At 39.8% G+C, this 72,089-nt stretch overlaps 2 pseudogenes; both read right to left on the bottom strand.

Annotated features, from left to right (window-relative positions):
• Positions 1-33,010: 33,010 nt before the first annotated feature.
• On the bottom strand, positions 33,011-33,949 carry LOC123942495 (annotated as a pseudogene).
• A 21,858-nt stretch (positions 33,950-55,807) lies between these two features.
• On the bottom strand, positions 55,808-56,745 carry LOC123942691 (annotated as a pseudogene).
• Positions 56,746-72,089: the final 15,344 nt, after the last annotated feature.

The raw sequence follows: 72,089 nt of genomic DNA, 5'->3' as shown, positions 1-72,089 counted from the left end.
TCCCCCTACCCCCCCATGTTGCTTCTCCATGTCCTCATATCAGGGAGATCATATGATAGTTGTCTTTCTCCGATTGACTTATTTCACTAAGCATGATACGCTCTAGTTCCATCCACGTCGTCGCAAATGGCATGATTTCATTTCTTTTGATGGCTGCATAGTATTCCATTGTGTATATATACCACATCTTCTTTATCCATTCATCTGTTGATGGACATCTAGGTTCTTTCCATAGTCTGGCTATTGTAGACATTGCTGCTATAAACATTCGGGTACACGTACTCTTTTTTAATGAAATGTTTTATGCTTTAATCATTGAAATCCACTGGACTACAAATTTTTTTGGTGCATCCATGACTTTGTGTCATCAAGCGGTAATAATTTTTAAAACACTTTAACTGTATTATATAAATCTTCCGAGTTTTAACACATAAAAACTTACTCTTATGTTTTAAGATTTTATGTATTTGAGAGAGAGTGAGAGTGCATGAATGGGGAGGGGAGCTGCAGAGGGATAGGGAGAGGGAGAAGCAGACTCCCCACTGTGCAGGGAACAGAATGTGGGGCTCCAACCCTGGACCTTGAGATCATGACCTGAGTCGAGGGCAGATGTTTAACTGACTGAGCCACCCAGTGGCAGGGAGGGGTAGAGAGTGAGAGAGAACCTTAAGCAGAGTCTTGCCTGAGCATGAGGCCTGACTCGGGGCTTGATCTCAGTACCCTGAGAACACAACCTGAGCCCAAAGAAGGAGTCTGACTCTCAAACAAGTGTGCCACCTAGGAGCTCCCATAAGGAGATTTTTGTATTAAATAGAAGGAAAAATCTGACCTTAGGGGACAAATAAGCAGGATGAAAGAATTGAATGGTATCTCTTGTATTTATTTATTGCCCCCCCCCAGATATACTAAGATAGAACTGACATGTAGCATTGAGCAAATTTTAGGAGTAGAAAATGTGAATATCTACATATAACAAAACTTTTACCACCCTAGGGTTAGTCAAACCTCCATCTCATCACATAATTACCCTTTCTTCTTTGTGGTGAGAACGATTGAGATCTACTCTCAGCCACTTTCAAGTCTGTAATACAATCACAGTAACTCTGTGCACCATGGACCATGCGGTGTATTAGCTCCTCAGGACTTCCATGTGATAAGTGGTAGTCGGTTCCCTTTACCCAACATCGCCCATTTCTCCTCCCCTTAGCCCCTGGTAACCACATTTCTACTCTCTGTACCTACAGGTTCAGGTTATATGCCCTCCATAATACCCACCACCTGCTTCCCCAACCTCCCACCCCCTGCCCCTTCAAAACCCTCAGGTTGTTTTTCAGAGTCCATAGTCTCTCATGGTTCATCTCCCCTTCCAATTTCCCTCAACTCCCTTCTCCTCTCCATCTCCCCATGTCCTCCATGTTATTTTTTATGCTCCACAAATAAGTGTACCCATATGATAATTGACTCTTTCTGCTTGACTTATTTCACGCAGCATAATCTCTTCCAGTCCTGTCCATGTTGCTACAAAAGTTGGGTATTCATCCTTTCTGATGGAGGCATAATACTCCATAGTGTATATGGAACACATCTTCCTTATCCATTCGTCCGTTGAAGGGCATCTTGGTTCTTTCCACAGTTTGTCGACTGTGGCCATTGCTGCTATAAACATTGGGGTACAGATGGCTCCTTTTTAAAAAAAAATTATTTATTTATTTGACCGAGAGAGAGATCACAAGTAGGCAGAGAGGCAGGCAGAGAGAGAGGAGGAAGCAGCCTCCCTGCAGAGCAGAGACCCTGATGCGGGGCTCGATCCCAGGACCCCGAGATCATGACCCAAGCTGAAGGCAGCGGTTTAATCTACTGAACCACCCATGTGTCTCCAGATGGCCCTTTTTTCACTACATCTGTATGTTTGGGGTAAATACCTAGTAGTGTAATTGCAGGGTCATAGGGATGTTCTATTTTTAATTTCTTAAGGAATCTGCACACTGTTCTCCAAACCAACTTGCATTCCCAACAACAGTGTAAGAGCATTCCCCTTTCTGCACATCCTCTCCAACACACATTGTTTTCTGTCTTGCTAATTTTGGCCATTAACTGGTGTAAGGTGGTATCTCAATGTGGTTTCAGGAGCATTTTTTAAGAAGACTGTGTTTCCCCATGACCATTCTTGACTCTGTTGTCAAATGTTTGTTGTCTGTATGTTAGTGGGTTTATGTCTGACCTCTTCAGTCAGTTCCTTTGCTGTATGTGTCTGTTTCTTCCTCCAGTACCATACTGTTTTCATCACTAGAGCTTTAACATTTAGTTTGAATCAGGATGTGTGATGCCTCCTGCTTTGTTCTTCTCAGTCGTGGTGGCTTTGGTAATTGGGAACTTTTGTAGTTCCATACAGATTTTAGGATTTTTTTTTCCTCTTTGAAAAATGCCAATCAAATATTGATAGGGAATTCATTGAATCTGTAATGGTTTTAAGTAGAGTGGACATTTTAGCCGTTTTAATTCTTTCAACTCATGAACATTAGATATTTTAATTCTTCCATTTTTCATGAATATCTTGTAGTTTGAAATGTACAGATCTTTTTTTCTCATTGGATCAGTTCATTCCTTAATTTTTTTTACTTTATATGTTGTTGTGAATGAGATAAAAAGTCCTTTCCCCTATTTTGTTGCTTTCATATAGAAAGGCAACTCATTTCCATATGTTGAATTTCTGTTTTATAACTTTGCTAAGCTTGTTGGTAAGTTCTAACTGTGTTTTGGTTGTGTCTAGGATTTTTCTGTATATGAGATTGTATCATTTCCAAAGAAAGATGATTATTCTTAAAAAAAATGGTTGCCATTTTCTTTCTTTCTTCCTTTCTTTCTTTCTTTCTTTCTTCCTTCCTTCCTTCCTTCCTTTCTTTCTTTCTTTCTTTCTTTCTTTCTTTCTTCCTTTTGCCAGATTGCTGAGGCTAGCACTTCCTGTCTATGTTCTGTAAGAGTAGTGAAGATGGCATCTTTCTCTTGTTTCTGATCTTAGAGAAAAAGCCTCCAACCTTTTGCCATAGAGTATGTTAGCCATGGGTTTGCCACATATGGCCTCTATTACATTGAGACATATTCCTTCTACACCTAATTTGTTGAGTCTTTTTACCATGGAAAGTTGTTGTGTTTTGTTAAATGATTTTTTGGGATCTATTGAGATCATCAGAAATGTCTTTCCTTTAAAAAATATTTATTAACTTATATTATTATGTTCAATTACCCAACATAAGTACGTCATTAAATTTTTTTATTTTCAGCGTAACAGTATTCATTGTTTTTGCACCACACCCAGTGCTCCATGCAGTACGTGCCCTCCCTATTGATGTACTGTTCAACGATACATTAGTTGTGTATAACACACAGTGCTCATCACATGTGCCTTCCTTAATACCCATCACCTAATTTCTCCATCCTTGCAACCCCTTTCCTCTGGAAACCTCAGTTTGTTTCCCAGAGTCCAGAGACTCTCATGGGTTGTTTCCATCTCTGATTTCTTCCCATTCAGGTTTCCCTCCCTTTCCCTAGGGTATTCTGCTTTATTCCTTATGTTCCATATATGAATGAAACCATGTGATAATTGTCTTTCTCTGCTTGACTTATTTCACGTAGCATAATCCCCTCCAGTTCCATCCTTGTTAAAGCAAATAGTAGGTATTCATCCTTTCTGATGGCTGAGTAATTGTCCATTGATTATATGAGTCACATCTTCTTTACCCATTCATCTGTTGAAGGACATCTCAGCTCCTTCCGTAGTTTGTTGCTGCAGATGTTGCTGCTATGAACACTGGGGTACATGTGCCCCATTGTTTCCTCTACAACTGTATCTTTGAGTAAATACCTAGTAGTGCAATTGCTGGGCCTTAATGTAGCTTTTTTTCAATGTCTTGAGGAAACTCCATACTGTTTTCCAGAGTGGCTATACCAGCTCGCATTCCCACCAACAGTGGAAGAGGGTTCCCCTTTCTCCATATCCTTGCCAATTTTTTGTTTTCTGTCTTGTTAACTTTTGCCATTCTGACTGGCATAAGGTTGTATCTCATTATGATTTTGATTTGTATTTCCCTGATGGCTAGTGATATCCAACATGTTTTCATGTGTCTGTTGCCATTTGTATATCTTCTTTGGAGAATTATCTGTTCATGTCTGCTGCCCAGTTCTTGGTGAGATTATTTGTTTTTTCAGTGTTGAATTTATGAAGTTCTTTATAGATGTTGGATACCAGCCCTCGATCTGTAATGTCATTTGCAAATATCTTCTCCCCTTCTGTGAGCTGTCTCTTAGTTTTGTTGACTATTTCCTTTGCTGTGCAGAAGCTTTTTTTCTTGATAAAATCCCCAAATTTCATTTTTGCTTTTGTTTACCTTGCCTGTATTTTAACTTTTTAAAAGATTTTATTTATTTATTTACCAAATAGAGAAAGAAAGAGAAAGAGAGAGAGAGAGAGAGAGAGAGAGGGAGAGTGTGCACAAGCAGGGTGAGCAGCAGTCAGAGAGAGAAGCAGGCTCCTTTCTGAGCAAGGAGCCTGATGTGGGATTTGATGCCAGGACCTTGGGATCATGGATCATGACCTGAACCAAAGGCAGATGCTTAACCAACTGAGCCATCCAGACATCCCTTCCCTTGCCTTTAGAGACGTGTCTTGCAAGAAGTTGCTGTGGTCTATGTCAAAGAAGTTCTCCTCTAGGATTTTGATAGATTCCTGTCTCACATGGAGGTCTTTCAACCAGTTTGAATTTATCTTTGTGTGTGGTGTAAGTTAGTGGTTCAGTTTCATTCTTCTGCATGTGGCTGTCAATTTTCCCCCTTATTCAAGAGACTGTCTTTTTTTAATTAATTTTTTATTTTTAAAATTTATTTTATTTATTTTATTATTTTTATTTTTTTATAAACATGTAATGTATTATTAGGCCCAGGTGTACAGGTCTGTGAATAACCAGGTTTACACACTTCCATAGCATTGACCATAGCATATACCCTCCCCAATGTCCATCACCCCACCACACTTTCCATAGCCACCTCCCCCCGGCAACCCTCAGTTTGTTTTGTGACATTAATAGTCTCTTCTGGTTTGTCTCCCTCCCAATCCCATCTTGTTTCATTTATTCTTTTCCCACCCTCCAAACCGCCCATGTTGCCTCTCCACTTCCTCATATCAGGGAGGTCTTATGATAATTATCTTCCTCTGATTGACTTATTTTGCTCAGCATAATACCCTCTTGTTACATCCATGTCGTCACAAATGGCAAGATTTCATTTCTTTTGATGGCTGCATAGTCTTCCATTGTATATACCACATCTTCTTTATCCATTCCATATATACCACATCTTCTTTATCCATTCATCTATTTTTTTTATTTTATTTTTATTTTATTTTTTTTAAAAGATTTTATTTATTTATTTGACAGAGAGAGAGATCACAAGTAGGCAGAGAGGCAGGCAGAGAGAGAGGAGGAAGCAGGCTCCCCGCGGAGCAGAGAGCCCGATGCGGGGCTCGATCCCAGGACCCTGAGATCATGACCTGAGCTGACGGCAGCGGCTTAATCCACTGAGCCACCCAGGCGCCCCATTTTTTTTTTTTCCATTCATCTATTGATGGACATCTAGGTTCTTTCCATAGTTTGGCTATTGTGGACATTGTTGCTATAAACATTTGGGTGCACGTGCCCCTTGGGGTCACTACGTTTGTGTCGTTAAGATAAATACCCAGTAGTGCAATTGCTGGGTCGTAGGGTAGCTCTATTTTCAACTTTTTGAGGAAGCTTCATGCTGTTTTCCAGAATGGTTGTACCAGCTTGCATTCCCACCAAGAGGGTAGGAGGGTTTCCATTTTCTCCGCATCCTCACCAGCATCTGTCATTTTCTGACTTGTTAATTTTAGCCATTCTGACTGGTGTGAGGTGGTATCTCATTGTGGTTTTGATTTGTATTTCCCTGATGCCGAGTGATGTGGAGCACTTTTTCATGGGTCTGTTGGCCATTTAGGTGTCTTCTTTGCAGAAATGTCTGTTCATATCCTCTGCCCATTTCTTGATTGGATTATTTGTTCTTTGGGTGTTGAGTTTGCTAAGCTCTTTATAGATTTTGGATATTAGATAGCCCTTTATCTGATATGTCTTTTGCAAATATCTTTTCCCATTCTGTCAGTTGTCTTTTGGTTTTGTTAACTGTTTCCTTTGCTGTGCAAAAGCTTTTGATCTTGATGAGGGAGGATCAAAATTATTAAGCAAATCATAACATATATGAAGGGAGAAATAGATAATGACATAATAATGGTAAGGACTTCATTATTCTAATTGTAATAATGGATAAATCATTCTGACACAATATGAACATGAAAATATTGGATTTGAGCCAAACTTTCAAGTAAAAATGTTAACAGTTATGCATGGAACATACCATCCAATAGCAGGAGAATACACATTCTTGTGAAGCACATCAGGAACATTGTTCAGGATAGATGAGAAGAGAATTACAAAATAAGTGTTAGGAAATTGAAGAAGACTGAAGTGGTGCAAGTAACTCATTTTTTAACCCTAGTGTTATGAAACAAAAATCAAGAAGCAAAGGAAAGCAGGAAAATGTACACATATGTGGAAATTGAAAACCACACCCCCCCCGCACCAATGGGTGAAAGAAGACATCAAAGGGAAATCAAGACATATTTTGAAAAAATAAAAATATCAAGACTACTTATTAAAGTATGAGATGCTAGAAACGCAATTCTACAAGGAAAGTTTACTGCAATAAAAGCCTACACTCTGAAAGAAAAAATAACCTACTTTTACTCTTCAAGGAACTGAAAAGAAAAAACTCAGCTTAAAGTGAGCAGAAGGAAAGAGATAACAAACCTCTGAGCAGAGGTAAGTGAAATAGAGCCCAGAAAACAATAGCAAAATCAACCTGGAATGAAGAAAAGATGAGAACTCAGGGTCCAAATGGTCTTTGATTGAGGTCATCGGAGGGCAGTTGGGTAAGGTTCATTCTAGTTGGTAAATATTATGAGTACCAAAACCAGGGACACCTGGGTGGCTCAGTTAGTTAAGTGTCTGTCTGACTTTGGTTTCAGTTCCTGGCTTGACCTCAGGGTCATGAGTTCAGATCCCGAGTTGGGCTCCTGGCTGGGCCTGAAGACTATTAAAAAGAAGAAAAACTGTTCAGGGGAGGCTAAGATGGTATCAGAGGAAGAAAACTGTAAGCTGGTGTTGTCTGAGGAACACAACAAGGTAACTATCTAATCATCCTAAATACTCCCAAAATCTGCCTGAGGACTGATAGAACAAACTCCATAACTACAGGGAGAGAAGAGTCTCTTGGAAGAGGGTAGGAATGGTGGAGATATGGTGTGTGGAAAACGGAATCATGACTGCCTTTGAGGAGAGGAAACCAAGGTTTTGGTGCAAAAATAATGAATACAGTTACGCTGAAAAGAAATTAAAAAAAAAAAAGAATGGAGGACTTCAGGGAAGCCTTTACTGTAGACATAAAAGTGTTAAAAAAATCAGTCAGAAGGGAAAAATACAGTAATTGAGATTGGAAATGGCTTGATGCCATGAACATGAGGATGGAAAAAGGAGATCTCTCCATAGACACTTGGCAATCCAGAAGGAGTGGTATGATCTCTTCCACGTGCTGAATGGGAAAGAACTACAGCCAAGAAAACTCTATCCAGGAAGGGCACCGTTCAGAATAGAGGGAGAGATCAAGCGTTTCCCCTACAAACCAGAACTAAAGGAGTTTTGGGAGAAATAGTAAAGGGGTCTCTTTGAGTGGAGAGGACATTACAGACAGAGGGCTGGTATCCAACATCTATAAAGAACTTTGCAAACTTAAGGCCCCAAAACAAATAATCCAGTCAAGAAATGGGCAGAAAACATGAACAGACACTTCTGCAAAGAAGACATAGAAATATCATCATACTGTGGAAAGAACCTTAATTTCTCTTTCTTCTGTCTTGTTGTTGGTGTACAGAAATGCAAGTGATTTCTGTGCATTGATTTTATATCCTGACACTTTACTGAATTCCTGGACAAGTTCTAGCAGTTTTGGAGTGGAGTCTTTTGGGTTTTCCACATATAGTATCATATCATCTGCGAAGAGTGATAGTTTGACTTCTTCTTTACCAATTTGGATGCCTTTAATTTCTTTTTGTTGTCTGATTGCTGACGCTAGGACTTCTAGTACTATGTTGAATAGCAGTGGTGATAATGGACATCCTTGCCATGTTCCTGACCTTACCAAGATGCCCTTCAACAGATGAATGGATAAGGAAGATGTGGTTCATATACACAATGGAGTATTATGCTTCCATCAGAAAGGATGAATACCCAACTTTTGTAGCAACATGGATGGGACTGGAAGAGATTATGCTGAGCGAAATAAGTCAAGCAGACAGAGTCAAGTATCATATGGTCTCACTTATTTGTGGAGCAACGCAAAGAACATGGAGGACATGGGGATATGGAGAGGAGAGGGAGTTGAAGGAAACTGGAAGGGGAGATGAACCATGAGAGACTCTGGACTCTGAAAAACAACCAGAGGGTTTTGAAGGGGCAGGGGGGGTGGGAGGTTGAGGAACCAGGTGGTGGGTAATAGGGAGGGCACGTACTGCATGGAGCACTGGGTGTGGTGTAAAAACAATAAACACTGTTATGCTGAAAATAAACAAACAAACAAACAAAAAAGAAGACATACAAATGGCCAACAGACATTTGAGAAAATTTTGAACATCACTAGCCATCAGAAATACACATCTAAACCATAATGCGATGCCACCTTACACAAGTTGGAAAGATGAAAATTAAGAAGGCAGGAACTAAAAAATGTTGGCAAAGATGTGGAGAAAGGGGAACCCTATTCCACTGTTGGTGGGGATGCAAGCTGGTATAGCCACTCTGGAAAACAGTATGGGGGTTCCTCAAGATGTTAAAAATAGAGGTGCCTCATGAGCCAGCAATTGCACCACTAGGTTTTTACCCCAAGATACAGATGTAGTGAAAAGAAAGGGCACATGCACCCCAATGTTCATAGCAGCAATGGCCACAATAGCCACACTGTGGAAGGAGCTGAGCTGTCCTTCAACAGATGAATGGATAAAGAAAATGTGGTTCATACAATGGAATACTACTCAGCCATCAGAAAGGATCAATACCTATCATTTGCATAGACATGGATGGAACTGGAGGGGATTATGCTGAGGGAAATAAGTGAGGCAGAGAAAGACAGTTATCATATACATTCACTCATATGTGGAATATAAGGAATAAAGCAGAGGACCATAGGGGAAGGGAGGGGAAACTGAATGGGAAGAAATCAGAGAGGCAGATGAACCATGAGAGACTCTGGACTCCAGGAAACAAACTGAGGGTATATAAGGGAGGGGGTGGAGGGATGGGGTTGCCAGAAGATGGGTATTAAGGAGGCCATGTGTTGTGATGAGCCCTGGGTGTTACACACATCTAATGAATCGCTGAACACTGCATCAAAAACTAATGATATGGGGGCGCCTGGGTGGCTCAGTGGCTTAAGGCCTCTGCCTTCGTCTCAGGTCATGATCCCAGGGTACTGGGATCGAGCCCCGCATTGGGCTCTCTGCTCAGCAGGGAGCCTGCTTCTTCTCACTCTCTGTCTCTCTGCCTACTTGTGATCTGTGTCAAATAAATGAAAATAAAAAATCTTAAAAAAAACTAAAGATATGTTGGCTAACTGAGCGCATAATAAAAAATTAAAAAAAAAAAGAGAGTGTGGGTGAGCAGGGGTGAGGCAGAGGGAGACAGAGAGGGGAAGCAGACTCCCTTCTGGGTGGGAGATCTATGCCTAAATTTGGCTCCATTCCAGCACCCTAGGATCATGTCCTGAGCTGAAACTGAGTGTGAAGCGTGAGGTACTAAAATCACACTGGGGCCCCACTTATTTTTACTTAAACTTAACTAACTGAACGGATTCCTTTTAAAATTTAACATATAATGTATTATTTGTTTCAGGGGTACAGGTACTGAATGGTTCTTAATTATATATGTAAATATTTTGGATAATTGTGTTGAAAAGTCACGTGTTTTGTAAAACATGAAGGTCATTCACAGATGAGAACCAAAGGAATTATTTGTCCTCTGTGAAATAATGTGAAATAATAAGAGACTGATGAGGTCTCCTCTGGCATGATCCTTGATCATCATTCTCCCTGAGGATGGCCACCTCTGGACAGTTCAGTGACAACAGCTCATTAAAAGTGTGGTGCATCTGCTCCCCAGGGACGTCATCCCAGGAAACACATTTGGTTCTCAGTGCCAGCCCAGTCATAGCTGAGTGTCACAGCACCCTCTCCTGTGCTCATAAGGGTCTCCCTGTCATACAGGCAGGTCATTGCTTTCAGGAAACCATAGTGAGAGTTTGCAATTGCCTTCATTTCCTATCGCCTAGAGGCAAAGTGCAAATCTCTCATCGTGAGCAAGTGTCCTTTGCTTAGGAAAACTTTATGTATAAGCCAGTGCTGGTATAGTCAACTTTCGCCTTTACTACACACATCTGATTCTGCATGTCCAAGTGCCAATTGGTAATACCGTCTTTAGGCAGCAACTCGGAAAAGAGGTAGGGAAATAGCTTTGAACGCACAGAGAGGGTGAGCAAAGGTGAGTGGAATGGAACTAAGTGTCTGTGTTACTTTAGTAACTGGAAGTTTATTTTCAGTTGCAATCGTTCTTGAAACCAAAGAGCTGTTGCTTATATGTTCCACTGACTAAAGGAACAGCCTATGGCAATTCGCCAAATTAAGAAGTAAATTTAGTTGTTCATTGTAGACTCCACCAAGTCATTCTTAGACTTTTTGTTCTACTGCAACACATTCATTATCCCTGTATATGCAAATACGGAAAATACTTAAATATGCATACATAGTAATAGTAAAATGTGACCTTCAGTAATAGAACAAGAGAAAATGCAGAAGTGTATAATTGTAGAGCATATACCTCCATGCTCTCTTTATGGTCCTTACTGTTTGTGAAATTAGACAGTATATAATCTGTATGCATAAAGTTCATTGTCATCATTTATAGTTCCTAAATGGTCATTTTCTCCCTTCAGAGTTTCTAAAATACCTAAAATATGTACAGAGTTTTAAGAATGCTATATTGAAGATCACAACAGGGGAGTTGCATTTTGTGAATATTGCGTCAGTGCAGTTCTATTCGGACACTGCTTTCCATCCTTCTATCCTTGCACAAGATCATGAATAGAGTCTTGTGTGAGCGCTGTTGGATTCCTGCTCAGACAGTCTTTACCTGTCTGCTGCTCTAATCCTTACCCTATGTGTTAGGAATATGGGCTGCCAGGTGCACAGCCATTCCCTCCTTCAGAGATTTGCCCTCAGCTGAGTGGGATCTGTTTGCCAGGGGGTCTCAGGAGTGTGAGCAACTCTTACCCAGTGACAGACTCATGGGAGAGGCCAAAGGCTGCCAACGCCAAGGCAAGACTAAATCTGATGCAATTCATGCTCCAGAACTGTGCTGTCCAATACTGGAGTATGTAGCCACAGATAGTCATTTAAATTTAAATTAATTAAAAATAAATAGAATACAAAATTCCATTTCTCAATGAGGCCATTTAAATGCTCAGGTAGTGACATGTGGATAGTTACTATTGCATTAGACAGCGAGGGTTGAGTATTTCCACCAGCACAGATGCATACTTGTATGGCAGACTTGTGTCCACTTTCTTACAGACTCTTTCTGTATTCCATTCAAGACCACGTTTTCCTTATCTATGTTCTCTGCTCTGTTTTGCTTCCCTCATCGCCTTTATCCTGAGAGCATTCCCCGAACAAGCCATGTGCAGTGGAAATCCTACTTGATCCTCTTCTCCCATGAAACCTGGTGGAAAGCACCATCTGTGTTCATGAGACCTGTCATTTCCAGTGTTGTGATAGCTGCCTTCCCCCTCACTAGCTCATCCCGCTTTGCCCTTGGGGGCCTGTTGTAGAATACGTGGGGTTAGCTCAGAGTTAGGGGACACAAGCTTTGTTAAAGTAGTAGTGATTCTTTCCTACCACTGCCAACACTACTTCAGGATTCTTTCAGGAACTGGATAGGGCAGAGTTTGTATGTCAATTATGTTGGTGACTGTTATATATTTGAAATATCTTCAATACAGACATTTTGTATGTATTATAAGTATGCAGTTTGCATACTGAGCAACTCCTTTTGTGAAACTATGTTTTCTTCCACTTAAACTTTTAGGGTTGTATTTCAGTATTGAACCTTTATGGTAATTGCTCTGTCAGCTTATGTGTCCTGGTACTAAACATTTAGTCTGTTTCCTTTGATGCCCATTGTCTTCATTAACTGTAGAATTGTGTTCTTGTGAGATGTCAGTTCCCATTATATTCTTTTCTTGATGGCAGTTATTACATATAATGCAATTTTTTTTGGTTTGTAGCATCTGTTTACTGATATTTTACCTAATAATATTTTTCTTTCTGTATGTATTACCTGTGCTTTTTTCAAAGTATTTATTGTTTTGAAAAGAAAGTAATAATTTTTGTGTGGATTTGTAACTGGATTTTCCTCTACCATATCATATCATGATGGTTGTTAAGGACAGAATTCTGTGCTCCTAACCTAGGATGGATGTGTTTACTAACCCAGCTAGAACTATTTACATAATTTGTCTAAGGGGAATCAATCTCTCTTACCGCATTCAGTCATTTGATACCTACCTACACATAGGTGATGGCTTTTAGTCTAATGATGCAATTCTTTAAATTTGGTTAGGAGGAAATGAACTGTCTCATGAACCTCCATCCAAACATACCTTCCTCTCAAAAGAGTGTGGTCTGTAGTGGTGCACACAGATTGAAGGGGGATGGATGCCCAGAATGGGAGGAGGGAGGAAAACAAGTGACCCATATCAGCAGAGCACCCTCTTGAGAATTGATGGCAGGATGCAACTGCATCCTGACTTTCGTGTCCAGTGTTACCGAAGGATAATAATTTTGCTAAATGTAATGAAAAAAATAAAAGTAAGGTGGTAGACCATGACATGAGTATTGTAGTTCCCTCCCATTGTGCTGTCCAGCAAGGCAGTGGAAGCAATAGTAACATAGAAAGACAATCACATTCTTTTTTTCTGTTTTGGTGGGCTTATCTTTCACCTGTTATTTTATTTTTCTGCCTAAAATCATATTCATTATTATCCCTGTTAGATAGGTAGTCATTCAGCATTCTTTTAGATATGTGTAGATATATATACACATACACATACATAATCCTGTAAAGCAGAATATCATTTGTACAAGTTCATCTCACCAGGCTTTTATCTTTTCTCAGCTGCCTTCTTCATCCTTCTGGGTAGTCAGTCCTTCTGGATAAGACAAGCATATTTATTTCAATGGTCCATTATTTTACTGGTACTTTCCTTGGATGATTATCATTTTACTTTTGTTCTCCTTACTTTGGTGAGCAATTCATTTACCAGACACCTTTAATACAGCTGCAATTTATTTCAGATAATTTATCAGTATTTCTGCACGTGTGTGTGAGGCTGGACCATGCTTTGTCTTATCTGCTCTTCTGAGCGGGTGTGAGTCAGGGCGCATTCCCCATTGTTGCACATTGATACAGCCCCTGATACCTTTATAACTAATTCTATCAGGAAATATTTATGCACCAAGTTTTTTTCTTGTGGACACCACTAATCACATCTTATGAGAAATCAAAACGGAGTGAAAACCCACATCCCCTATTTAGATTGTATGACCCTTTGTTTTATTTCAGTTTTGTGTCAATTTCTTTCACACATCAGTGGGTCTACTCTGATTCAGATCTTAAAAGTCTTAGAGGAGAGGCACCGGGGTGGGGTAGAGAGGCTCATTGGTTAAGAGTCCACCTTTGGCTCAGGTCATCATCCCAGGGTGCTGAGATGGAGCCTCGCATCAGGCTTCCTGCTCAGTGGGGCGTCATCTAACCCTCCCCCTACGCATGACCACTCTTGTTCTCTCTCACGGGCTCACCCTCTTTCTCAATGAAATAAATAAAATCTTTAAAAAAGTCTTAGAAGAGTTAAAGTGTACTGTATGTCTATTTGAATATAACAGAATTGAAATACTCATTCTCTGATGTCTGGTTGGTTGGTATAGAACTATGCTTCTTCAGTACTAAGCAGCTAGATGACAATAGCCTTCAACTCGTGTGAGAGCTGGTAATGTGTCTGATCTAGTGTGACTGACTCTGCAAAATAGCTCCAGAAAGGTGATACTTAGCCTAAATCTACAGATATCTGAGATTTTGTATAATACGGAAATAACCTTTTCATTATCCTTGTAGTACTTCAAGGTTTCCATTATAGAGCTTTGACATGTCCTTGCTTCGAGAATGTACCTGTCTATATCTCTATGTTTATCTATTTAATTATTTCATCATAGGGAGTGATGTAAAAACATTACACTTTGTATGTAGACTTCACAACTGGATAACTTTTAAAACGTTTAATCTTATTAGAATGTTATTGTGCATACTCCTGCCTTTCTCAGGAGTTTCAACTGCTCTGGCGGCTAACGTGTGAAACAGAGATCTGCAGAAGGAAGAGGAAAGTTTGACTACTGGATTTTAGGGTTCCGAATCCAATGCATATGCAGGGCCAATGAATTTTCGGAGATCCTTTTAATCCAGTCCAGTACAGTAATTTTAAGCATGTTTAGGGAAAAGGTAAGCACTGTATTTGGATGGTGATATTCTTGGTTCTCTGTGATTGAGTATATATTCTTTTGCTACCATACAGGGAAAAAAAAGTGCAGCTCTCATCAGTATATTAAAAAGATGATTCTGCCATAATTTTAAAAATTAAATTTATTTATTTATTTTCAGTGTAACAGTACTCATTGTTTTTGCACCACACCCAGTGCTGCATGCAATACATGCCCTCTCTATTAAGTTCCCCACCCCCCACTGCTTCAAAACCCTCAGGTGGTTTTTCAGAGTCCATAGTCTCTCATAGTTCATCTCCCCTTCCAGTTTCTCACAACACCCGTCTCCTCTCCATCTCCCCATGTTCTCCATGTTCTTTGTTATGCTCCAGAAATAAGTGAAACCATATGATACTTGACTCTCTGCTTGACTGATTTCACTCAGCATAATCTCTTCCAGTCCTGTCCATGTTGCTACAAAAGTTGGGTATTCATCCTTTCTGATGGAGGCATAATACTCCATCGTGTATATGTACCACATCTTCCTTACCCATTCGTCCGCTGAAGGGCATCTTGGTTCTTTCCACAGTTTGGCGACCGTGGCCATTGATGCAATAAACATTAGGGTACAGATGGCTCTTCTTTTCACTACATCTGTATCTTTGGGGTAAATACCCAGTAGAGCAATTGCAGCATCATAGGGAAACTCAATTCTTAATTTCTTCAGGAATCTCCATACTGTTCTCCAAAGTGGCTGAACTAACTTGCATTCCCACCAACAGTGTAAGAGGGTTCCCCTTTCTCCACATCCTCTCCAACACCCGTTGTTTCCTGTCTTGCTAATTTTGGCCATTCTAACTGGTGTCAGGTGGTATCTCAATGTGGTTTTAATTCGAATCTCCCTGATGGCTAGTGATGATGAGCATTTTTTCATGTGCCTGAGAGCCATTTGTATGTACTCATTGGAGAAATGTCTGTACATAACTTCTGCCTATTTTTATTTTATTTTATTTTTATTTGTTTATTTTCAGCATATCAGTGTTCATTGTTTTGGCAGCACACCCAGTGCTCCATGCAGTATGTGTCCTCCCTACTACCCAACACCTGGTTCCTCAACCTCCCACCCCTGCCCCTTCAAAACCCTCTGGTTGTTTTTCAAAGTCCATAGTCTCTCACGGTTCATCTCCCCTTCCAGTTTCCCTCAACTTCCTCTCCTCTCTATCTCCCCATGTCATCCGTGTTCTTTGCTTTGCTCCACAAATAAGTGAGACCATATGATACTTGACTCTCTCTGCTTGACTTATTTCGCTCAGCATAATCTCTTCCAGTCCCATCCATGTTGCTACAAAAGTTGGGTATTCATCCTTTCTGATGGAGGCATAATACTCCATTGTGTATATGAACCATATCTTCCTTATCCATTCATCCGTTGAAGGGCATCATGGTTCTTTCCAGAGTTGGCGACCGTGGCCATCGCTGCAATAAACATTGGGGTACAGATGGCCCTTCTTTTCACTACATCTGTATCTTTGGGGTAAATACCCAGCAGTGCAATTGCAGGGTCACAGGGAAGCTCTATTCTTTTTTTTTAATTATTATTTTATTTTATTTTATTTATTTTTTAATTTGTTTATTTACAGCATAACAGTGTTCATTATTTTGTCATCACACCCAGTGCTCCATGCAGTACGTGCCCTCCCTATTACCCACCACCTGGTTCCTCAACCTGCCACCCCCCCGCCCCTTCAAAACCCTCTGGTTGTTTTTCAGAGTCCAGAGTCTCTCATGGTTCATCTCCCCTTCCAGTTTCCCTCAACTCCCTCTCCTTTCCATCTCCCCATGTCTTCCATGTTCTTTGTGTTGCTCCACAAATAAGCGAGACCATATGATACTGGACTCTCTCTGCTTGACTTATTTTGCTCAGCATAAATTCTTCCAGTCCCGTCCATGTTGCTACAAAAGTTGGGTATTCATCCTTTCTGATGGAGGCATAATACTCCACTGTGTATATGGACCACATCTTCCTTATCCATTCATCCGTTGAAGGGCATCATGGTTCTTTCCAGAGTTGGCGACCGTGGCCATCGCTGCAATAAACATTGGGGTACAGATGGCCCTTCTTTTCACTACATCTGTATCTTTGGGGTAAATACCCAGCAGTGCAATTGCAGGGTCACAGGGAAGCTCTATTCTTTTTTTTTAATTATTATTTTATTTTATTTTATTTATTTTTTAATTTGTTTATTTACAGCATAACAGTGTTCATTATTTTGTCATCACACCCAGTGCTCCATGCAGTACGTGCCCTCCCTATTACACACCACCTGGTCCTCAACCTGCCACACCCCCGCCCCTTCAAAACCCTCTGGTTGTTTTTCAGAGTCCATAGTCTCTCATGGTTCATCTCCCCTTCCAGTTTCCCTCAACTCCCTCTCCTTTCCATCTCCCCATGTCTTCCATGTTCTTTGCGTTGCTCCACAAATAAGCGAGACCATATGATACTGGACTCTCTCTGCTTGACTTATTTTGCTCAGCATAAATTCTTCCAGTCCCGTCCATGTTGCTACAAAAGTTGGGTATTCATCCTTTCTGATGGAGGCATAATACTCCACTGTGTATATGGACCACATCTTCCTTATCCATTCATCCGTTGAAGGGCATCATGGTTCTTTCCAGAGTTGGCGACCGTGGCCATCGCTGCAATAAACATTGGGGTACAGATGGCCCTTCTTTTCACTACATCTGTATCTTTGGGGTAAATACCCAGCAGTGCAATTGCAGGGTCACAGGGAAGCTCTATTCTTTTTTTTTAATTATTATTTTATTTTATTTTATTTATTTTTTAATTTGTTTATTTACAGCATAACAGTGTTCATTATTTTGTCATCACACCCAGTGCTCCATGCAGTACGTGCCCTCCCTATTACCCACCACCTGGTTCCTCAACCTGCCACACCCCCGCCCCTTCAAAACCCTCTGGTTATTTTTCAGAGTCCATAGTCTCTCATGGTTCATCTCCCCTTCCAGTTTCCCTCAACTCCCTCTCCTTTCCATCTCCCCATGTCTTCCATGTTCTTTGTGTTGCTCCACAAATAAGCGAGACCATATGATACTGGACTCTCTCTGCTTGACTTATTTTGCTCAGCATAAATTCTTCCAGTCCCGTCCATGTTGCTACAAAAGTTGGGTATTCATCCTTTCTGATGGAGGCATAATACTCCACTGTGTATATGGACCACATCTTCCTTATCCATTCATCCGTTGAAGGGCATCATGGTTCTTTCCAGAGTTGGCGACCGTGGCCATCGCTGCAATAAACATTGGGGTACAGATGGCCCTTCTTTTCACTACATCTGTATCTTTGGGGTAAATACCCAGCAGTGCAATTGCAGGGTCACAGGGAAGCTCTATTCTTTTTTTTTAATTATTATTTTATTTTATTTTATTTATTTTTTAATTTGTTTATTTACAGCATAACAGTGTTCATTATTTTGTCATCACACCCAGTGCTCCATGCAGTACGTGCCCTCCCTATTACCCACCACCTGGTTCCTCAACCTGCCACACCCCCGCCCCTTCAAAACCCTCTGGTTATTTTTCAGAGTCCATAGTCTCTCATGGTTCATCTCCCCTTCCAGTTTCCCTCAACTCCCTCTCCTTTCCATCTCCCCATGTCTTCCATGTTCTTTGCGTTGCTCCACAAATAAGCGAGACCATATGATACTGAACTCTCTCTGCTTGACTTATTTTGCTCAGCATAAATTCTTCCAGTCCTGTCCATGTTGCTACAAAAGTTGGGTATTCATCCTTTCTGATGGAGGCATAATACTCCACTGTGTATATGGACCACATCTTCCTTATCCCTTCATCCGTTGAAGGGCATCTTGGTTCTTTCCACAGTTTGGCGACCGTAGCCATTGCTGCAATAAACATTGGGGTACAGATGGCCCTTCTTTTCACTACATCTGTACACTACAGTGTAAGAGGGTTCCCCTTTCTCCACATCATCTCCAACACACGTTGTTTCCTGTCTTGCTAATTTTGGCCATTCTAACTGGTGTCAGGTGGTATCTCAATGTGGTTTCAATTTGAATCTCCCTGATGGCTAGTGATGATGAACATTTTTTCATGTGTCTGAGAGCCATTTCTATGTCTTCATTGGAGAAGTGTCCGTTCATATCTTCTCCCCATTTTTGGATATGATTATCTGCTTTGTGTGTGTTGAGTTAGAGAAGTTCTTTATAGATCCTGGATATCAACCTTTTGTCTGTACTGTCATTTGCAAATATCTTCTCCCATTCCGTGGGTTGCCTTTTTGTTTTGTTGACTGTTTACTTTGCTGTGCAGAAGCTTTTGATCCTGAAGAAGTCCCAAAAGTTCATTTTTGCTTCTGTTTCCTTGGTCTTTGGAGACATATCTTTAAAGAAGTTGCTGTGGCTGATATCGAAGAGGTTACTGCCTATATTCTCCTCTAGGATTCTGATAGATTCCTGTCTCACATTGAGGTTGTTTATCCATTTCGAATTTATCTTTGCGTATGGTGTAAGAGAATGGTCGAGTTTCATTCTTCTACATATCGCTGTCCAGTTTTCCCAGCACCATTTATTGAAGAGACTGTCTTTTTTTCACTGAATATATTTTCCTGTTTTGTCGAAGATTATTTGACCATAGAGTTGAGGGTCCATATCTGGGCTCTCCACTCTGTTACACTGGTCTATGTGTCTGCTTTTATGCCAGTACCATGCTGTCTTGGTGATCACAGCTTTGTAGTAAAACCTGAAATCTGGTATCGTGATGCTGCCAGTTTTGTTTTTGTTTTTCAACATTTCCTTGGCAATTCGGGGTCTCTTCTGATTCCATGTAAATTTTAGGATTGTTTGTTCTAGCTCTTTGAAAAGTACCCGTGGAATTTTGATCGGAATGGCATTAAAAGTATAGATTGCTCTAGGCAATATAGACAGTTTAACAATGTTTATTCTTCCAATCCAAGAGTATGGAATGGTCTTCCATCTTTTTGTGTCTTCTTCAATTTCTTTCATGAGTGTTCTGTAGTTCCTCCAGGACACATCCTTTACCTCTTTGGTTAGGTTTATTCCCAGGTATCTTATGGTTCTTGGTGCTATAGTAAAATGGAATCGGTTCTCTAATTTCCCTTTCTGTATTTTCATTGTTAGTGTATAAGAAAGCCACTGATTTCTGTACATTGACTTTGTATCCTGCCACGTTACTGAATTGCTGTATGAGTTCTAGTAGTTTGGGGGTGGAGTCTTTGGGGTTTTCCATATAAAGAATTATGTCATCTGCGAAGAGAGAGAGTTTGACTTCTTCCTTGCCAATTTGGATACCTTTGATTTCTCTTTGTTGTCTGATTGCCATTGCTAGAACTTCCAATACTATGTTGAACAAGAGTGGTGAGAGTGGGCATCCTTGTCGTGTTCCTGATCTAGACGGGAAGGCTGCAGGCTTTTTCCCATTGAGGATGATATTTGCTGTGGGTCTTTCATAGATAGATTTATTAATGTTCCCTTTATCCCTATACTTTGAAGCGTTTTCATCAGGAAAGGATGCTGGATTTTGTCAAATGCTTTTTCTGCATCAATTGAGAGGACCATGTGGTTCTTCTCTCTTCTCTTATTGACTTGTTCTATCACATTGATTGATTTGCGAATGTTGAACCAAACTTGCAACCCAGGGATGAATCCCACCTGGTCATGGTGGATAATCTTTTGAATGTGCTGCTGGATCCTGTTTGCTAGGATCTTGTTGAGGATCTTTGCATCCATATTCTTCAGGGATATTGGTCTGAAATTCTCCTTTTTGGTAGGGTCTTTGCCTGGTTTGGGGATCAGGGTAATGCTGGCTTCATAAAAAGAGTCTGGAAGTTGTACTTCTGCTTCAATTTTTTGGAACAGCTTCGGGAGAATTGGTGTTATTTCTTCTTTGAAAGTTTAGTAGACTTCCCCAGGGAATCCGTCAGGTCCTGGGCTCTTGTTTTTTGGGAGGTTTTTGATCACTGCTTCAATCTCGTTACTAGATATGGTCTATTCAGGTTGTCAATTTCTTCCTGGTTCAATTTTGGGAGTCTGTAGCTTTTCAGGAATGCATCCATTTCATCTAGGTTGCTTAGCTTATTGGCATATAACTGTTGGTAAAGCTTCCGATGATTGTTTCTATTTCCTTGGTGTTAGTTGTGATCTCTCCCTTTTCATTCATAATTTTATTAATTTGGGCTTTCTCTCTTTTATGTTGGATTGGTGTGGCCAATGGTTTATCGATCTTATTGATTCTTTCAAAAAACCAGCTTCTAGTTTCATTGATACATTCTACTGTATCTCTGGTGTCTACCTCATTGATCTCTGCTCTAATCTTGATTATCTCCGTTCTTGCATATGGAGTTGGTTTGATTTGTTGTAGATTCTCCAGTTCTTTAAGTTGTAGAGACAGCTGGAGTATTCTGGATTTTTCAGTTTTTTTGAGGGAGGCTGGATGGCTATGTATTTCCCACTTAGAATCACCTTTGCTGTATCCCATAGGTTTTTTTTAAATTTATTTTTATTTTTATTTTGTTTTATTTATTTTTTTCCATTTTATTTATTTTTTCAGCATAACAGTATTCATTCTTTTTGCACAACACCCAGTGCTCCATGCAAAATGTGCCCTCCCCATTACCCACCACCTGTTCCCCCAACCTCCCAGCCAGCCCTGACCCTTCAAAACCCTCAGGTTGTTTTTCAGAGTCCATAGTCTCTTATGGTTCGCCTCCCCTTCCAAATTTTTTTTTTTAATAAACATATAATAATGTATTTTTATCGCCAGGGGTACAGGTCTGTGAATCGCCAGGTTTACACACTTCACAGCACTCACGATAGCACTTACCCTCCCCAATGTCCATAGCCCCCTCCCCCTCTCCCAATCCCACCTCCCCCCGCAACCCCCAGTTTGTTTTGTGAGATTAAGAGTCATTTATGGTTTGTCTCCCTCCCAATCCCATCTTGTTTCATTTATTCTTCTCCGATCCCCCTACCCCCCCATGTTGCTTCTCCATGTCCTCATATCAGGGAGATCATATGATAGTTGTCTTTCTCCGATTGACTTATTTCACTAAGCATGATACGCTCTAGTTCCATCCACGTCGTCGCAAATGGCATGATTTCATTTCTTTTGATGGCTGCATAGTATTCCATTGTGTATATATACCACTTCTTCTTTATCCATTCATCTGTTGATGGACATCTAGGTTCTTTCCATAGTTTGGCTATTGTAGACATTGCTGCTATAAACATTCGGGTACACGTGCCCCTTCGGATCACTATGTTTGTATCTTTAGGGTAAATACCCAGTAGTGCAATTGCTGGGTCATAGGGTAGTTCTATTTTCAACATTTTGAGGAACCTCCATGCTGTTTTCCAGAGTGGTTGCACCAGCTTGCATTCCCACCAACAGTGGAGGAGGGTTCCCCTTTCTCCGCATCCTCGCCAGCATCTGTCATTTCCTGACTTGTTAATTTTAGCCATTCTGACTGGTGTGAGGTGTTATCTCATTGTGGTTTTGATTTGTATTTCCCTGATGCCGAGTGACGTGGAGCACTTTTTCATGTGTCTGTTGGCCATCTGGATGTCTTCTTTGCAGAAATGTCTGTTCATGTCCTCTGTCCATTTCTTGATTGGATTGTTTGTTCTTTGGGTGTTGAGTTTGCTAAGTTCCTTATAGATTTTGGATACTAGCCCTTTATCTGATGTCGTTTGCAAATATCTTCTCCCATTCTGTCAGTTGTTTTTTGGTTTTGTTAACGGTTTCCTTTGCTGTGCAAAAGCTTTTGATCTTGATGAAATTCCAATAGTTCATTTTTGCCCTTGCTTCCCTTGCCTTTGCCGTTGTTCCTAGGAAGATGTTGCTACGGCTGAGGTCGAAGAGGTTGTTGCCTGCATTCTCCTCAAGGATTTTGATGCATTCCTTTCTCACATTGAGGTCCTTCATCCACTTGGAGTCTATTTTCGTGTGTGGTGTAAGGAAGTGGTCCAATTTCATTTTTCTGCATGTGGCTGTCCAATTTTCCCAGCACCATTTATTGAAGAGGCTGTCTTTTTTCCATTGGACATTCTTTCCTGCTTTGTCGAAGATTAGTTGACCATAGAGTTGAGGGTCGATTTCTGGGCTCTCTATTCTGTTCCACTGATCTATGTGTCCGTTTTTGTGCCAGTACCATGCTGTCTTGATGATGACAGCTTTGTAATAGAGCTTGAAGTCCGGAATTGTGATGCCACCCACTTTGGCTTTCTTTTTCAATATTCCTTTGGCTATTCGAGGTCTTTTCTGGTTCCATATAAATTTTAGGATTATTTGTTCCATTTCTTTGAAAAAAATGGATGGTATTTTGATAGGGATTGCATTAAATGTGTAGATTGCTTTAGGTAGCATAGACATTTTCACAATATTAATTCTTCCAATCCAGGAGCATGGAACATTTTTCCATTTTTTTGTGTCTTCCTCAATTTCTTTCATGAGTACTTTATAATTTTCTAGGTATAGATTCTTAGTTTCTTTGGTTAGGTTTATTCCTAGGTATCTTATAGTTTTGGGTACAATTGTAAATGGGATTGACTCCTTAATTTCTCTTTCTTCTGTCTTGTTGTTGGTGTACAGAAATGCAACTGATTTCTGTGCATTGATTTTATATCCTGACACTTTATTGAATTCCTGTACAAGTTCTAGCAGTTTTGGAGTGGAGTCTTTTGGGTTTTCCACATATAGTATCATATCATCTGCGAAGAGTGATAGTTTGACTTCTTCTTTACCAATTTGGATGCCTTTAATTTCTTTTGTTGTCTGATTGCTGAGGCTAGGACTTCTAGTACTATGTTGAATAGCAGTGGTGATATTGGACATCCCTGCCGTGTTCCTGACCTTAGCGGAAAAGCTTTCAGTTTTTCTCCATTGAGAATGGTATTTGCGGTGGGTTTTTCATAGATGTCTTTGATAATATTGAGGTATGTGCCCTCTATCCCCACACTTTGAAGAGTTTTGATATGGAAGGGATGCTGTACTTTGTCAAATGCTTTTTCAGCATCTATTGAGAGTATCATATGGTTCTTGTTCTTTCTTTTATTAATGTGTTCTATCACATTGATTTGTGGATGTTGAACCAACCCTGCAGCCCTGGAATAAATCCCACTTGATCGTGGTGAATAATCCTTTTAATGTACTGTTGAATCCTATTGGCTAGTATTTTGGCGAGAATTTTTGCGTCTGTGTTCATCAAGGATATTGGTCTGTAGTTCTCTTTTTTGGTGGGATCCTTGTCTGGTTTTGGGATCAAGGTGATGCTGGCCTCATAAAATGAGTTTGGAAGTTTTCCTTCCATTTCTATTTTTTGGAACATTTTCAGGAGAATAGGAATTAGTTCTTCTTTAAATGTTTGGTAGAATTCCCCTGGGAAGCCGTCTGGCCCTGGGCTTTTGTTTGTTTGGAGATTTTTGATGACTGTTTCAATCTCCTTACTTGTTATGGGCCTGTTCAGGTTTTCTATTTCTTCCTGGTTCAGTTGTGGTAGTTTATATGTCTCTAGGAATGCATCCATTTCTTCCAGATTGTCAAATTTGTTCGCGTAGAGTTGCTCATAGTATGTTCTTATAATTGTCTGCATTTCTTTGGTGTTAGTTGTGATCTCTCCTCTTTCATTCATGATTTTATTGATTTGGGTCCTTTCTCTTTTCTTTTTGATGAGTCTGGCCAGGGGTTTATCAATCTTATTGATTCTTTCAAAGAACCAGCTCTTAGTTTCATTGATTTTTAAATTTTTTTTGGTTTCTATTTCATTGATTTCTGCTCTGATCTTTATGATTTCTCTTCTCCTGCTGGGTTTAGGGTTTCTTTCTTGTGCTTTCTCCAGCTCCTTTACGTGTAGGGTTAGGTTGTGTACTTGAGACCTTTCTTGTTTCTTGAGAAAGGCTTGTACCGCTATATATTTTCCTCTCAGGACTGCCTTTGCTGTGTCCCACAGATTTTGAACTGTTGTGTTTTCATTATCATTTGTTTCCATGAATTTTTTCAGTTCTTCTTTAATTTCCTGGTTGACCCATTCATTCTTTAGAAGGATGCTGTTTAGTCTCCATGTATTTGGGTTCTTTCCAGCTTTCCTCTTGTGATTGAGTTCTAGCTTCAGAGCATTGTGCTCTGAAAATATGCAGGGAATGATCCCAATCTTTTGATACCGGTTGAGACCTGATTTGTGACCCAGGATGTGATCTATTCTGGAGAAGGTTCCATGTGCACTAGAGAAGAATGTGTATTCTGTTGCTTTGGGATGAAATGTTCTGAATATATCTGTGATGTCCATCTGGTCCAGTGTGTCATTTAAGGCCTTTATTTCCTTGTTGATCTTTTGCTTGGATGATCTGTCCATTTCAGTGAGGGGAGTGTTCAAGTCCCCTACTATTATTGTATTATTATTGATGTGTTTCTTTGATTTTGTTATTAATTGGTTGATATAGTTGGCTGCTCCCACGTTAGGGGCATAGATATTTAAAATTGTTAGATCTTCTTGTTGGACAGACCCTTTGAGTAGGATATAGTGTCCTTCCTCATCTCTTATTATAGTATTTGGCTTCAAATCTAATTGATCTGATATAAGGATTGCCACCCCAGCTTTCTTCTGATGCCCATTAGCATGGTAAATTGTTTTCCACCCCCTCACTTTAAATCTGGAGGTGTCTTCGCGTCTAAAATGAGTTTCTTGTAGGCAACATACTGATGGGTTTTGTTTTTTTATCCATTCTGATACCCTGTGTCTTTTGATTGGGGCATTTAGCCCATTAACATTCAGGGTAACTATTGAGAGATATGAATTTAGTGCCATTATTAGCCTGTAAGGTGACTGTTACTGTATATTGTCTCTGTACCTTTCTGATCTACTACTTTTAGGCTCTCTCTTTGCTTAGAGGACCCCTTTCCATATTTCCTGTAGAGCTGGTTTGGTGTTTGCAAATTCTTTCAGTTTTTGTTTGTCCTAGAAGCTTTTTATCTCTCCTTCTATTTTCAATGATAGCCTAGCTGGATAGAGTATTCTTGGCTGCATGTTTTTCTCGTTCAGTGCTCTGAATATATCATGCCAGCTCTTTCTGGCCTGCCAGGTCTCTGTGGATAAGTCTGCCGCCAATCTAATATTTTTACCATTGTATGTTACAGACTTCTTTTCTCGGGCTGCTTTCAGGATTTTCTCTTTGTCACTAAGACTTGTCAATTTTACTATTAGGTGACGGGGTGTGGACCTATTCTTGTTGACTTTGAGGGGGGTTCTCTGCATCTCCTGGATTTTGATGCTTGTTCCCTTTGCCATATTAGGGAAATTCTCTCCAATGATTCTCTCCAATAGACCTTCTGCTCCCCTCTCTCTTTCTTCTTCTTCTGTAATCCCAATTATTCTAATGTTGTTTCGTCTTATGGTGTCACTATCTCTCGAATTCTCCCCTCATGGTCCAGTAGCTGTTTGTCCCTCTTTTGCTCGGCTTCCTTATTCTCTGTCATTTGGTCTTCTATATCACTAATTCTTTCTTCTGCCTCATTTATCCTAGCAGTGAGAGCCTCCATTTTTGATTGCACCTCATTAATAGCTTTTTTGATTTCAACTTGGTTAGATTTTAGTTCTTTAATTTCTCCAGAAAGGGCTTTAATATCTCCAGAGAGGGTTTCTCTAATATCTTCCATGCCTTTTTCGAGCCCGGCTAGAATGTTCAGAATCGTCATTCTGAACTCTTGATCTGACATATTACCCACGTCTGTGTTGATTAGGTCCCTAGCCTTCGGTACTGTCTCTTGTTCTTTTGTTTGTGGTGATTTTTACCGCCTTGTCATTTTGTCCAGATAAGAGGATATGAAGGAGCAAATAAACAACTAAAAGGGTGGCAAAGACCCCAGAAAAATGCGCTGTAACCAAATCAGAAGAGACCCCTAATTGTGGGGGGGAGAAACGGGATATAAACAGGTTCTGAAAAAAAAAATTTAAAAAATAAAACAAATAAAAAATATAAAAAAGAAAGAAAATATATATATATTTAGATGAACTAGTCAAAAAACATTAAAAAAGAAAAGGGTAAAAGTTTTAAAAAATTTAGCAGAAGAAGAAAAAAAAAAAGAAAAAAGAATTGAAAAAAAAAAAAAAAAAAACTGAAGTAGCCGCAAGACTAAAGAATCATGGGGAGAAAGCCATGAGTTCCGTGCTTTGCTTTCTCCTCCTCTGGAATTGCTTTGCTGTCTTAGGAATTGAACCTGCTTTCTCCTTGATAGATGAACTTCGTCCTGGCTGGATATTTTGTTGATCTTCTGGGGGAGGGGCCTGTTGTAGTGACTCTCAAGTGTCTTTGCCCGAGGCGGGATTGCACCGCCCTTACCGGCGGCCGGACTACGTAATCGGCTCGGGTTCGCTTTTGGGAGCTTCTGTTCCCTGAACGCTTTCCGTAGAGTTCTGGAGGACGGGAATGAAAATGGCGGCCTCCTAGTCTCCGGCCCGGAGGAGCCGAGAGCCCGGAGCCCCACTCCTCAGTGCGCCCCCAGAGGACACCTCTCAATCACTCCCGTATCCCCAGCCTCTAGCCGCGCTCTGAGCTCACCCAGCCCGCGACCAGTTCAAGGTAACCCCGAGCTGAGAGTTCAGTCCTCGGCTCTGTCTCTGCAGCCGGCTTCTCCGTTCTAATACCTGTGAGCTCTCTGACACTCTGACACCCCCGGTCCTTCTGTGACCCTGCGGGGCCTGGGGCCACGCTGACCCTGCGTGGGCTTCACCCTGGTTTAGCCTCTGGAGCAATGTCCTTCAGTGGAACAGACTTTTAAAAGTCCTGATTTTGTGCTCCGTTGCTCTGCCGCTTGCCGGGAGCCAGACCCTCCCCCCGCGGTCTATCTTCCCGTCATTTTAGATTCACTTCTCCACCAGTCCTACCTTTCAGAAAGTGGTTGATTTTCTGTTTCTAGAGTTGCTGTTCTTCTTCTCTTCGCTCTCCAGTTGGATTTGTAGGTGTTTGCAATGTTTAGATATGCTATCGAGCTGATCTCCTGCTACCTGATGTAGTCTCAGGCTGCTACTTCTCCGCCATCTTGACCTTTATTTTTATTTTTATTTGTTTATTTACAGCATAACAGTGTTCATTTTTTTGGCATCACACCCAGTGCTCCATGCTGTATCCCATAGGTTTTGGACCGAAGTGTCTTCATTCTCATTGTTTTCCATGAATTGTTTAAGTTCTTCTTTGATCTCCTGGTTGATCAAAGCATTCTTAAGCCAGGTGGTCTTTAGCCTCCAGGTGTTTGAGTTCCTTCTGAACTTTTCCTTGTGATTGAGTTCCAGTTTCAAAGCATTGTGATCTGAGAATATGCAGGGAATAATGTCAGTCTTTAGGTATCGGTTCAGTCCTGCTTTGTGATCTATTATGTGGTTATTCTGGAGAAGGTCTTAGTATTTTTCCTCTTTTATAAGACCCCCCTTAATATTTCCTGCAGTGTCGGCTTGGTGGTTGCATAGTCTTTTTTTTTTTTTTTTCCTTTATGAGTTTTTTTTTTTAATTTAATTTAATTTTTTAATTATTTTTTATTTTTTTATTTGTTTATTTACAGCATAACAGTGTTCATTGTTTTGGCATCACACCCAGTGCTCCATGCAGTACGTGCCCTCCCTATTACCCACCATCTGGTTCCTCAACCTCCCACCCCCCCACCCCCCTGCCGCCCCTTCATAACCCTCTGGTTGTTTTTCAGAGTCCATAGTCTCTCATGGTTCATCTCCCCTTCCAGTTTCCCTCAACTCCCTCTCCTCTCCATCTCCCCATGTCCTCCATGTTATTTGTTATGTTCCACAAATAAGTGAGACCATATGATACTTGACTCTCTCTGCTTGACTTATTTCGCTCAGCATAATTTCAGGAAGCCCTATTCTTAATTTCTTCAGGAATCTCCACACTGTTCTCCAAAGTGGCTGCACTAACTTGCATTCCCACCAACAGTGTAAGAGGGTTCCCCTTTCTCCACATCCTCTCCAACACACGTTGTTTCCTGTCTTGCTAATTTTGGCCATTCTAACTGGTGTCAGGTGGTATCTCAATGTGGTTTTAATTTGAATCTCCCTGATGGCTAGTGATGATGAACATTTTTTCATGTGTCTGAGAGCCATTTCTATGTCTTCGTTGGAGAAGTGTCTGTTCATATCTTCTCCCCATTTTTTGATATGATTATCTGTATTGTGTGTGTTGAGTTTGAGAAGATCTTTATAGATCCTGGATATCAACCTTTTGTCTGTACTGTCATTTGTAAATATCTTCTCCCATTCCGTGGGTTGCCTTTTTGTTTTGTTGACTGTTTCCTTTGCTGTGCAGAAGCTTTTGATCTTGAAGAAGTCCCAAAAGTTCATTTTTGCTTTTGTTTCCTTGGTCTCTGGAGACATATCTTGAAAGAAGTTACTGTGGCTGATATTGAAGAGGTTACTGCCTATGTTCTCCTCTAGGATTTTGATGGATTCCTGTCTCACATTGAGGTTGTTTATCCATTTCGAGTTTATCTTTGTGTACGGTGTAAGAGAATGGGCGAGTTCCATTCCACCCTAAAACAACAGAATACTCATTCTTCTCAAGTGCACATGGAACCTCTTCCAGAATAGACCACATACTGGGTCAGAAAGCAGGACTCAACCGATACCAAAAGACTGACATTATTCCCTGCATATTCTCAGATCACAATGCTTTGAAACTGGAACTCAATCACAAGGAAAAGTTCAGAAGGAACTCAAACACCTGGAGGCTAAAGACCACCTGGCTTAAGAATGCTTTGATCAACCAGGAGATTAAAGAAGAACTTAAACAGTTCATGGAAACCAATGAGAATGAAGACACTTCGGTCCAAAACCTATGGGATACAGCAAAGGCGATTCTAAGGGGGAAATACATAGCCATCCAAGCCTCCCTCAAAAAAATTTAAAAATCCAGAATACTCCAGCTGTCTCTACACCTTAAAGAACTGGAGAATCAAGAACAAATCAAACCAACTCCGCATGCAAGAACGGAGATAATCAAGATTAGAGCAGAGATCAATGAGGTAGACACCAGAGATACAGTAGAATGTATCAATGAAACTAGAAGCTGGTTTTTTGAAAGAATCAATAAGATCGATAAACCATTGGCCACACCAATCCAAAATAAAAGAGAGAAATCCCAAATTAATAAAATTATGAATGAAAAGGGAGAGATCACAACTAACACCAAGGAAATAGAAACAATCATCGGAAGCTTTACCAACAGTTATATGCCAATAAGCTAAGCAACCTAGATGAAATGGATGCATTCCTGAAAAGCTACAGACTCCCAAAATTGAACCAGGAAGAAATTGACAACCTGAATAGACCATATCTATTAACGAGATTGAAGCAGTGGTCAAAAACCTCCCAAAAAACAAGAGCCCAGGACCTGACGGATTCCCTGGGGAAGTCTACCAAACATTCAAAGAAGAAATAACACCAATCTCCTGAAGCTGTTCCAAAAAATTGAAGCAGAAGGACAACTTCCAGACTCTTTTTATGAAGCCAGCATTACCCTGATCCCCAAACCAGGCAAAGACCCTACCAAAAAGGAGAATTTCAGACCAATATCCCTGATGAATATAGATGCAAAGATTCTCAACAAGATCCTAGCAAACAGGATCCAGCAGCACATTCAAAAGATTATCCACCATGACCAGGTGGGATTCATCCCTGGGTTGCAAGTTTGGTTCAACATTCGCAAATCAATCAATGTGATAGAACAAATCAATAAGAGAAGAGAGAAGAACCACATGGTCCTCTCCCTTGATGCAGAAAAAGCATTTGACAAAATCCAGCATCCTTTCCTGATGAAAACGCTTCAAAGTATACCGATAGAGGGCACATTCCTGAACTTCATAAAATCTATCTATGAAAGACCCACAGCAAATATCATCCTCAATGGGAAAAAGCTTGCAACCTTCCCGTTGAGATCAGGAACACGACAAGGATGCCCACTCTCACCACTCTTGTTCAACATAGTATTAGAAGTTCTAGCAAGACAATCAGACAACAAAGAGAAATAAAAGGTATCCAAATTGGCAAGGAAGAAGTCAAACTCTCTCTCTTCGCAGATGACATGATTCTTTATATGGAAAACCCCAAAGACTCCACCCCCAAACTACTAGAACTCATACAGCAATTCAGTAATGTGGCAGGATACCAAGTCAAAATACAGAAATCAGTGGCTTTCTTATACACTAACAATGAAAATACAGAAAGGAAAATTAGAGAATCGATTCCATTTACTATAGCTCCAAGAACCATAAGATACCTGGGAATAAACCTAACCAAAGAGGTAAAGGACCTGTACTCGAGGAACTACAGAACACTCATGAAAGAAATTGAAGAAGACACAAAAAGATGGAAGACCATTCCATGCTCTTGGATTGGAAGAATAAACATTGTTAAAATGTCTATACTGCCTAGAGCAATCTATACTTTTAATGCCATTCCGATCAAAATTCCACCGGTATTTTTCAAAGAGCTGGAGCAAATAATCCTAAAATTTGTATGGTACCAGAAGAGATCCCTAATTGCTAAGGAAATGTTGAAAAACAAAAACAAAACTGGCGGCGTCACGTTACCGATTTCAAGCTTTACTACAAAGCTGTGATCACCAAGACAGCGTGGTACTGGCATAAAAACAGACACATAGACCAGTGGAACAGAGTGGAGAGCCCAGATATGGACCCTCAACTCTATGGTCAAATAATCTTCGACAAAACAGGAAAAAATATTCAATGGAAAAAAGACAGTCTCTTCAATAAATGGTGCTGGGAAAACTGGACAGCGATATGTAGAAGAATGAAACTCGACCATTCTCTTACACCATACACAAAGATAAACTCGAAATGGATAAAAGACCTCAACGTGAGACAGGAATCTATCAGAATCCTAGAGGAGAATATAGGCAGTAACCTCTTCAATATCAGCCACAGCAACTTCTTTCAAGTTATGTCTCCAATGGCCAAGGAAACAGAAGCAAAAATGAACTTTTGGGACTTCTTCAGGATCAAAAGCTTCTGCACAGCAAAGGAAACAGTCAACAAAACAAAAAGGCAACCCACGGAATGGGAGAAGATATTTGCAAATGACAGTACAGACAAAAGGTTGATATCCAGGATCTATAAAGAACTTCTCTAACTCAACACACAAAAAACAGATAATCATATCCAAAAATGGGGAGAAGATATGAACGGACACTTCTCCAATGAAGACATAGAAATGGCTATCAGACACATGAAAAAATGTTCATCATCACTAGCCTTCAGGGAGATTCAAATTAAAACCACATTGAGATACCACCTGACACCAGTTAGAATGGCCAAAATTAGCAAGACAGGAAACAACGTGTGTTGGAGAGGATATGGAGAAAGGGGAACCCTCTTACACTGTTGGTGGGAATGCAAGTTAGTGCAGCCACTTTGGAGAACAGTGTGGAGATTCCTGAAGAAATTAAGAATAGGGCTTCCCTATGACCCTGCAATTGCAGTGCTGGGTATTTGCCCCAAAGATACAGATGTGGTGAAAAGAAGGGCCATCTGTACCCCAATGTTTATTGCAGCAATGGCTACGGTCGCCAAACTGTGGAAAGAACCAAGATGCCCTTCAACGGATGAATGGATAAGGAAGATGTGGTCCATATACATAATGGAGTATTATGCCTCCATCAGAAAGGATGAATACCCAACTTTTGTAGCAACATGGACGGGAATGGAAGAGATTATGCTGAGCGAAATAAGTCAAGCAGAGAGAGTCAAGTATCATATGGTCTCACTTATTTGTGGAGCAACGCAAAGAACATGGAGGACATGGGGAGATGGAGAGGAGAGGGAGTTGAGGGAAACTGGAAGGGGAGATGAACCATGAGAGACTATGGACTCTGAAAAACAACCAGAGGGTTTTGAAGGGGCGGGGGGGTGGCAGGTTGAGGAACCAGGTGGTGGGTAATAGGGAGGGCACGTACTGCATGGAGCACTGGGTGTGATGACAAAACAATGAACACTGTTATGCTGTAAATAAACAAATTAAAAAAAAGAGTAAAAAAAAAAAGAAATATGATGCAGACTCTCTTGGACCAACTCTAGAGGATTCATAAACCCATGAACTTTGATTTTGAGCACTCACTTACATTAAAGCATTAGGTAAGGAAATTCCCTTGAGAAATGTCACAGGAAATTTTGGATGACATGGGGAGGACATATTCTCCTTTAAAATCTCGGGCAGTCATTTTGTTCCTTCAAAATGTCTTCCCCGCCCAGTCATTTGGAGGCATGGCCCCTGCAAAGTACCTTCTTCATTGCCCCAGTCATATCCTTGTTCCTCATCGTATATATGACAGGGTTGACCATGGGGGTGACAATGGTGTAAAACAGAGAAAGAAACTTGACCTGATCCTGGGAGTAGTTGTCGCTGGGCTGGAGGTAAGCATAGATGGCCGTGCCATAGAACAGGGAGACCACTGTGATGTGGGACCCACATGTGCCAAACGCTTTCCTCTGCCCTGCAGATGACTGTATTCTTAAGACCACCCTGACGATCTAACCATAGGAGAAGATGATTAATGTCACAGGTATGAGGAGAATGATCACACTAGCGAAGAAAATCTCTGACTCATACACAGTGGTGTCAACACAGGCAAGCTTGAGTAGTGGAGGGATCTCACAATAGAAGTGGTCTATTTTATTTCTCCCACAAAGTGGTACAATGAAGATGAGCATTGTTTGCAATGAGGAGTTGGCAAAACCAATGAACCACGATGCAGAAGCCATGAGGGCACAGAGACGGGGGTGCATGATCACGGTGTACTGCAGGGGCTTGCAGAAGGCTGCATAGCGGTCAAATGCCATGACCCCTAACAGAATGCATTCCGTGCATCCCAGCCCTAGAGCAACAAACAGCTGAACTACACAGCCCCCAAATGAGATAGACTTCTCTGCTGTCCTGAGATGAGCCAGGAGCTGCGGGACAGTGCTGGTCGTGTAACACAGGTCCAGAAAGCTTAGGTTGGAGAGGAAAAGGTACATGGGAGTCTGAAGATGTGGGTCGAGGTGGGACAAGGCAATGATGGTGGTGTTTCCCAGCAGAGTGAACAGATAGAAGATCAGGAGGACCACAAAGAGGACTAGCTCCAGTTGAGGCCGGTCAGAGAATCTCAGCAGGATAAAGCCCGTGAAAGAACTGCCATTCTTCTGTTCCATCCTCTGTTAGCATATGTTTCCTGTCAGGACCAATCACTTAGCAGCTTTTAAAAGAAACCTTCAAAAATAAAAAAAATAGTTGATGGGGCAGATATCTCATATTAATGATAGGGCATTGGATTTTTATCAGTAACTATGTGAATCAATGATGTGTTTTTTACAATTGATGCACTTCATGCCAGTACAGTTCCACATAATGCCAAAAAGGATAGCATTAATATTTGGTTAAAAAAAAAAAGAAATAATGGCCCATGTGTTTGCATTAGTCATAGGTATGAAATGTCTCTCAGACTGAGCTTAATAAGACTTAAAGTACTTAAGTGCTTTATAAGTACTTAATAAGAGTAAAAGTACTGTAAGTATATACATATTGTAGAAAGAATGGGGATGGGGGGAAAGAGGGAGAACAATCAGAAACAATCAAAAGGAGATGCAGACAGAGGGAGAGACGTTAACCTAAATATGTTCTCAAGATTCTACACGATAAGATTTGCACACACCACACATGCCATAGAATATAATACAATATAGGGGCGCCTGGGTGGCTCAGTGAGTTAAAGCCTCTGCCTTAGGCTCAGGTCATGATCCCAGGGTCCTGATATCGAGCCCCGCATCAGGCTCTCCGCTCCGCGGGGAGCCTGCTTCCTCCTCTCTCTCTCTGCCTGCCTCTCTGCCTACTTGTGATTTCTCTCTGTCAAATAAAAAAAAAAAAAGAATATAATACAATATAATCTCAAAAATGCATTCAGATACAGGAATTGAAGACCAAGAACGTATTTACACAAAAAATCCGATTACATGCAAAATACTAATACTAATTCTGCTTATAAACATTATGGCAGAATTGACTAATATATTGATGAAAGCTGCACTTTTTTTTCTTCCTGTATGGTAGCAAACAAATATATACTCAATCACAGAGAACCAAAAATATCATGATCCAAATACAGTGCTTACCTTTTCCCTAAAGATGCTTAAAATTGCAACCTCTTCGACCTCATCTGCAGCAACATCTTCCTAGGAACATCGCCAAAGGCAAGGGAAGGAAGGGCAAAAATGAACTATTGGGATTTCTTCAAGATCTAAAGCTTTTGCACAGCAAAGGGAACAGTTAACAAAGCCAAAAGACAACTGACAGAATGGGAGAAGATATTTGCAAACGACATATCAGATAAAGAGCTAGTGTCCAAAATCTATAAGGAACTTAGCAAACTCAACACCCAAAGAACAAATAATCCAATCAAGAAATGGACAGAGGACATGAACAGACATTTCTGCAAAGAAGACATCCAGATGGCCAACAGACCATCTGTTGTAAAAGTACTCCACATCACTCGGCATCAGGGAAATACAAATCAACACTACAATGAGATATCACCTCACACCAGTCAGAATGGCTAAAATTAACAATTCAGGAAATGACAGATGCTGGCAAGGATGCGGAGAAAGGGGAACCCTCCTCCACTGTTGGTGGGAATGCAAGCTGGTGCAACCACTCTGGAAAACAGCATGGAGGTTCCTCAAAATGTTGAAAATAGAACTATCCTATGACCCAGCAACTGCACTACTGGGTATTTACCCTAAAGATACAAATGTAGGGATCTGAAGGGGCACGTGCACCCGAATGTTTATAGCAGCAATGTCTACAATAGCCAAACCACGGAAAGAACCTAGATGTCCATCAACAGATGAATGGATAAAGAAGATGTGGTATATATACACAATGGAATACTATGCAGCCATCAAAAGAAATGAAATCTTGCCATTTGCGATGACGTGAATGGAACTACAGGGTATCATGCTTAGTGAAATAAGTCAATCAGAGAAAGACAACTATCATATGATCTCCCTGATATGAGGAAAGGGAGATACAACATGGGGGGTTCGGAGGGTGGGAAAAGAATAAATGAAACAAGATGGGATCAGGAGGGAGACAAATCATAAGTGACTCTTAATCTCAGAAAACAAACTGAGGGTTGCTGGGGGGAGGGGGTTTGGGAAATGGGAAGGGGGGTTATGGACATTAGGGAGGGTATGTGCTATGGAGAGTGCTGTGAAGTGTGTAAACCTGGCGAATCACAGACCTGTACCCCTGGGGATAAAAATACATTATATGTTTATAAAAAATAAAAAATAAATAAAATTTTTTAAAAAAGATGCTTAAAATGACTGTACCCATTTAAGAGGATCTCCAGAAATTCATTGGCCCTCCATATCCATTGGCTTTGGAACCCTAAAAACCCAGTAGTCAAACTTTCCTCTTTATTCTGCAGATCTCTCTTCACACGTTAGCCACCAGAGCAGCTGAAACTCCTGAGAAAGGCAGGAGTATTCACAATAACATTCTAATCAGATTAAACATTTTAAAAGTTATCCAGTTGTGTAATCTATGTACAAAGTATAATGCTTTTACATCAGTCTCTATGATGAAATAATTAAATAGATAAACACAGAGATATAGACAGGTACATTCTCAAAGCAAAGACATGTCAAAGCACTATAATGGAAACCGTGAAGTACTACAAGGATAATGAAAATGTTATTTCCATATTATACAAAATCTAAGATATCCGTAGATTTAGGCTAAGTATCACCTTTCTGGAGCTATTTTGCAGAGTCAGTCACACTAGATCAGACACATTACCAGCTCTCACATGAGTTGAAAGGCTATTGTCATCTAGCTGCTTAGTACTGAAGAAGCATAGTTCTATCCCAACCAACCAGACATCAGAGAATGAGTATTTCAGTTTTGTCATGTTCAAATAGACATACAGTACATTTTAACTCTTCTAAGTCTTTTTTAAAGTTTTTATTTATTTATTTGAGAGACAGGGAGAGCCCGTGAGAGAGAACTAGAGTGGTCATGCATAGGGAGAAGGTTAGAAGACGCCCCACTGAGCAGGGAGCCTGAGGCAGGGCTCCATCTCAGCACCCTGGGATCATGACCTGAGCCGAAGGCAGACCCTTAACCACTGAGCCTCCCCTAACCCAGCACTTCTCCTCTAAGACTTTTAAGATCTGAATCAGAGTAGACCCACTGATGTGTGAAGGAAATTGACACAAAATTGAAATAAAACAAAGGGTCATACAATCTGAATGGAGGATTTGGGTTTTCACTCTGTTTTTTAAGGCTTCTGATTTCCCATAAGATGTGATTAGTGGTTTCCACAAGAAAAAAACTTGGTGCAAAAATATTTCCTGATAGAATTAGTTATAAATTAGTTATATCTGAGGCTGTATCAATGTGCAACAACAGGGAATGTGCCCTGACTCACACGCTCAGAAGACCAGGTAAAACAAAGCAAGGTCCAGTCTCACGCACACGTGCAGAAATACAGATAAATTATCTGAAATAAATTGCGGCTGTATTAAACGTGGCTGGTAAAGGAATTGCTCACCAAAGTAAGGAGGACAAAAGTAAAATGTTAATCATCCAAGGAAAGCACCAATAAAATAATGGACCACTGAAATAAATAATGCTGGTCCTATCCAGAAGGACTGACTACACAGAATGAAGAAGAAGGCAGCTGAGAAAAGATAAAAGCCTGGTGAGATGAACTTGTACAAATGATATTCTGCTTTACAGGATTATGTATGTGTATGTGTGTATATATCTACACATATCTAAAAGAATGCTGAATGACTACCTATCTAACAGGGATAATGATGAATATGATTTTAGGCAGAAAAATAAAATAACAGGTAAAAGATAAGCCCACCAAAACAGAAAAAAAAGAATGTGATTGTCTCTCTATGTTATGATTACTTCCACTGCCTTGCTGGACAGCACACTGGGACGGAACTACAATACTCATGTCATGGTCTACCACCTTACTTTTTTTTTTAATTATATTCAGGAAAATTTTTATAACACTTGACACGAAAGTCAGGATGCAGTTGCATCTTGCCATCAATTCTCAAGAGGGTGCTCTGCTGATATGGGTCACTTGTTTTCCTCCCTCCTCCCATTCTGGGCATCCATCCCCCTTCAATCTGTGTGCACCACTACAGACCACACTCTTTTGAGAGGAAGGTATGTTTGGATGGAGGTTCATGAGACAGTTCATTTCCTCCTAACCAAATTTAAAGAATTGCATCATTAGACTAAAAGCCATCACCTATGTGTAGGTAGGTATCAAATGACTGAATGCGGTAAGAGAGATTGATTCCCCTTAGACAAATTATGTAAATAGTTCTAGCTGGGTTAGTAAACACATCCATCCTAGGTTAGGAGCACAGAATTCTGTCCTTAACAACCATCATGATATGATATGGTAGAGGAAAATCCAGTTACAAATCCACACAAAAATTACTACTTTCTTTTCAAAACAATAAATACTTTGAAAATAGCACAGGTAATACATACAGAGAGAAAAATATTATTAGGTAAAATATCAGTAAATAGATGCTACAAAGCAAAAAAAAATGGCATTCTACATAATAAGTGCCATCAAAAAAATAATATAACGGGAAATGACATCTTGCAAGAACACAATTCTACAGTTAATGAAGACAATGGGCATCAAATAAAACAATTTAAATGTTTAGTACCAGGACACATAAGCTGACAGAGCAATTACCATTAAGGTGCAATACTGAAATACAACCCTAAAAGTTTAAGTGGAAAAATACATAGTTCCAGAAAACTAGCTGCCTCAATGTGCAAACTGCATATTTACAATACATACGAAACGTCTGTATTGAAGATATTTCAAATATATAACAGTCACTGAAATAATTGACGTACAAACTCTGCCCTATCCAGTTCCTGAATGAGTCCTGAAATAGTGTTGGCAGTGGTAGGAATGAAACACTAATGCTTTATTAATATGTCTGTTCCCTAGGTCTGAGCTGACCCCACATAGACTAGAATAGGCCCCCAAGGGCAATGCGGGATGAGCTACTGAGGGGGAAGGCAGCTTTCACAACACTGGAAATGACAGGTCGCATGAACACGAATGGTGCTTTCCACCAGGTTCCATGGGAGAAGAGATTCAAGTAGGATTTCCACTGCATGTGGTTTGTTCAGGGAATGTTCTCAGGATTAAGATGAGGGACACAAAACAGAGAAGAGAACATGGATAAAGAAAGACATGGTCTCAAATGGAATATGGAATGAGACTGACCCCATAAGAAGCTGGACACCACTCTACCATACAAGTATCCATCTGTGCTGGTAGAAATACTCAGCCCTTGCTGTCTAATGCAATAGCCACTATCCCCATGTCACTACCTGAGCATTTAAATGGAATCACTGAGAAACAGAATTTTGTATTCTATTTAATTTTAATTAATTTAAATTTAAATGACTTCCTGTGACTACTTACTCCAGTATTGGACAGCACAGCTCTGGAGCATGCATTGCATTAGATTTAGTCTTCCCTTGGCGTTAATAACCTTTTGTCTCTCCCATGAGTCTGTGACTGGCTGTGAGCTGCCCACGTTCCTAAGACCCTCTGGCAAAGCAGATCCCTCTCAGCTGAGGGCAAATCTCTGAAGAAGGGAATGGCTGTGCACCTGGCAGCCCATATTCCTGACACATAGGGTAAGGATCGGAGCAGCAGCCAGGTAAAGAGCGTCTGAGCAGAGCCCCAACAGCATTCACACAGAGTCCATTCACAATGCTGTGCAAGGATAGAAGGATGGAACCCAGTGTCCCAGTAGAGATGCACTGACACAATATCCACAAAATGGCACTCCCTGTTGTGATCTTTAACATAATGTTTCTAATAATCCTTACATATTTTAGATACTTTGGTAAGTTGTAAGGGAGAAAATGACCATTTAGGATCTATAAATAATGACAATGAGCTTTATGCATAGAGAATAAAAACTGTCTAATTTTACAGACAATAAGGACTATAAACATGGAGGTATATGGTCTACTATTTTTACACTTCTGTATATTCTCTTGTTCTATTACTGAAGGTCACATTTTACTACCACTATATATGCATATTTAAGTATTTTCCATATTTGCATAGGAAGGGATAATGAATGTATTACAGTAGAACGAAATGTGTAAGAACGACTTGGTGGAGTCTATAATGAACAACTAAATTTACTTCTTATATTTGGTGAATTGCCATAGGCTGTTCCTTTAGGCAATGGAGCATATAAGCAACAGCTCTTCTGTTTCAAGAACAATTGCAACTGAAAATTAACTGCCAATTCCTAAAGCAACACAGAGACAGATTCCATCCCACTCACCTTTGCTCACCTTCTCTGTGGATGCAAAGCTATTTCCCTACCTCCTTTCCAAGTCACTGCCTAAAGACGGTATTATGAATTGACTTGGACATGCAGAATCAGTCATGTGCAGTAAATACAAAGGTTGACTATACCAGCACTGGCTTATTCATAAATTTTTCCTAAGCAAACAATGCTTGGCCATGATGAGAGATCTGCACTTTGCCTCTAGGAGATAGCAGATGAAGGTAATTGCAAACTATCACTATGGTTTCCAGAAAGCAGTGACCTGCCAATAAAATAGGGAGACCCTTATGAGCACAGGAGAGGGTGCTGTGACACTCAGCTGTGACTGGGCTGGCACTGAGAACCAAATGTGTTTCCCTGGCTGACGTCCCTGGGGAGCAGTTGCCCCACACTTCTAATGAACCCCTGTTACTGAGCTGTCCTCAGGGAGAATGATGATCAAAGATCATGCCAGAGGAGACCTCATCTGTCTCTTATTATTTCACATTATTTCACAGAGGACAAATTATTCCCGTGGTTCTCATCAGTGAATGACCTCTATGTTTTACAAAACACATAAGACTTTTCAACACAATTATCCAAAATATTTACATATATAATTAAGAAATATTCAGAACCTGTACACCTGAAACAAATAATACATTATATGTTAATTTCTAAAAAAAGAATCCATTCAGTTACTTAATTTTAAGTATAAATATGCGGGACCCCAGTGTGATTTAGTCCTTCATGCTTCACACTCAGTTTCAACTCAGGACATGACCCCAGGGTGTTGGAAAGGAGCCAAATTTAAGCATAGATCTCCTGCCCACAGGGGAGTAATGTTTCCCCTCTCTGTCTCCCTCTTCCTCTCCCCCTGCTCACCCATATTTTGTTTATTTTTTTATTTTTTTTTCATTTTATTTATTTTTTCAGTGTAACAGTATTCATTCTTTTTGCACAACACCCAGTGCTCCATGCAAAACGTGCCCTCCCCATTACCCACCACCTGTTCCCCCAACCTCCCACCCTTGACCCTTCAAAACCCTCAGGTTGCCCCAGCCTCCCACCCCTGACCCTTCAAAACCCTCAGGTTGTTTTTCAGAGTCCATAGTCTCTTATGGTTCGCCTCCCCTCCCCAATGTCCATAGCCCGCTCCCCCTATCCCAATCCCACCTCCCCCCAGCAACCCCCAGTTTGTTTTGTGAGATTAAGAGTCATTTATGGTTTGTCTCCCTCCCAATCCCATCTTGTTTCATTTATTCTTCTCCTATCCCCCTACCCCCCCCATGTTGCTTCTCCATGTCCTCATATCAGGGAGATCATATGATAGTTGTCTTTCTCCGATTGACTTATTTCACTAAGCATGATACGCTCTAGTTCCATCCACGTCGTCGCAAATGGCAAGATTTCATTTCTTTTGATGGCTGCATAGTATTCCATTGTGTATATATACCACATCTTCTTTATCTTTTGTTTATTTTTTAAAAAATTTTTATTATGCTCAGTTAGCCAACATATCATAAGTTTTTGATGTAGTGTTCAGCGATTCATTAGTTGCATGTAACACCCAGTGCTCATCACAACATGTGGCCCCCTTAATACCCATCATCTGGCTGCCCCACCTCTCCACCCCCTCCCTTCTATACCCTCAGTTTGTTTCCTAGAGTCCAGAGTCTCTCATGGTTCTTCTGCCTCTCTGATTTCTTCCCATTCAGTTTTCTCTCCCTTCCGCTATGGACTTCCGCTTTATTCCTTATGTTCCACATATGAGTGAAAGCATATGATAACTGTATTTCTCTGCCTCACTTATTTCCCTCAGCATAATCCCCTCCAGTTCCATCCATGTCTATGCAAATTATAGGTATTCATCCTTTATGACGGCTGAGTAGTATCCATTGTATGAACCACTTCTTCTTATCCATTCATCTGTTGAAGGACAGCTAAGCTCCTTCCACAGTGTGGCTATTGTGGCCATTGCTGCTATGAACATTGGGGTGCATGTGCCCTTTCGTTTCACAACATCTGTAAATTGAGGTAAAAACCTAGTGGTGCAGTTGCTGGGTCATAAGGTACCTCTATTTTTAACATCTTGAGGAACCTCCATACTCTTTTCCAGAGTGGCTGTACCAGCTTGTATCTCCACCAACTGTAGAATAGGGCTCCACTTTCCCCATATCCTTGCCAACATTTTTTAGTTCCTGCCTTCTCAGTTTTCACCTTTCTACCTTGTGTAAGGTGGCATCTCATTACAGTTTAGATGTGTATTTCCCTGAGCTAGTGATGTTCAACATTTTTTCATGTGTCTGTTGGCCATTTGTATGTCTTCTTTGGAGAATTGTCTGTTCATGACTTCTGCCCATTTCTTGACTGGATTATTTGTTCTGCAGGAGTTGAGTTTGCAAAGTTCTTACCAGCCATCGATCTGTAATGTCCTCTCCACTCAAAGAGAACCCATTACTATTTCTTCCAGAACTCCTTTAGTTCTTGTTTGGAGGGGAAACTCTTGATCTCTCCTTCTATTCTAAACAGTGCCTTTCCTGGATAGAGTTTTGTTGGCTGTAGTTGTTTCCCATTCAGCATGTGGAAGAGATAATATCCCTCAATCTGGCTTGCCAAGTATCTATGAAGAGATTTCCTTCCTTGGCCTTTGGAGACATATCTTGAAAGAAGTTGCTGTGGCTGATATCGAAGAGGTTACTGCCTATGTTCTCCTCTAGGATTCTGATAGATTCCTGTCTCATGTTGAGGTCCTTTATCCATTTCGAGTTTGTCTTTGCGTATGGTGTAAGAGAATGGTCGAGTTTCATTCTTCTACATATCGCTGTCCAGTTTTCCCAGCACCATTTATTGAAGAGACTGTCTTTTTTCCATTGAATATTTTTTCCCGTTTTGTCGAAGATTATTTGATCATAGAGTTGAGGGTCCATATCTGGGCTCTCCACTCTGTTCCACTGGTCTATGTGTCTGTTTTTATGCCTGTACCATGCTGTCTTGGTGATCACAGCTTTGTAGTAAAGCTTGAAATCGGGTAACGTGATGCCGCCAGTTTTGTTTTTGTTTTTCAACATTTCCTTAGCGATTAGGGGTTTCTTCTGGTTCCATACAAATTTTAGGATTATTTGCTCCAGCTCTTTGAAAAATACCAGTGGAATTTTGATCGGAATGGCATTAAAAGTATAGATTGCTCTAGGCAGTATAGACATTTTAACCATGTTTATTCTTCCAATACAAGAGCATGGAACGGTCTTCCATCTTTTTGTGTCTTCTTCAATTTCTTTCATGAGTGTTCTGGAGTTCCTCGAGTACAGGTCCTTTACCTCTTTGGTTAGTTTTATTCCCAGGTATCTTATGGTTCTTGGTGCTATAGTAAATGGAATCGATTCTCTAATTTCCCTTTCTGTATTTTCATTGTTGGTGTATAAGAAAGCCACTGATTTCTGTACATTGACTTTGTGTCCTGCCACGTTACTGAATTGCTGTATGAGTTCTAGTAGTTTGGCGGTGGAGTCTTTGGGGTTTTCCATATAAAGAATCATGTCATCTGCAAAGAGAGAGAGTTTGACTTCTTCCTTGCCAATTTGGATACCTTTGATTGCTCTTTGTTGTCTGATTGCCGTTGCTAGGACTTCTAATACTATGTTGAACAAGAGTGGTGAGAGTGGGCATCCTTGTCGTGTTCCTGATCTCAACGGGAAGGTTGCAAGCTTTTTCCCATTGAGGATGATATTTGCTGTGTGTCTTTCATAGATAGATTTTATGAAGTTCAGGAATGTGCCCTCTATCCCTATACTTTGAAACGTTTTCATCAGGAACGGATGCTGGATTTTGTCAAATGCTTTTTCTGCATCAATTGAGAGGACCATGTGGTTCTTCTCTCTTCTATTATTGATTTGTTCTATCACATTGATTGATTTGCGAATGTTGAACCAAACTTGCAACCCAGGGATGAATCCCACCTGGTCATGGTGGATAATCTTTTGAATGTGCTGCTGGATCCTCTTTGCTAGGATCTTGTTGAGAATCTTTGCATCCATATTCTTCAGGGATATTGGTCTGAAATTCTCCTTTTTGGTAGGGTCTTTGCCTGGTTTGGGGATCAGGGTAATGCTGGCTTCATAAAAAGAGTCTGGAAGTTTTCCTCCTGCTTCAATTTTTTGGAACAGCTTCAGGAGAATTGGTGTTATTTCTTCTTTGAAAGTTTGGTAGAATTCCCCAGGGAATCCGTCAGATCCTGGGCTCTTGTTTTTTGGGAGGTTTTTTTTTTCCCCATTTTATTTATTTTTTCAGCGTAACAGTATTCATTCTTTTTGCACAACACCCAGTGCTCCATGCAAAACGTGCCCTCCCCATTACCCACCACCTGTTCCCCCAACCTCCCACCCCTGACCCTTCAAAACCCTCAGGTTGCCCCAACCTCCCACCCCTGACCCTTCAAAACCCTCAGGTTGTTTTTCAGAGTCCATAGTCTCTTATGGTTCGCCTCCCCTCCCCAATGTCCATAGCCCGCTCCCCCTCTCCTAATCCCACCTCCCCCCAGCAACCCCCAGTTTGTTTTGTGAGATTAAGAGTCATTTATGGTTTGTCTCCCTCCCAATCCCATCTTGTTTCATTTATTCTTCTCCTATCCCCCTACCCCCCCTTTTGGGAGGTTTTTGATCACTGCTTCAATCTCGTTACTAGATACGGTCTATTCAGGTTGTCAATTTCTTCCTGGTTCAATTTTGGGAGTTTGTAGCTTTCCAGGAATGCATCCATTTCATCTAGGTTGCTTAGCTTATTGGCATATAAGTGTTGGTAATAATTTCTGATGATTGTTTCTATTTCCTTGGTGTTTGTTGTGATCTCTCCCTTTTCATTCATAATTTTATTAATTTGGGCTTTCTCTCTTTTATTTTGGATTGGTGTGGCCAATGGTTTATCGATCTTATTGATTCTTTCAAAAAACCAGCTTCTAGTTTCATTGATACGTTCTACTGTATCTCTCGTTTCTACCTCATTGATTTCTGCTCTAATCTTGATTATTTCCCTTCTTGCATGTGGAGTTGGTTTGATTTGTTGTTGATTCTCCAGTTCTTTAGGGTGTAGAGACAGCTGGAGTATTCTGGATTTTTCAATTTTTTTGAGGGAGGCTTGGATGGCTATGTATTTCCCCCTTAGAATCGCCTTTGCTGTATCCCATAGGTTTTGGACCGAAGTGTCTTCATTCTCATTGGTTTCCATGAATTGTTTAATTTCATCTTTGATCTCCTGGTTGATCCAAGCATTCTTAAGCCAGGTGGTCTTTAGCCTCCAGGTGTTTGAGTTCCTTCTGAACTTTTCCTTGTGATTGAGTTCCAGTTTCAAAGCATTGTGATCTGAGAATATGCAGGGAATAATGTCAGTCTTTTGGTATCGGTTGAGTCCTGCTTTATGACCCAGTATGTGGTCTATTCTGGAGAAGGTTCCATGTGCACTTGAGAAGAATGAGTATTCTGTTGTTTTAGGGTGGAATGTTTTGTATATGTCTATGAGGTCCATCTGGTCCAATGTTTCATTCAATGCTCTTATTTAATTTTCTGCTTCGATGATCTGTCTATTTCTGAGAGAGGCATACAAGATCTCCTACTATTATTGTATTCATATCAATATGACTCTTTATCTTGATTAATAGTTTTCTTACATAATTGGGTTCTCCCATATTGGGGGCATAGATATTCACAATTGTTAGATCATCTTGGCGGATAGTCTGGGCTCTTGTTTTTGGGGAGGTTTTTGATCACTACTTCAATCTCGTTACTAGATATCAGTCTATTCAGGTTGTCAATTTCTTCTTCGTTCAATTTTGGGAGTTTATAGATTTCCAGGAATGCATCCATTTCATCTAGGTTGCTTAACTTATTAGCATATAATTGTTAATAATAACTTCTGATGATTGTTTTTATTTCCTTGGTGTTAGTTGTGAGCTCTCCCTTCTCATTCATAATTTTATTAATTTGAGCCTTCTCTCTTTTCTTTTGGATTAGTGTGGCCAATGGTTAATCGATCTTATTGATTCTTTCTAAAAACCAGCTTCTAGTTTCATTGATAGATTCTACTGTATCTCTAGTTTCTATCTCATTGATCTCTGCTCTAATCTTGATTATTTCCATTCTTGCGTGTGGAGTTGACTTAATTTGTTGTTGATTCTTCATTTCTTTAAGGTGTAGAGACAGCTGGTATATGACATATTGGACCAGTTGTACCTCATAGATATATACAGAACATTCCACCCTAAAACAACAGAATACTCAATCTTCTCAAGTGCACATGGAACCTTCTCCAGGTTCCACTGGAACCTGGAAAATCCAGAATACACCATCTCTAATGTCTTTTGAAATACCTTCTCTCTTTCCGTGGGTTGCCTCTTAGTTTTGTTGACTGTTTCCTTTGCTGTCCAGAACCTTTTTATCTTGATAAAATCCGAATAATTCATTTTTGCTTTTGTTTCCCTTCCTTCAGAGATGTGTCTTGCAAGAAGCTTCTGTAGCCCATGGTGAAGAGTTTACTGCCTATGTTTTCCTCTAGGATTTAGGTGGTTCCTACCTCACATTAAGATCTTTCATCCAGTTTGAGTTTATCTTTGTATATGGTATAATAAAATGGTCCACTTTCATTCTTCTGCATGTGGCTATCTAATTTTCACAGCACCATTTATTGAAGAGAGTGGTTTTTTCCCATTGGATATTCTTTCCTGATTTGTCGAAAATTAGTTGCCCATAGAGTTGAGGGTTCAGAATAGGGCTCTATATTCTGTTCCATTGATCCAGGTGTCTGTTTTTTTGCTGTCTTGATGATCACAGCTTTCTAATAGAGCCTGAAGTCAGACACTTTGGTTTTCTCTTTCAACACTCCCGTGGCAATTCAATTTGGGGTCTTCTCTGGTTCCATACAACTTTTGGGATTGTTTGTTCCAGCTTCTTGAAAAATGACAGTGGTCTTTTGATAGGGATTGCACTGAAAGTGTAGATTGCTCTGGGAAGCATGGACATTTTCACAATTTTATTCTTCCTATCCATGAGCATGGAATGTTTTTCCATCTCTTTGTGTCTTCCTCAATTTCTTTCTTTTTTTTAAAGATTTTATTTATTTATATGATAGACAGAGATCACAAATAGGCAGAGAGAGAGGAGGAAGCACGCTCCCCATTGAGTGGAGAGCCCAATGTGGGGCTCGATCCCACGACCCTGGGATCATGACCTGAGCTGAAGGCAGAGACCCTAACCCACTGAGCCACCCAGGCGCCCCCTCAATTTCTTTTGTAAGTATTCTATAGTTTCTGGAGTATAGATCCTTTACCTCTTTGGCTAAGTAAAGATACCTCTGGGTATCTCATGGTTTTTGGGTGCTATTGTAAATGGACTCAATTCCCTAATTTCTTTTTCTTCTGTCTCATTGTTAGTGTATAGAAATGCAACTGATTTCTGTGCTTTGATTTTGTATCTTGCCACATTATTTAATTGCTCTATGAGTTCTGATAATTTTTGGGGTTGAGACTATTAGGTTTTCCACATAAAGAATCATGTCATCTGAGAAGACAGTGTGACTTCTTTGACATTCTAAGTGCATTTTATTTCTTTTTGTTGTCTGATTGCTGAGGTTAGGACTTCTAGTACTATGTTGAATGAAAGTGGTGATAGTGGGCATCCCTGTTGTGTTCTCGACCTTCAGGGAAAAGCTCTCAGTTTTCCCCATTGAGAATGAATGTGTGAAAAGCTGTGCGCTTTTCATAGATGGCTTTTATGAAATTGAGGTATGTTCCCTCTATCCCTATATTTTGAAGAGTTTGAATCAGAAAAGGATGCTGTATTTTGTCAAATGCTTTTTCTGCATCAATTGAAAGGATTATATGGTTGTCTCTTTGATAATGTGCTCTATCACATTGATTGATTTGACAATGTTAAAGCACCCTTGCCTCCCAGTTGTGAAGGATAATCCTTTTAATGTACTGTTGAATCCGATTAGTTAGGATCTTATTGAGTATTTTGACATCCATGTTCATCAGGGATATTGGTCTGTAGTTCTCCTTTTTGATGGGGTCTTTGGCTGTTTTTCAGATCAGGGTAATGGTGGTCTCAGAATGAGTTTGAGAGTTTTCCTTCCATTTCTATTTTTTGAAATAGCTTCAGTAGAATAGATACAATTTTGTCTTTAAATATTTGGTAGAATTCCCCTGGGAAGCCATCAAGCCCTGGACTCTTGTTTTTTGAGAAGTTTTTTTTTTTTTTTTTTTTTTTTTTTTTTTACCGTTCCAATTTCCTTTCTGGTTATTGGTCAGTTCAGATTGTCTATTTTTTCCTGTTTCAGTTTTGGTAGTTTATAAGTCCAGGGATGCATCCATTTCTTCCAAATTGTCAAGCTGCTGGTAATAAGTTCTGATTCTTTGTTTTGTGTGTGTTGAGTTTGAGGAGTTCTTTATAGATCCTGGATATCAAACTTTTGTCTGTATTGTCATTTGCAAATATCTTCTCCCATTCCACGGTTTGCCTCTTTGTTTTGTTGACTGTTTCCTTTGGTAAAATTCTCAACAAGTTCCTAGCAAACAGGATCCAACAGTACATTAAAATGATTATCTACCATGACCAGGTAGGATTGATCCCTGGGTTGCAAGGATGGTTCAACATTTGCAAATCAATCAATGTGTTAGAAAAAATCAATAATAGAAGAGAGAAGAATTACATGGTCCTCTCAATGATGCAGAAAAAGGATTTGACAAAATCCAGCATCCGTTCCTGGTTAAAACACTTCAAAGTATAGGGATAGAGGGAACATTCCTGAACTTCATAAAATCTATCTATGAAAGACCCACAGCAAATATCATCCTCAATGGGAAGAAGCTCACAGCTTTCCCATTGAGATCAGGAACACAACAAGGATGCCCACTCTCACCACTCTTGTTCAACATAGTACTAGAAGTCCTGTCAAAAAAAATCAGACAACAAAGAGGAATAAAAGGTATCCAAATTGGCAATGAAGAAGTCAAACTCCCTCTCTTTGCAGATGACATGATACTTTATATGGAAAACCCAAAAGATTCCACCCCCAAACTACTAGAACTCATACAGCAATTCAGCCATGTGGCAGGATAAAAAGTCAATGTACAGAAGTCAGTGGTTTTCTTATACACTAACAATGAAAATTCAGAAAGGCAAATTAGAGAATTGATTCCATTTACTATAGCACCAAGAATCATAAGATACCTGGGAATAAACCTAACCAAAGAGGTAAAGGACCTGTACTGGAGGAACTACAGAACACTCATGAAAGAAATTGAAGAAGACACAAAAAGGTGGAAGACCATTCCATGCTCTTGGATCGGAAGAAAAAACATTGTTAAAATATCTATATTGCCTAGAGCAATCTATACTTTTAATGCCATTCTGATCGAAAGTCCACTGGTATTCTTCAAAGAGCTGGAGCAAATAATCCTAAAATTTGTATAGAATCAGAAGAGACCCCGAATTGCTAAGGAAATGTTGAAAAACAAAAACAAAACTGGCGGCATCACGTTACCTGATTTCAAGCTTTACAACAAAGCTGTGATCACCAAGACAGCGTGGTACTGGCATAAAAACAGACACATAGACCAGTTGAACAGAGTGGAGAGCCCAGATATTGACCCTCAACTCTATGGTTAACTAATCTTCGACAAAATGGGAAATAATATACATTGGAATAAAGACAGTATCTTTAATAAATAGTGCTATCTCCTACTATTAATGTATTATTATCAATGTTTCTTTATTTTGGTTATTAATTGTTTTATATAAATGGCTGCTCCCATCCTGGTGGTCTAGATATTTACATTTGTTAGATCTTCTTGTTGGACAGTCTCTTTAAGTATAATATAGGGTCCCTCCATGTCTCTTATTACTGTCTTGGTTTAAAGTCTGATTTGTTGGAAATGAGGATTGCTACCCCAGCTTTCTTCTGAGGCCCGTTCGCAAGGTTCTCCATCTCCTCACTTTCAATCTGGAGGTGTCTTTAAGTTCAAAATGAGTCTCTTGTAAACATCATATGGATGGTTCCTGTTTTTTTTTTTTTTTTTTTTTTTTTCTCCATCTGCTTCCTTGTTTCATTTGCTAGGAGCATTTAACCTATTTACGTTTAGCGTGACTATTGAAAGATATGAATTTAGTTCCATTGTATTGCCTGTAAAATCCCTGTTTCCATAGATTTTCTGTTTCTTTCTGGTTTGTGTGACTCTTAAGGTTTCTCTTCCTTTACAGGATCCCCCTTAATATTTGAGGACTGGCTTGGTGGTCACATATTCTTTCAGTTTCTGCTTGTCCTGGAAGCGTTTTAGCTCTCTTCCATTCTGAATGACATCCGACCTGGATAAAGTATTCTTAGTTGCACCTTCATTTCATTTAGTACCCTGAATATATCTTACCAACACTTTCTGTCTCACCAGGTGTCTGAGGATAGATCTGATGTTCTTTTGATGTTACTCCCTGTAAGGACCCTCCTCTCCCTAGATTTTCTCAGGACTTTTCCCTTGGTTGTACAATTTGCAAGCTTCACTATTATATGTTCAGGTGTTGATCTATATTTATTGATTTTGGGAGGGGTTCTCTCAGCCTCTTGGACCCAAATGCTTTTTTCCTTCCCCAGAGTAGGGAAGTTCTCAGCTATGATTTCCTCAAATACACCTTCTAGTACTCTCTCTCTCTCTCTGCCCGCTCAGGGATCCTAATATTTCTGACATTGGAACTTTTCATGGCATCATTAATTTCTGCAATCCTTTTCTCATGTGTAACTAGAAGCCTGTCTCTGTTTTCTTCCACTTTCTTCTATCAGCTTGTCTTCTAGATCACTAATTTGTTTTTCTGCCTCATTTAACCTGACTGTTAGAGTATCCAGTTTAGACTGCAATTCATTCATAGCATTTTTAAGTTTGGCCTGATTAGATCTCATTTCTAACCTTAGAAATTCTATATTGTCACTAATGTTTCTTTCAAGTCTAGCTATTGACTCTCCAGAATTCTATCACTGACATTTTGCTTATATCCATATCCATTAGTTCTGTGACAGATGACATTGTCTCTGTTTTTGTCTTTGTTGAGAGTTCCACCTCCTAGTCATTCTCTCAAGGGATGGTTGGGTGAATGATCAGAGTCCAAAATATCAACTAGGACCTAAGCAAGATGCACCCTAGGAAAATCCAGAGCAGTTGGAAACCACCAACAAAAAACAAAGCCAAAAGGAAACACATAATAAAATTCATAAAATTAAAAAAAATTTAAAGAGAGGTGAGGGGAAGGTAGGCTATATTCTTTCAGTGTGGAAAAAGCAGGGTGTTTGAGTTGTTCCTGGGTGTATTTTGGTCTGTTTTTCAGAGGACACTACTTCCCAAAACTACAAGGAAATTAATACTTGTGTGTGTGTGTGTGTGTGTGTGTAAAACTGGATAGGGAAAAAAGGACTATAATAAAGCATATATCTATAAAGAAATATAGGTGTGAAAAAGTACATATTAAAAAGCTACTATGAAATATAAGTTTATGTATAAACGTCTAGTTGAAACGAGAAAAAGGTAAAAGAAAAACAGAGAAAAAGCATAAAATAAAGAATAAAAAGAAATAGAGAGTTGTATCCGGGGAAAACAAAAAAGCCAGAAGGCAATGCCTGCAGCTCTACTGGAGCTCAATATACTATTTTTCTCGGCATTAGAACTTTCTATTCTTAGGGGGTCCATAGGGCTGTCATCCCCTTGTTCTTCCAGCCTGTCTTCTGGTATAGCGGCCTGCTCTGCTGTTTATTAGGCAACGCTGGATGGGAGAATTGCGCTGGCCCCTGTTGGAGTGGTGTGGGGGGAATGAGTGGGCTCACTGGAAACAGGTCTTATGTGTGGCTTTTGTTCTCTGGTGGCTTTCCATGTCTCCAAGGGTCAGAGCAAAAATGGCTGCACCCAACCTCTGGTGGATAGCAGAGAAGTCACAGTCTGCTCTCTTCACTAAACCCTCCAATACAAACAGTCTCCATTTCTATATGTGCCACAGAAAGCCACACCCTACCACTGTGCATGCCCACAGTAACTCTCTCAGGTTGAACCAGGGGCCAGAGGGGGTCCCTGCCTTTTATGCTTCTAAATCTGTGGGCATCTGTGGGCTCCCGCATGCACACCTGCAGCTCCTGGATCCTGGCTAGGCACTGCTCTAAAGCCCTTTCCTAGCCACCACCACTCTGTGAATTTTTGTCCAGTCCTGTCGCAGGCTCCTGATATTTCAGGCTGCCCAAGAGAAGAGAGATTCTCAACTGGTCTGACTTGCAGTTTATGGCGATCTGAGCTGAGATCCTTCCTGGCGATGCTGACCGGAACCTATATCGTGGCCCCACTGTTCAGGCATTCTGCTACTCTGGAAAGCACCTTTGGTTCTGAGGCTTCTAAGTCACCCCCTTTAACTCTGTGACTCCTCCTATCCTGAGAGCGTAATGCTCTACCTAGAATTCTGAATTTTCATCCCCAGAACCCCTTTCAGAGAGAGATGTCATTCCCTAGAGCGGATTTCCAAGGTTCTGCTTTTGCACCCTGGTGTTATATCATTTCCAGGAGTCAGCTTATGGAGGATCCCTCCCCTTTCCATTTATCTTCTGATATCTCCCCGAGGATTCACAACTGTGCATGTCCTACTTTGCAAAGGCTGTCATTTTTCTAGAGATCCAAATATATATTCTTACATCTCAGACTGATTATGTGGGTGTTCAGAATGGTTTGGTAGATATCCAGCTAAATTCAGGGACCAGCTGAAATGGGTCCCTTATTCCTCTGTTATCTTTGATTTGAGGGACTTTAAAGTAACCATTTGGGTATAACTCTCAGGATGTGGTTGAAACCAAATGGAGAGCAGGAAATTTGTCACCATCAGGGATAAACAGGAATAAAAAACTGTTTTCTACTGGCATACATGAAGCATCACTATGGTGTCAACATAGATCCCAGGTGTTCATCCTTTCTGAAGAAGGCATAGAACTCCATTGTATACATGGATCATATCTTCTTTATCTATTCGTCTGTTGAAGGGCATCTTGGCTCTTTCCACATTTGATGACTGTGACCAATGCTGCAATGAACATTGGGGTACAGATAACCCTTCTTTTCCCTGCATCTGTATCATTGGGGTAAATACCCCGTTGTGCAATGCAGGGTCATAGGGTAGCTCTGTTTTTAATTTCTTAAGGAATCTTTCTTTTTTTTTTTTAATTTCTTTTTTTTTCCCTTTTTATTAATTTTCTCAGCGTAACAGTATTCATTCTTTTTGCACAACACCCAGTGCTCCATGCAAAACGTGCCCTCCCCATCACCCACCACCTGTTCCCCCAACCTCCCACCCCTGACCCTTCAAAACCCTCAGGTTGTTTTTCAGAGTCCATAGTCTCTTATGGTTCGCCTCCCCTCCCCAATGTCCATAGCCCGCTCCCCCTCTCGCAATCCCACCTCCCCCCAGCAACCCCCAGTTTGTTTTGTGAGATTAAGAGTCATTTATGGTTTGTCTCCCTCCCAATCCCATCTTGTTTCATTTATTCTTCTCCTATCCCCCTACCCCCATAAGGAATCTTTCTTATGGAGATTCCTTAAGATTTTCCAAAGTGGCTGTACCAACTTGCATTCCACCAACTTCTGTATCAACATGGATGTGACTGGAGGAGATTATGCTGAGTGAAATAAGCCAAGCAGAGTCAGTTGTCATATGGTTTCACTTACTTGCGAAGCATAAGGAATGACACAGAGGATATTCAGAGAAAGAGAGGAGAAGTGAGTTTAGAGACTGTGGAATCTGAGAAACAAACTGGGGATTTTGTGGGGGAGGGTTGGGTGAGCCTGGTGGTGGGTATTAAGGAGGGCACAAATTAAATGGAGCACTTGGTGTGGCCCATAAACAATGAATCTTGAAACATTGAGAAAATAAAATAAATTTAAGAAAAAAAGATATATCTCAGGTGTTATTTCAACTGGGAATATTGTGATGCTATTAGCAATACAAAGAACGTGACTGTGTGCATAATCTCCCCTGGTTGTCATTTCCAGCCTCCAAATGCTGTCTCTGCAGCAAGATCACTTGGCATGAGCATGGCCAACTCAACATTTAAGGACCTGAGGAGGCTGGTTAGCTGTCAGGATAGGGAATTCTAGAGTTGTTATGCATATGTGTGCAGTCCAAGACACAAACACATTTACTGACACTGGGCTACGCATTGTGAAAACCATCCAAAATCAGAAACATTTCTATGAAGATGACATTGTCAAACCGCCAGCCTCCATGTGAAAATACACTATTTGTGACAATACATATATACAGAAACCCAGATCCATATCCCAAAACACATTTATGTGCAAACTGAGCTAGAGTTAAGATTGAAGGGCTACAATGTCAGATTCAGTTGTTCTGGGATATTTATATTTGTTACTCCTAATTCAGAATTGTATGACAGTTCATAATGAGATGGCTATTTGTAAAGTATAGGTGTACGGAGATGTTTAATAATTAATACACATTGTATTTATTCTTTACATTTCCTCGTGGTGCATCTAAGTAAGCTCCACAGGACATGGCATTTCTTGTGAAATAGATGGCACTTCCTATATTTTTATAATATGTTACTGTATGGAAATATATGGGGCTTTTGGTGGATGTGAGATATAAAAGCATTGATCAGTTGATGCCTGGATCGAAGAATTTACAAAATTGTATGAAGAGAGTGTCTAAATGTCTTTTACCCATTGAAACTTTTGCTGCATTATTGTAGGTAAAATAGATAGACTATAAAACAGGGCTTCTGTCATGTTCTGTTCAGATATTATACTGTGCTCGAGTCATTTGTAACTAACAGGGTGGCTCTTGAACACAAACAACAACTTGTAGACCTCACGTTTGTACTCGTCTGGCTATGCCCAAACTCGCTTGTCAGCACCACCTCCTTATTACCATCGATGCTCTCACTGTCACTGGCAGGTATGCATCACGCCCTCAATGTCTGGGACAGGAAGGTTACCTAAAATCATCATCACACTGGTTTTGTGATACTAGGGCTCGATATCTGAGTGGATTTATCAGGACTGATGTTAATAGGCTTTTCTCTGATCTAAAAGTCTGTTGTCCACCTAATTCTGTGACAAAGAGTGATACATTCAGCTTATGGACCTCAAAATAGAGCCATGGTCACAGTGCAAGAATAAATGATATGCCTCCAATGGTTTGCTAAGGAAAAATGCTAACATTTTTGTTGCATGTAACATGTAACATGTTAGCATTTTTCCTTAGCAAACCATTGGAGGCATATCATTTATTCATATTCATATTTCTTATCATGTTTTAGTCATTTGTATTCTTATTTTCCCTATGACTTTACGGTATGTGTGTGTCTTCTTGCAAAAAGGAATGGAATAGTGTTCCCAAGTGAGGGGGGAATATGAAAAACCTCTGAAGTTTTTAAAAATGAAATATGATGTAAATGCTCTAGGAGAATCTCTGGAGGCTTTATGAACCTATGATCTTGGATTTTGAGCCCAAACTTACATTAAAGCATCAGGTAAGAAAATTCCCTTGAGAGATGTTACAGGAGTTTGGATGACATGGGGAGAATACAATCCTCTTAAAATCTCTGACAGTCAAAATCATCCATCAAAGGGTCTTCCCAGCCCAGTCATCTGGAGTCATGGCCACTAAAAATCACCTTCTTCATTGCTCCCATCACATCCTTGTTCCTCAGTTTATATATGACAGGGTTGACCATGGGGGTGACGATGGTACAGAACAGAGAAACAAACTTGCCCTGATCCTGGGAATAGTTGTTGCTGGGCTGGAGGTAAGCATAGATGGCCGTGCCATAGAACAGGGAGACCACTGTGATGTGGGACACACATGTGCCAAACGCTTTCCTCTGCCCTGCAGTTGACTTTATTCTTAAGACCGCCTGGACAATCTGACCATAGGAGAAGATGATTAAAGTCACAGGTATGAGGAGAATGATCACACTGACAAAGAAGAGCTCAGACTCATTCACAGTGGTGTCAACACAAGCAAGCTTGAGCAGTGAGGGGACCTCACAAAGGAAGTGGTCGATTTTGTTTCTCCCACAAAGTGGTAAAAGGAAGATGAGCACTGTCTGCAATGAGGAGTTGGCAAAACCAATGAACCACGATGCAGAAGCCATGAGGGCACAGAGACAGGGTGCATGATCACGGTGTACTGCAGGGGCTTGCAGATGGTAGCATAGTGGTCAAACGCCATGACCCCTAACAGAATGCATTCTGTGGATCCCAGCCCTAGAGCAACAAACAGCTGAACTACACAGCCACCAAAGGAAATAGACTTGTCTTCTGTCCTGAGGTGAACCAGGAGCTGAGGGACAGTGCTGGTCGTGTAACACAGGTTCAGGAAGCTTAGGTTGGAGAGGAAAAAGTACATGGGCATATGCAGATGTGGGTCGAGGTGGGACAAGGCAATGATGGTGGTGTTTCCCAGCAGAGTGAACAGATAGAAGATCAGGAGGACCACAAAGAGGACTAGCTCTAGCTGAGGCCGGTCAGAGAACCCCAGCAGGATAAAACCCATGAAAGAACTGCCATTTTTCTGTTCCATCCTTTGTTAGCACATATTTCCTGTTTGGACCAAGTGTTTAGCAGTTTTTAAAGGAAATCTTCAAAAAAGTAAACCGTTGGTGGGGTGGGAGGAGGATCTATTATGTTTTAAAGTAAAGGCCATTGGATTTTATCAGTAACTATTTGAAGAAATGATGTACTCATTGAAATTGCATAGCTTATACCAATTTAGTTCCACATTATCACAAAAAGTAAATCATTTTAATTTAAAAGAAGAAAAAAATACATAATGCCTCTGTATTTGCATCAGTTTTAGGTACAAAATATCTTTTGGTTAGAGAAAATGGCACTTAAAATACTGTAAATATGTAGGTTCATTTAAAATTTTTTTTTAAGTATTTATCTAAATTAAATTTAGTTAACGTAAACTGTATTATTAGTTTCAGAGGTAGAGTTCAGCAATTCATCAGTTGTGTGTAACATCTTGTGCTGATTACATCATGTGCCTTCCTTAATGTCCATCATCCACTTACCCCGTTCTCCCACTCACCTCCCCTCCAGCAACCCTCAGTTTGTTTCCTATGGTTAGACTCCCTCTCTATTTTCATCTTATTTTATTTTTCCTTCCTTTCCCCTAGGTTCATCTGTTTGGTTTCTTAAATTCCACATATGAGTGAAATCATATGGTATTTGACTTTCTCTGACTGACTTATGTTGCTTAGCATAATACCCTCTAGTTCCATCTTGTCATCGTAAATGGCAAGATTTCATTCTTTTTGATGGCTGAGTAATATTCATTTAGATAAGGATAGCTAAAGCTAAAATTATATATATATGTGTATATATGATAATATATTATATATGTATATTTGTATATATTATATATAAAATATATATTATATATTTTATTAAATATATATTAATTCAATATATATTTATTTATATTAAATATATATTAATTCAATATATATTTATTTATATTAAATATGTATTAAATTATTTAATATATATAAAATATATATCATATATAGACACATATGTGTGTATATACATGAAAAACAAAACATATGTGTATATATGATATATATTATATATATTAAATTAATGTGTCAATTTAATATATACTATATATCATATATACACTTATGATATGATATATATGATATATAGTATATATTAAATATATATTAATTAAATATATATTTATTTATATTAAATATATATTAAAATTATAAATTAAATTAAATATGTACTAATTATATCTATAATTAAATATATATATATAGTCTTTAGCCATTGATTTGTTGATGGACACCTGGGCTCTTTCTGTATTTTGGCTATTGTGGGCATTCCTGATAAAAACATTGGGGTGCAGGTGCCCTTTCAAATCACTATGTTTCTATCCTTTTGATAAATACATAGTAGTGCAATTGCTAGGTTGTAGGGTAGCTCTTTTTTCAATGCCTTGAGGAGTTTTCTAGAGTTGCTGCACCAGTTTGCATTCCCACTAACAGTGTAGAGGGTACCCCTTTATCTGTAACCTTGCCAATATCTGTTGTTTCCTGACTTGTTTAAGTTTAGCCATTCTGACCGGTGTGAGCTGGTATCTCATTGTGCTTTTGAGTTGGATTTCCCTGATGCTGAGTGATATTGAGCTAATGGGATTACTTTCCATACTCATGGATTGAAAGATTAATATTGTTAAAATGTTTATAATATGCAAACAATCTATACATTAAATGCACTCCCTATCAAAATACCATTAGCACTTTTCACAGAGCTGGAACAAACCTAAAATTCATATTGCACCAGAAAGACCCAAATAGCCAAAATAATGTTGAAAAACAAAACAAAACAAAACAAAGCGGGAACTATCAGAATTCTGGCCTTTGAGCTGTGTTACAAAACTGTAATTAATGGAGACAGTATGGTACTGCCACAAAAACAGATACATAGAACAATGGAACAGAATAGAGAACCCAGAAATGGATTCTCAACTCTATAGTCACCTAGCCTTTGACAAAGCAGGAAAGAATATCCAGTGGAAAAAAGACAGTCTCTTCAGCAAGTGGTGCTGGGAACATTGAATAACCACATGCAGAAGAATGAAACTGGACCATTTTCTTTTACCACACACAAAAATAAACTCAAAATGAATGAAAGACCTAAATGTGAGACAGGAATATATCAAAATCCTAGAGGAGATCCCAGGCAGCACGCTTTTTGACCTCTGCTGTAGCAACTAGATGTGTCCTCTTGGGTAAGGGATCAAAAGTAAAAATTAACTATTGGGACTTCATCAATATAGAAAGCCTCTTCACAGGGAAGGAAACTATGAACAAAACTAAAATTCAACCTACGGAATGGGAGAAAGTATTCACAAATGACATATATGATAAAGGGTTAGTATCCAAAATCTATAAAGAAGTTACCAAACTCAACACCCCAAAAATAAATAACCCAGTTAGAAAAGGGCAGGAGACATTGAACAGATATTTCTCCAAAGACATCCAGATGGCTGACTGACACATGAAAACATGCTCAACATCAGTCATCATCAGGCAAGTACAAATCAATACCATGATGAGATATCACCTCACACCTGTCAGAGGGCGAACATGAACAACATAGGAAACACCAGGATGTTGGCAGGGATGTAGAGAAAAGGGAACCCTCTTAACTTGTTGTTGGGAATGCAGGCTGGTACAGCCACTCTGGAAAACAGTATGGAGGGTCCTCAAAAATTTGAAAATAGAGCTCCCATCAATTGCACTACTGGGTATTTACTTCAAATGTACAAATATAGTGATCTGAAGGGGTGCCTGCATCCCAATGTTTATAGCAGCAATGTCCACAATAACCAAAGTATGGAAAGAGCCCAGATGTCCATCAACAGATGAATAGATAAAGAAGATGTGGTAAATGATAAATAAGACAATGGAATATTATGCAACCAACAACAAAAAAAGAAATCTTGCCACTTGCAGCAATGTAATAGAACTAGAGGGTATTATGCTAAGTGAAATAAGTCAGTCAGAGAAAGAGAACTACCATATGATTTCACTCATATACAGAACTTAGGAAACAAAACAGATGAATATAGCAGACAGGAAAAAAGAATTTTGGGAAGCAAACTATATATGAGCTTCTTAATGACTGGGAACAAACTCAGGGTTGATGCAGAGAGGTGGGTAGGGGATGGGCTAGATGGGTGATGGGTATTAAGAAAGAATTGTGATGAGCACGGGGTGTTATATGTAGGTGATGAATCACTAAATTCTAAGTCTGAAACCAAATTTACCATATATGTTAACTAACTAGAATTTAAATGAAAACTGGAAATAACAAAAGAAGAAAAACAGCCAATGAGTATTCCAACTCCATCATATGGAAATGGTTAGGCACACAGTACGTTTTTTAATTCTTCTAAGACTTCTGAAAACTGAATTGGTCTTGGGGGTAGACACATTGTTGTGTGGGAGAAATTGTTACAATATGCATAAAATGTTCATGGAATCTGAATTGAGGATGTAACATTTCACACTATTTTATACCACCTTTGATTTCCTATAAAGATGTGATCAGTACCAGCCACACATAAATCTATTCAGAAAAACTTTCTTAATGGAATTAACTATAAAGGTAATTAAAAAAATTATAAAGGTATTTGAGACAGTCTGAACATTCAACAACAGGGAATGTGCCATGACTCACACCTGCTCAGAAGAGCAAATAAAACAAACCATGTTTCAGTCTCCTGCACATGCACACAAATATACATAGATACTTATTTGAAATAAATTGCTGGCAACTTTTTAAATGTGCTTCATAAAGGATGCACTCACCAAAGTAAAGGAGAGTAAACATAAGATGCTCACTCATCCAAGGAAAATAACAATATAATAATGCACCATTAGAATAAAATGATGGTATATTTTAGCATTATCCTAACCATAAGGACTAAGAAGGCAGTTGAGGAAAGATAAAACTCTGGTGAGATAAACTTGTAAATATGATTTGCTGCTTTATAGGATTGTATACATACGTCTGTGTACACATAAAATAATGCTGAATGACTGCCTATCTAACAGCTATAGAAATGAATATGATTTTAAGGTGAAAAATAAAATGTCAGGCTAAGAGGATGCCCACGCCCAACAAAAGAGAAAAAGGAATGTGATTGCCTTTCTATGTTAGGATTGCTTCCAGTGCCTTCCTGGACAGCACACGAGGAGGGAACTACAATATGAATATCATTGTCTGTTTTCTTAACTTTATTTTTTCCACCTTGCATTCAGGAAAATTATCCTTTTGTAGCTCTGGATGTCGGAAAGATCAGGCTGCATAATTCATTCTCCCATCAATTCTCAAGAGCACTTTCTGCTGATCTGGGTCACTTTGTTCTCTTCTTTCTCTCTTCCTCAGCATCCATCCATCTTAAAGCTGCGTGCACCACCACGGAAAGAAATCTTTTCAGAGAAAAGTATGTTTAGGCTAAGATCAAGGAGGAAATTTTGTTTTATTTCCTTCTTACAAAATATAAAGAATTGATAATTAGACTAAGCACCAATATCTATATAGGTATGTATCAAATGACCAAATGCAGTAAAAGACATTGATTCCTCTTAGACAAACAATGTAAATAATGCTGGCTGAAAATATTGAACAAATCCGTACTAGGTACAGGAGCAAAGAATGGTGTTCTTAGTACCTATCATGATATATATGATACAGGAAAATGCACTTATAAAGATCAGACATAAATTATTCCTTTACATACGAAAAAAATAAATACTTGAAGAAAGCACAGGTTATATAAATAGAGAATCATTTTTATTAGGTAAAATAAAAATAGATAGATTCCACAAAATAAAAAAAGATGACATTATATGAAATAATTACCATCCAAAAAATATGATGGGAAATGACATCTCACAAGAACACAATTTTACAATAATAATTAAGAAAAAAGATATCAAATGAAAGAGGTTAAATGCTTAGTATCAGCATATGTAAGATGATAGAGCCTATACCATAAGAGTTCAGTGCTGACACATACATCTAAAAGTTTAAGCAGAAGAATATGTTTTTCCACAGAAATAGATGCTCAGTATGCACTGCACATTTTAAAGGCCAAAGATCTCAAGATAATATCTGTATTGAAGATATTTCAAATATATAACAGCCACCGATATAATTGACATACAAACCCTGCCCCATCCAGAATAAACCTGAAATAATATTGGCAGTGGTAGAAATGAAAAACTATTACTTTAATAAAGCTCCTGTCCCCTAGGTCTGGGCTGACTCCAGATACACTAGAACAGGCCCCCAAGGGCAATGCAGGATCAGCTAATGAGGGGAAAGCCAGCTATCACAACACTGGAAATGACAGGTCTAATGAATATGGACAATATTTTCATCCTAGTTCCATGGGAGAAGAGGATCAGGTAGGATTTCCACTGCATGTGGTTTGTTCAAGGAATGCTCTCAGGATAAAGGGGATGAGGGAAGCAAAACAGAACAGAGAATGCTGCTAAGCCAGGATGTGATCTCAAGTGGAAGATGGCATGAGCCTGATCCCATAAGAAGCTGGACACCACTCTCCCATACAATATCCATCTGTGCTGGTGGAAATACTCTGTCCTTGCTTTCTAATGCAATAGGTGCTATCCACATGTAGCTACCTGAGCATTTAATTTTTTTATTTATTTCTTAATTTTTTAAAAACATATAATGTATTTTTATCCCCGGAGGTACAGGTCTGTGAATCGCCAAGTTTACATATTTCACAGCACTCACCATAGCACATACCCTCCCCAATTTCCATAAGCCCCCTCCCCCTCTCCCAACCCCACCTCCCCCCAGCAACCCCCAGTGTGTTTTGTGAGATTAAGAGTCACTTATGGTTTGTCTCCCTCCTGATCCCCTCTTGTTTCATTTATTCTTCTCCTATACCCCTAACCCCCCATGTTGCATCTCCACGTCCTCATATCGGGGAGATCATATGACAGTTGTCTTTCTCCGATTGACTTATTTCACTAAGCATGATACCCTCTAGTTCCATCCACATCGTCGCAAATGGCAAGATTTCATTTCTTTTGATGGCTGCATAGTATTCCATTGTGTATATATACCACTTCTTCTTTACCTATTCATCTGTTGATGGACATCTAGGTTATTTCCATAGTTTGGCTATTGTAGACATTGCTGCTATAAACATTCAGGTGTACGTGCCCCTTCGGATCACTACACTTGTATCTTTAGGGTAAATACCGAGTAGTGCAATTGCTGGGTCATAGGGTAGTTCTATTTTCAACATTTTGAGGAACCTCCATGCTGTTTTCCAGAGTGGTTGCACAAGCTTGCATTCCCACCAACAGTGTAGGAGGGTTCCCCTTTATCCGCATCCTCACCAGCATCTGTCATTTCCTGACTTGTTAATTTTAGCCATTCTGACTGGTGTGAGGTGATATCTCATTGTGGTTTTGATTTGTATTTCCCTGATGCCGAGTGATGTGGAGCACTTTTTCATGGGTCTGTTGGCCATCTGGATGTCTTCTTTGCAGAAATGTCTGTTCATGTCCTCTGCCCATTTCTCAATTGGATTGTTTGTTCTTTGGGTGTTGAGTTTGCTAAGTTCCTTATAGATTTTGGGCACTAGTCCTTTATCTGATATGTCATTTGCAAATATCTTCTCCCATTCTGTCAGTTGTCTTTTGGTTTTGTTAACTGTTTCCTTTGCTGTGCAAAAGCTTTAGATCTTGATGAAATCCCAATAGTTCATCTTTGCCCTTGCTTCCCTTGCCTTTGTCAATGTTCCTACGAAGATGTTGCTGCGGCTGAGATCGAAGAGGTTGTTGCCTGTGTTCTGAAGGATTTTGATGGATTCACTTCTCACATTGAGGTCCTTCATCCATTTTGAGTCCATTTTTGTGTGTGGTGTAAGAAAGTGGTCCAGTTTCATTTTTCTGCATGTGGCTGTCCAATTTTCCCAGCACCATTTATTGAAGAGGCTGTCTTTTTTCCATTGGGCATTCTTTCCTGCTTTGTCAAAGATTAGTTGACCATAGAGTTAAGGGTCTATTTCTGGGCTCTCTATTCTGTTCCATTGATCTATGTGTCTGTTTTTGTGCCAATACCATGCTGTCTTGATGATGACAGCTTTGTCATAGAGCTTGAAGTCCAGAATTGTGATGCCACCAACTTTGGCTTTCTTTTTCAATATTCCTTTGGCTATTTGAGGTCTTTTCTGGTTCCATATATATTTTAGGATTATTTGTTACATTTCTTTGAAGAACATGGATGGTATTTTGATAGGGATTGCATTAAATGTGTAGATTGCTTTAGGTAGCATAGACATTTTCACAATATTTATTCCAATCCAGGAGCATGGAACATTTTTCCATTTCTTTGTGTCTTCCTCAATTTCTTTCATGAGTACTTTATAGTTTTCTGCGTATAGATTCTTAGCCTCTTTGGTTAGGTTTATTCCTGGGTATCTTATAGTTTTGGGTGCAATTGTAAATTGGATTGACTCCTTAATTTCTCTTTCTTCTGTCTTGTTGTTGGTGTACAGAAATGCAACTGATTTCTGTGCATTGATTTTATATCCTGACACTTTACTGAATTCCTGTACAAGTTCTAGCAGTTTTGGAGTGGAGTCTTTTCGGTTTTCCACGTATAGTACCATATCATCTGTGAAGAGTGATAGTTTGACTTCTTTTTTGCCGATTTGGATGCATTTAATTTCCTTTTGTTGTCTGTTTGCTGAGGCTAGGACTTCTAGTACTATGTTGAATAGCAGTGGTGATAATGGACATCCCTGCTGTGTTCCTGACCTTAGCGGAAAAGCTTTCAGTTTTTCTCCATTGAGAATGATATTTGCGGTGGTTTTTTTATAGATGGCTTTGATAATATTCAGGTATGTGCCCTCTATCCCTACACTTTGAAGAGTTTTGATCAGGAAGGGATGCTGTACTTTGTCAAATGCTTTTTCAGCATCTATTGAGAGTATCATATGGTTCTCATTCTTTCTTTTGGTAATATGTTTTACCACATTGATTGATTTGCGGATGTTGAACCAAACCTGCAGCCCTGGAATAAATCCCACTTGGTCGTGGTGAATAATCTTTGAATGTACTTTGAGTCCTATTGGCTAGTATTTTGGTGAGAATTTTTGCATCTGTGTTCATCAAGGATATTGGTCTTTTGTTCTCTTGTTTGGTGGGATCCTTGTCTGGTTTTGGGATCAAGGTGATGCTGGCCTCATAAAATGAGTTTGGAAGTTTTCCTTCCATTTCTATTTTTTGGACCAGTTTCAGGAGAATAGGAATTAGTTCTTCTTTAAATGTTTGGTAGAATTCCCCTGGGAAGCCGTCTGGCCCTGGGCTTTTGTTTGTTTGGAGATTTTTTTTTTTTTAAGATTTTATTTATTTATGACAGAGAGAGATCACAAGTAGGCAGAGAGGCAGGCAGAGAGAGCGAGAGGGAAGCAGGCTCCCTGCCGAGCAGAGAGCCCGATGCGGGACTCGATCCCAGGACCCTGAGATCATGACCTGAGCCGAAGGCAGCGGCTTAAACCACTGAGCCACCCAGGCGCCCTGTTTGGAGATTTTTGATGACTGTTTCAATCTCCTTACTGGTTATGGGCCTGTTCAGGTTTACGATTTCTTCCTGGTTCAGTTGTGGTAGTTTATATGTCTCTAGGAATGCATCCATTTCTTCCAGATTGTCAAATTTATTAGCGTAGGGTTGCTCATAGTATGTTCTTAAAATTGTTTGTATTTCTTTGGTGTTAGTTGTGATCTCTCCTCTTTCATTCATGATTTTATTTATTTGGGTCCTTTCTCTTTTCTTTTTGATGAGTCTAGCTTGGGTTTATCAATCTTATTGATTCTTTCAAAGAACCAGCTCCTAGTTTCATTGATTTTTTCTATTGATTTTTTGGTTCTATTTCATTGATTTCTGCTCTGATCTTTACGATTTCTCTTCTCCTTCTGGGTTTAGGCTTTCTTCCTTGTTCTTTCTCCAGCTCCTTTAGGTGTCGGGTTAGGTTGTGTACTTGAGACTTTACTTGTTTCTTGAGAAAGGCTTGTACCGCTATATATTATCCTCTCAAGACTGCCTTTGCTGTGTCCCACAGATTTTGAACCATTGTGTTTTCATTATCATTTGATTCCATGAATTTTTTCAGTTCTTCTTTAATTTCCTGGTTGACCCATTCATTCTTTAGAAGGATGCTGTTTAGTCTCCATGTATTTGGTTTCTTTCCAAATTTCCTCTTGTGTTGAGTTTTAGCTTCAGAGCATTGTGGTCTGAAAATATGCAGGGAATGATCCCAATCTTTTGATACCAGTTGAGACCTGATTTGTGACCCAGGATGTGATCTATTCTGGAGAATGTTCCATGTGCACTAGAGAAGAATGTGTATTCTGTTTCTTTGGGATGAAATGTTCTGAATATATCTGTGATGTCCATCTGGTCCAGTGTGTCATTTAAGGCCTTTATTTCCTTGTTGATCTTTTACTTGGATGATCTGTCCATTTCAGTGAGGGGAGTGTTCAAGTCCCCTACTATTATTGTATCATTATTGATGTGTTTCTTTGATTTTGTTATTAATTGGTTGATATAGTTGGCTGCTCCCACGTTAGGGGCATAGATATTTAAAATTGTTAGATCTTCTTGTTGGACAGATCCTTTGAGTAGGATATAGTGTCCTTCCTCATCTCTTATTATAGTCTTTGGCTTAAAATCTACTTGATCTGATATAAGGATTGCGACCCCAGCTTTCTTCTGATGCCCATTAGCATGGTAAATTGTTTTCCACCCCCTCACTTTAAATCTGGAGTTGTCTTCGTGTCTAAAATGAGTTTCTTGTAGGCAACATATCGATGGGTTTTGTTTTTTTATCCATTCTGATACCCTGTTTCTTTAGATTAGGGAATTTAGCCCATTAACATTCAGGGTAACTATTGAGAGATATGAATTTAGTGCCATTATATTGCCTGTAAGTCGACTGTTACTGTATATTGTCTCTGTACCTTTCTGATCTACTACTTTTAGGCTCTCTCTTTGCTTAGAGGACCCCTTTCAATATTTCTTGTAGAGCTGCTTTGGTGTTTGCAAATTACTTCAGTTTTTGTTTGTCCTGGAAGTTTTTTTTATCTCTCCTTCTATTTTCAATGATAGCCTAGCTGCATATAGTATTCTTGGTTGCATGTTTTTCTCATTTAGTGCTCTGAATATATCATGCCAGCTCTTTCTGGTCTGCCAGGTCTCTGTGGATAAGTCTGCTGCCAATCTAATATTTTTACCATTGTATGTTACAGACTTCTTTTCCCGGGTTTTTCAGGATTTTCTCGTTGTCACTAAGACTTTTAAATTTTACTATTAGGTGATGGGATGTGCACCTATTCTTGTTGACTTTGAGGGGAGTTCTCTGCACCTCCTGGATTTTGATGCTTTTTCCCTTTGCCACATTAGGGAAATTCTCTCCAATAATTCTCTCCAATAGACCTTCTGCTCCCCTCTCTCTCTCTTCTTCTTCTGGAATCCCAATTATTCTAATGCTGTTATGTCTGATGGTGTCACTTATCTCTCGAATTCTCCCCTCATGGTCCAGTAGCTGTTTGTCCCTCTTTTGTTCAGCTTCTTTATTCTCTGTCATTTGGTCTTCTATATCACTAATTCTTTCTTCTGCCTCATTTATCCTAGCAGTGAGAGCCTCCATTTTTTATTGCACTACATTAATAGCTTTTTTGATTTCAACTTGGTTAGATTTTAGTTCCTTTATTTCTCCAGAAAGGGCTTTTATATCTCCAGAGACGGTTTCTCTAATATCTTCCATGCCTTTTTTGAGCCCGGCTAGAACCTTCAGAATCATCATTCTGATCTCTTGATCTGACATATTACCAATGTCTGTGTTGATTAGGTCCCTATCCTTCGGTACTGCCTCTTGTTCTTTTGTTTGTGGTGATTTTTTCCGCCTTGTCATTTTGTCCAGATAAGAGGATATGAAGGAGCAAATAAAATACTAAAAGGGTGGCAAAGACCCCAGAAAAATGCGCTGTAACGAAATCAGAAGAGACCCCAAATTGTGGGGGTGGGAGAAAGGGGATAAAAAGAGGTTCAAAAAAAAAAAAAAAAGAAAAGAAATTAAAAAAATAAAAGAAATAAAGAAAAAATATAAAAAAGAAAGAAAAAATATATATTTAGATAAACTAGTCAAAAAACGTTAAAAGAGAAAATTGTAAAAGTTTTAAAAAATTTAGCAGGAGAAGAAAAAAGAAAGAAGAAAAATTGGAAAAAAAAATTGAATTAACTGCAAGACTAAAGAATCATGGGGAGAAAACCATGAGTTCCGTGCTTTGCTTTCTCCTCCTCTGGAATTCGCTGCTGTTCTAGGTATTGAACCTGCTTTCCTTGATAGATGAACTTGGTCCTGGCTGGATTTCTTGTTGATCTTCTGGGGGAGGGGCCTGTTGTAGTGATTCTCAAGTGTCTTTGCCCGAGGTGGAATTGCACTGCCCTTACCGGGGTCCAGACTAAGTAATCCGCCCGTGTTTGATTTTGGGAGCTTTTGTTCCTTGAACTCTTATTTGTAGAGTTCTGGAGGACGGGAATGACAATGACGGCCTCCCAGTCTCTGGCCCAGAGGAGCAGAGAGCCTGGGGCCCCACTCCTCAGTGCGCCCCCAGAGGACAGCACCCAATCACTCCCATATCCCCAGCCTCCAGCTGCGCTCTGAGCTCACCCAGCCCGCAACCAGTTCACGGTAACCCCGAGCTGAGAGCTCAGTCCTCGGCTCTGTCTCTGTAGCTGGCTTCTCCATTCTAAGGCCTGTGAGCTCTGTGATACTCCGACACCCCCAGTCCTTCTGTGACCCTGTGGGACCTGGAGCCACGCTGACCCAGTGTGGGCTTCACCCCGGTTTAGCCTCTGGAGCAATGTCCCTCAGTGGAATAGACTTTTAAAAGTCCTGATTTTGTGCTCCGTTGCTCTGCTGCTTGCCGGGAGCCGGCCCCTCCCCCCACGGTCTATCTTCCCTTCGTTTTGGATTCACTTCTCCACCAATCCTACCTTTCAGAAAGTGGTTGATTTTCTGTTTCTAGAATTGCTGTTCTTCTTCTTTTTGATCTCCCGTTGGATTTGTAGGTGTTTGCAATGTTTAGATAAGCTATCGTGCTGAGCCCCTGCTACTTGATGGTCTCAGCCTGCTACTTCTCTGCCATCTTGTCTCCTCCCCCTAGCTACATGAACATTTAAAATGTCCTAGCTGAGAAACAGAATTTTGTATTTTATTTTAATTAATTAATTAATTTTTCAACAACAAAAATTCTTGTTTATTAACAACAATAAAAAATAAATGTTGTCTAACAAAAATCTCTTCAAATTAAAAAAAAAGGAGTATATTAAATACATTATAGTCCATTTTTTTTTACCTAGTCTCTTTTTCTCTCTTTCTTTTTGATTTATTTGACAGGGAGTGAGATCACAAGTAGGCAGAGAGGCAGACAGATAGAGAGGGGGATCCAGGTTTCCCACCGAGCAGAGAGCCCAATGTGGGGCTCAATCCCAGGACCTTGTGATCATGACCTGAGTGGAAGGCAGAGGCTTTAAACCACTGAGAGACCCAGACGCCCTCTTTCTTTCTTTCTTTTTTACTTTATTTCTTCCATATTCAGTTAGCCAACATATAATATGTCACTAGTTTTTTTTTCTTTTATTTTTCACTGTTCCAAAATTCCTTGTTTATATACCACACCCAGTGTTCCATGTAATACATGCCCTCCTTAATACCCACCACCAGGCTCACCTATCCCCCCACCCCCTCTCTTCCAAGCCCCTGTGTGTTTCCCAGAGTCCACAGTCTTTCATGCTTTGTCTCCTCTTCCAATTTACCCCTATTAATTTTCCATTCCTTCTCCTAATGTCTTCCTAGTTATTCCTTATGTGCCACAAGTAAGTGAAACCATATGATAATTGACTCTCTCTGCTTGATTATTTCACTCAGCATAATCTCCTGCAGTCCTATCCATGTTGATACAAATGTTGGGCAATCAGCCTTTCTGATGGAGGCATAATACTCCATTCTATATATGGACCATATCTTCTTTATCCATTAGTCTGTTGAATGGCATCTTGGCTCTTTTCACAGTTTGGTAATTGTGGCCATTGCTGCTATGAACATTGCGATACAAATGGCTCTTCTTTTCACTACATCTGTATCTTTGGGGTAAATAACTGGTAGTGCAATTGTAGGGTCATAAGGTAGCCCTATTTTTAACTTTTTAAGGAATCTCCACACTGTTTTTCAAAGTGGCTGCACTAGTGTAAGAGGGTTTCCTTTTCTCCCCTTCCTCTCAAGGAAAATTGTTGTTTCCTATCCTGATAATTTTGGCCGTTGTTCTCCACATCCTCTCAAGGAAACTTGTTTTTTCCTATCCTGATAATTTTGGCCTTTGTAACTGGTGTACAGTGGTATCTCAATGAGGTTTTTATTTGAATATCCTCGATGGCAAATGATGATGAATATTTTTTTCATGTGTCTGTTAGCCATTTGGATGTCTTCACTGGAGAAGCGTCTTCATGTCTTCTGCCCATTTTTTGACATGATTATCTGTTTTTTGTGTGTTGAGTTTGAGGAGTTCTTTATAGATCTTGGATATCAGGCCTTGTCTATAGTGTCAATTGCGAATATCTTCTCCCATTCCATGGGTTGCGTCTTTGTTTTGTTGACTGTGTCCTTTGCTGTGTAGAAGCTTTTGATCTTGATGACATCCCAAAAGTTCATTTTCACTTTTGTTTCCTTTGGAGACATGTCTTAAAAGAAGTTGCTGTGGCCGATATAAAAGAGGTTAATGCCTATATTCTCTTCTAGGATTTTGATAGATTCCTGCCTCATCTTGGGGTCTTTCATGCATTTCAAATTTATTTTCATGTATGGTGTAAGAGAATGGTCGAGTTTCATTCTTCTATACATAGCTGTCCAATTTTCCAGCACCATTTATTGAAGAGACTGTCTTTTTTCTCACTGCATATTTTTTTTCCTGCTTTGTCAAAGATTATTTGACCATATAGTTGAGGTCCATATCTGGACTGTCTACTCTGTTTCATTGATCCATGTGGCTGTTTTTGTGCCAGTACCATGCTGTCTTGGTGATCACAGCTTTGCAGGAAAGCTTGAAATCAGGCAACGTGATGCTCCCAGTTTTGTTTTCATTTTTTCAACATTTCCTTAGCAATTTGGGGTCTCTTCTGATTCCATACAAATTTTAAGATTGTTTGCTTGAGCTCTTTGAAAAATGCCGGCGGAATTTTGATTGGAATGGCATTGAAAGTATATATTGCTCTGGGCAGTATAAACATTTTCACAATGCTTATTCTTCCAATCCATGAGAATGGAATGTTTTTCCATCTCTTTGTGTCTTCCTCAATTTATTTCATAAGTGTTCTATAGTTTCTAGTGTAAAGATCATTTACCTCTTTGGTTAAGTTTATTCCTAGGTATCCTAGGAATTTTTGGTGCTATTGTAAATGGAATGGATTCCTTAATTTCTCTATCTTTAGTCTTCTGTCAATCCAGGACCCGCAGGCATTGGCATAACGTGTTGGCAGGGGTTGTGAACTCAGAGTCCTGCCCTTGGATCCGTACTTGCACCTCATACCCTAGGATAAGCCCATTATTTATAACAACAAATGGCCCAATAGCTATTGGAGACAGTTCAACTTTTCAATCCTTTCTTTTCCTCTGGGACAGTTGACCTTGGCCCTGCTCAATATAATTTTCATGTTTCTCTTAAGAGAATGGTATGAGTTTTGGCATTTGAAAAGACACATGACTTGGAGAGGTGTCTGGCTGGCTCAGTTGGTAGATCATCTAACTCTTAATCCCAGGATTGTGAGTTTGAGGCCCATAGCAGGTGCGGAGACTACTTTAAAAAAAAGAGAGAGAGAGAAAGAAAGACACCTGATTTGTATCTCATCTAAATGAATTAGGCAAAAATAAAAGCTGCTGTAGGAAAAAAGAAGAAAAAAGAAATTTCCTTGAGAGATGTCAGCTGAAATTTTCCATGACACATGCAGGACACAAACATATTAAAAATTCTGGCATTCAAAGTCGTCCCTCAATGGGTCTTCCCTGCCTAGTCATCTAGAGTCATGCACTCTTGCTAGCACCTTATTCATTGCTCCCATCATAACTTGTTCCTCAGTGTGTAAATGACAGGGTTGACCATGGGTGTGACGACAGTGTAGAACAGAGAAACAAACTTACCCTGATCCTGGGAGTGGTTGTTGCTGGGCTGGAGGTAAGCATAGATGGCCATGCCATAGAACAAGGAGAACACTGTGATATGACCCACATATGCCAAATGCTTTCCT

Source organism: Meles meles, chromosome 5 (genome assembly GCF_922984935.1).
Source record: "Meles meles chromosome 5, mMelMel3.1 paternal haplotype, whole genome shotgun sequence".
NCBI classification, from domain to species: domain Eukaryota; kingdom Metazoa; phylum Chordata; class Mammalia; order Carnivora; family Mustelidae; genus Meles; species Meles meles.
The sequence above is the reverse complement of the archived record's forward strand: the minus strand, read 5'-3'. Positions and strand labels throughout refer to the sequence as shown.